The sequence below is a fragment of the Pteropus medius genome, unplaced genomic scaffold, assembly GCF_902729225.1.
Source record: "Pteropus medius unplaced genomic scaffold, Ma_sr-lr_union100, whole genome shotgun sequence".
Taxonomy (NCBI): domain Eukaryota; kingdom Metazoa; phylum Chordata; class Mammalia; order Chiroptera; family Pteropodidae; genus Pteropus; species Pteropus medius.
The window spans coordinates 13,326,373-13,398,461 of NW_024352787.1; the positions used below are offsets into that span (position 1 = coordinate 13,326,373).

Genomic DNA, 72,089 nt, shown 5'->3' on the forward strand with positions numbered 1-72,089 from the left:
TGGCTGAGGGAAGGAGGCACCAGGGGAGGGAGAGGAGGGAAAAGAATAAGGGGAGGGGATGGAGCAGAGGAAGCAGCATGTGGTGAAAAAGAGGTCTGGAGAGCACAGCAAGTGTGGGAGCAGAAATCAGTTTAATTCAGATGCGGAGGTGATTTGGAAGATGAGGCAGAGAGTTAAGGGTAGACGATAAGGGGTAGATCGTAAAAGGTCTGTGGTATCATGCTGAGGAACTTGTATATTTAAAAATCAATTTATGGAAAAATTTTTCTAGAAATCTGTGAAGCTGTATCAGCAAAGTTTAGCTGAAAAGGAAATTGAGAAAAGGATCCTCAATGGTCAATTGCTGATAAGAATGGAGAATGTGCAGAATGTCCCACAGGCACCTGGATCTAGCTATAGATCCCCGGGGTGGCGTTGACTGTAACTGATTTCCTACAGCTTCTTTAAACCTCAAGTGGCTCTCCTCTATCCACATGGCATAATAACAGCTTACCTCCCTAATGGCATTCAAGGCTGTGACAAACTCTTCTGCTGTCTTCCGTGGTACCCCTTTGTCTTTACTATCAGAGCCCTGACATTCTGTCCACTCTTGTCTGCCATCCAGGAACTCAGCAGGGAATCCTGATTAGCTCAAATAACTCATGTAATTCCATCTCCTTTCCCAGTGATTGGCTGAGAGATAGATGGGCACTTGCCACAATTCTGGCCAGAGACATGAGAGAGCCCAGGAGACTTGTTCTCTGAACAAGAAAAACGCAGGCTGACAGGCCTCTTCTTCCTCTGAATGTTTTGTTGGTATGTGACACCTGGAACTGCATGTCCTCCAGAGCATCCAGCACAACAACTTGCATAGCATAGTTAGATAAGTTTACATTCCACTGAAAATTGAAGATTTCTGACAACTTCCTGAGAGATAAGTAAGGTGGTTATCCCTTTGGTAGATTAGAAAGCTAAGAAAAATAAATTAACATATATAAGGCCTAGAGAATAAGCAGGAATAAAGCCAGATCTCATGATTGCTAGTGCTTCTGCAATACCAGGGTACTTCTCTTTCATCATACCAGATACAGACCAAAAAGTTTTATAAAGAATGGTATTCATGCCCAGACAACAAAGCAAGGCATGAAGATCAAATAAATCATTAGTGTAAATTGAAATGCCTTTTTGCATTTTTGTTCATATTACATAAGCCATATGAGGCTGAACTAAAAAAAAAAAAACATGAAAAGATGAATTCTTGTGCTTTTCAAGCTGAGAGATACACACTTGTCTGAGTCAGATAGCTACCCTATCCAGGACAATAAACGACAACACAGTTTCCCAACGAGTGTGCCCCAAAGGCATTCGGGGCCTTTAGGGATACAGACATTGCCTCATTTTTGAGGGGAGACTCCTCACTTTTACCCCAGTGTCACAGTCAGTTTGGGTTTCTATAGAGAAGTACTACAGACAGAATAAATATTGGAAATTTATTTCTCACCATTCTGAAGACTGGGAGTCTGAGATCAGGGCACCAGCACGGTCAGGTTCTAGTGAGGGCTCTCTTCCAGGCTGCAGACCTCTATGTTTGCAATCTCACATGGCAGAAGGACGGCAAGCGAGCTCTCTTGGGCCCCTTTTATAAAGGCACAAATTCTACTCATGAGGCCTCCACCCTCATGACCTAATTATCTCCCAAAGATTCTACCTACTAATATCACTACATTGGGGGTTAGGATTTCAATATATGACTTTTGGGGGGACTCAAACAGTCCATTGCACCCAGTGAGCCATACAAATGTTATCACTATTTACACGTGTGGAGACATGAAATAAGTTGGGAAGCACATGCCCATCTTTCCATGTCTTTCCCACATCTACTGCCGTCTTTCACAAACCCTTTATTTTAGAGAACTAATCCATTCACTGTTTTTTGCACTGTTTTGTTTGTTCACATTTTGGCATGAAGACCTTCCCTATGATTCTTCCTGCCTTAAATCCTGGGCTTCTCCTGCATATCTGAAAATTTACTTTAATCCCACCCAAAGTGACCTCCTCCAGTAAACCGTTGCAGTATATAATGAGTGTTATATAGTTAAACCACTTGGCCTATACATACTATCATATTGCATATCTTATTTTTTCATTTCTGTGTCTTGTCTCTCTAACTAAACTACAAGTAATCTCTGAAGGCCATCACGAGAGCCTTTCTCATAGCAAATAATTCATTCTTAATCTGTTTATTGACCACCAACACATCTTACTGTGTTCTCATTTTCTAATCTGTTCTATCTTCTTGTTCTGGTGATGGTGGATGTGATGTAGAAAGTCAGACTATTTGATTGTATTTTTTCCAACTAAAACATAGTGTGTGGCTACTATATAAAAAATGCATGGAGATTTACAGAAGATTAAAAAAAAGAGAAACATATTGATAAAAACAAAATAATGATGAGGTCTAGGGGTCTTCCCATTTAAAAGTCTGGAGACAACAGAGGCCCTAATTAATAAAGAATTTCTCCACATGGAGGAAGTATTCACACAGAGGAAGGCGACACTGGCCATTACTTCTCCCTTGGAATATTTAGTACATATAGTCACATTTTAGTGGCTATATTAGGATTTGGGGAAGAAGAGGGTACTTTTATTCTCAAACCACCAATAAAGCCTGAAGTATTTGCAAGTTTAATCATAGAACAGACAACCTTTGCATAATTCAACTTAGCTGAGTAGTTCCTGCAGAGGCAAGGAGACCCAAGAACCAGAGTCTAATATTTCTGAAATGACGTGTGTGTGTGTGTGTGTGTGTGTGTGTGTGTTGTGTCGGGTTAGAACTTGGACCCCTCGGTGTAATTTGGCCAGGGCAGAGAAAGACTCTGCTAAGGGAAAGAATCTTAAATGGTCTGGAGAATAGAGCTGGCCAAGCTCATTGTCCCTCTGTGGTCAGCCCTACCAACCACAGACTCCCACCCAGACCACCTACCGCTGTGAGCCTTCTCATATACTCTGGGTGAAACACACTTAGCAAGCTCCTTCAGTGTGACTCCTTGGTCTCTCCCTCAGAACCAACCAAGAGGACTGGTTTCGAGGCTTCTAAGGCTGCCGGCCTCCTAAGGAAGTATTCCTAAATAGAGATATATTTTGGGTTGCTGATAAGCCCCCTAAATATTTGGGATGCAGCCTTTGAATTTAATGGTTTGACTGCTGATGTCAACTACTCTAGTACTATTTATAGAAAGCTAAGACCCAAGGGGCCTATGTGAAAGTAGATAGATCAGATCAAACAATTATTTATTTTGACGTCAGAGAAATTCAGAGAAGTTTAAATTATACACTTCCAAGAAAGCTGTGAGGCCATTACCATCCTACTTGTTGCCCTTGGGGCTCAGCTAGAGTCCAGGTTAGAGTATGAACTGCGGTATAGGAAACCCTGGGATGTATGAAAGGGGACACTGGTTCAGGGTCTGAGTGTGCTTGCAGTTTCTAGAGGAATTGAGGTCACCTAGAAGATATAGAGCTGCTCTAAAAATGATTTAATATTGCTTTTCTATGGATTCTCTACTCTCATGACAATCAGGAGTCATCTCTCAGTGACTATCTATCTCCCATGAAACCAAGAACCTCCTGTTTTGTCTGTAATCATTGCCAACAGTAAGCCTCCACCCCACCACTCGCACACACGCAAACACACACACACATACACACTATACTTTCAGTTTGAGCCGGTGATATTTTGGACCCTGAATGCTCTGAAAAATAGAGAACTATCTCACCAAGTTAAGGAAGTGAGCTCACAGATCTAGTCTTTGAAAACGTTCAGCTTAATAACTCAGTCCCCTAGATCACCAAGTTTCTCTTTCCCCGTCCTTCAGTTACAGCATATAAACAAAGGATCATTTGAATTTGCATGAGGGAAAATTAATTGAATGGGCTTTACAGGACTAATGGGTTTAGTTTGGCTCTTAAAAATCTTTCTACCAGGCTGTTTCTCCAATATTGTGACTGTTAAGCCTTTTCTACTTAGAACTAACTAGAAAACATTTCATGTATTTATGTGTCATAAATGTGTATTTTTTGTTTGGATCTATATAAGTTTAACTCATTTCGGTCTCTCACAATTATTAAAAATTAGTTTAAAGAGAGTATAAAATATATAGATGGTAAACATTGCTCACTCTTGTGCTTCAGTCTTAGTGCTATTAACAGGAAATGCATTTCTGACACTTTTAAAATGAGCAATCACATGTATAATCAACTTGGTTGAAACTTCCTTCCTGGTAACTGCAACACTTCCTCTGCATCTGGATACGAAGGGAGACTCAGAAAAGCAGAATTGTTTTGAGGCACACTGGGTAGGTTTGAATTTGTTTTATTTTCAAAAATTAAACAAATGATCCTTCAGCATCATCACCTCCACTGCTTTATCAGGTATTTTCTGCCCTTTCTATTTTTTGCCCTTTGTTAGGTCTGACTCGGAATAGTGACACTTCCTTCTCAGCTAGAATATTTTTATCTGGAACTGTTGTCAGTTCTTGAGATGATACTACCACTGAATGTCTCTGTTTCATTGTCTAGTTCAACCTACATGTATGGATATTCATGAGGTTCCAGCAATAGTTTTGCAGGTGCATCGGTCTTTTTTTTTGTTTTTGTTTAAGAGGAAGAGGAAGGGCATATGAGCCTGTGCCAGCCAGGTTTCACGTTCTTACAAGTGCATGCTTAGCCATTATTGTTCTTAACCGTGTTTCTAATGTCTTCTCATAAAAGGAGAACACTTCATAGCTTCAACCATGAAGGAAAGCAGTGAGTATTTAGTCTGCCTGTTTTCTTCTGCATCTTGTATCTTGTAAGATTGTTTGAGATCACTGAGGCAGAAGTCATTATTGTGTATTTGTATGTTGCCTAAATTAAGACCTATTTTATTTCATTAGTGTCAATATTACTGTATCTTCCTTGTTGGTTATTCTATATGTAGCCACAGACCAAATAGTGAATATTTTAAGCTGCAGGAAACAGTTGTTTGGGACTGTTGGTTTCATGTATTTACTAAGTAGAATTTCATATTTTATGAAAGGAAATATTGACTTAAAAAGTAACTTTAAGCCAAGATTTGAACAGAAGTTTGGATCTAATGAAACTTGTCTTTCTTATCTTTTCATCAAACTCTTCTTTTTGGTATGTGTCAAATGCTCCATCATTTCTCAAGGGAATAAGTAGTTATAGGTCTTGCTAATATTGGTCATTAAAAAGAGTAAATTATGTTTTCTGAAACGTTTACTTTCATGTCAGTAGTTGATTCTTATTTACAATGTAGTGATACTAAATATTAAAATAAAAATATCTTATATTTCAATTTTAATATTTTTAGCATTTTGATCATTATTTGAAGTGTTTCTTACTGCAGTATGCCACATTTATACTTAAATGCTTTGTGCAGAGTAGGTACTTTTTAAATATTTGTGGGAAGAGTGGATAAGTTGATGAAAAGAAACTTGTGAATTCTCATTATAGAGATGAAAATATTGAAGCAAAAAAGAAGTTAAATAATTGATTGGGGTCCAAGCAGCAAGTCACTGGAGCCCAGGAATCCTTTCTTCCATCCTGTGACTTCCCCACTGTCTAAAACAGAGGAAGAAGAAATGAACTGGGACGTTAAAATTACCTGAATGTTCCTATTAGGAGAGCGCAGCCTTGGGTGACTTTCTTAAGACACTAATCTAATATAGAAAAGACAGCCAGAATGTTTACAGATTTCATGATTCAAAATTTTAAATATCTGCACGTTTCTGATTGCAACTTTACCAATTCTGATAGGAAATGACTACCTTTTTTAACTAGAAAGAAAAGAAAAAAGAATGACAGGAAATAGACTAGGGTGTAGATATCTGAACCAGAAGTTTGAAAATAGAGACTATGAAGCAAGTCTGGTAAAGTGGCTGAGTCCCAAGAAGAAGTGTGAGACTGACAAAGAAAAAAAAGCCAAAGCCTGTTTCCAAAGTGGGGTGGCTTAGTGTCTCACAATGCACCTTGCAAACTAGGACTTGATCCTTTAACTAGATTATTTTACTCATCCATTTCAGTATGCTTAAAAACAATTACCACTTTGAGCCATTATATGTCAGACACAGCACTAGACGAGTGTTTTACGTAAATCTTTTTGTTTAATTAAATTTTCAAACCACAAAAGTAGAAAGAATGATTTCTTAACCCCCATATACCCATTGCCCATACTGAACAAGTATATATATTACCTTATTTAATTCTTATCTTCACCTTCTGAGATATTACTCCACTTGACAGATGGGAAATCGGCTCAGAGATTATTTAACTAGCTCAAGTCACCAGATACTAAGTAGCAGGGTCAGGATTCACAAGCCCCGACCCCAAAGCCCCTGTTTCCTTGTACGCATGTCATTGTCATTCTTCTACATCTCCTTCTGCCATCTCTCAGAAAAATGCAACTGGAAAGTGCCTTCCCTGTGACAGAGCCCTCTGTTTTTTCACTTCTAGGTCGCGCAGGGCATGGAGCTGGAGAACGATGAACAGCTGGTGGTTCTGAGAGAGGACAACTGTCGCAGACGCCGGAGGATGAAGCCGCGCGGCTCCGCGGCCAGCCTGTCCTCCATGGAGCTCGTCCCCATCGAGTTCGTGCTGCCCACCAGGCAGCGCACCAGCAAGACCCCAGAAATAGTGCTGCTGCATGTGGCGGGCCACGGCAATGTGGAGCAGATGAAGGCACAGGTGTGGCTGCGTGCACTGGAGACTAGCGTGGTGGCTGACTTCTACCACCGGCTCGGCCCAGACAACTTCCTACTGCTCTACCAGAAGAAGGGACAGTGGTACGAGATCTATGACAAGTACCAAGTGGTGCAGACGCTGGACTGTCTGCGCTACTGGAAGGTGCTGCACAGGAGCCCAGGCCAGATCCATGTTGTGCAGCGGCACTCTCCCTCCGAGGAGACGCTGGCCTTCCAGCGGCAGCTTACCGCCCTCATGGGCTACGATGTCACGGACGTCAGCAACGTGCATGATGACGAGCTCGAATTCACACGCCGCCGCCTGGTCACCCCGCGCATGGCTGAGGTGGCTGGCCGTGACCCTAAACTCTATGCCATGCACCCCTGGGTGACCTCCAAGCCCCTCCCAGAGTACCTGTTGAAGAAGATTACCAACAACTGCATCTTCATTGTCATTCACCGTAGCACCACCAGCCAGACCATCAAGGTCTCGGCTGATGACACCCCAGGCACTATCCTCCAGAGCTTCTTTACCAAGATGGCCAAAAAGAAGTCTCTGATGGATATCCCTGAAAGCCAAAATGAAAAGGACTTTGTGCTGCGCGTCTGTGGCCGGGATGAGTATCTGGTGGGTGAAACGCCCATCAAAAATTTTCAGTGGGTGAGGCATTGCCTCAAGAATGGGGAAGAGATTCACCTGGTGCTTGACACGCCTCCGGACCCAGCCCAGGACGAGGTGAGAAAAGAAGAGTGGCCACTGGTGGATGACTGCACTGGAGTCACCGGCTACCATGAACAGCTGACCATCCACGGGAAGGACCATGAGAGTGTGTTCACTGTGTCCTTGTGGGACTGTGACCGGAAGTTCAGGGTCAAAATCAGAGGCATTGATATCCCTGTCCTGCCCCGGAATTCTGACCTCACTGTTTTTGTGGAGGCGAACATCCAGCATGGGCAGCAAGTCCTTTGCCAGAGGAGGACCAGCCCCAAACCCTTCACAGAGGAGGTGCTCTGGAATGTGTGGCTTGAGTTCGGTATCAAAATCAAAGATTTACCCAAAGGGGCGCTACTGAACCTCCAGATCTACTGCGGCAAAGCTCCAGTGTTGTCTGGCAAGGCTCCTGCTGAGACTCCGAGTTCTGAGTCCAAAGGCAAATCTCAGCTTCTCTATTATGTGAACCTGCTGCTGATAGACCACCGGTTCCTCTTGCGCCGTGGGGAATACGTGCTGCACATGTGGCAGATATCTGGGAAAGGAGAAGACCAAGGGAGCTTCAATGCTGACAAGCTAACATCTGCAACCAACCCAGACAAGGAGAACTCAATGTCCATATCCATTCTTCTGGACAATTACTGTCACCCAATAGCCTTGCCTAAGCATCGGCCTACCCCTGACCCCGAAGGGGACCGGGTTCGAGCTGAAATGCCCAACCAGCTACGGAAGCAACTGGAAGCAATCATAGCCACTGATCCACTTAACCCTCTCACAGCAGAAGACAAAGAATTACTCTGGCATTTTAGATATGAAAGCCTTAAGCATCCAAAAGCATATCCTAAGCTATTTAGCTCAGTGAAATGGGGAGAGCAAGAAATCGTGGCCAAAACATATCAATTGTTAGCCAAGAGGGAGGTCTGGGATCAAAGTGCTTTGGATGTTGGGCTAACAATGCAACTCCTGGATTGCAACTTTTCGGATGAAAATGTAAGAGCCATTGCAGTTCAGAAACTGGAGAGCTTGGAAGACGATGATGTTCTGCATTACCTGCTACAGCTGGTCCAGGTAGGGGATGCCTGTGCTATCAACAGAACACTCTTCTCAAGGAATTTATTTGCATGTGCACAGGCACCCCCTTCAGTTGTCATTAAATGCCCTTTGTCCCGAGCATTATATCAGTCAAAGCAGATCTGATGAAGCCACCTCAAAAAGTAGTAAACTGTTCTATTTACTTTTTTATTGTCTTTGAGAGTTTGCTGGCAAGCATTTTGAAGATGTTAATATTTCCTCTTTTTTAGGAGAACTGGACCTGTGGGAATACTTTGTTCTCATTTACTCTATTAATGATATATTCAACTTATGAAATGATCCCTTGTGCCAAAGCTCCCACTGATTTACATGATTTTCATGTATTATCACATTTAACTCTTCCAATAGCTATGATAGAGATCAAATTAATATTTTCATTTTACATATAAGGAAACCAAGTCACAGAAAGTCTAAGTAATGTGCGCCTAAGGTCACATACTTTGAAAAACAGGAATTCAAATCCAGGAGGTCTGACTCTGGGCCCTACCCTTTTCACCGCCTCCCAATATCCTGCATCAATCCAGTGTCAGGGTTGTGTGTCTTAGAGAGAAAAGATTATATTCTGATAGTGTTCATCACAATTCATGAATGACGTCTCATATCTGGATGGGATTTTGAAAGCCCCTGTCTTTAGACAGGTCCAGTATGTGTTTCTACTCCTGTTCTCATGCCTTTCCTTGGGTTCAAAAGAGGCTAAGTCATTTGCTTAAAGTTTGCTTAGGAAGCTAAAGAAAGGAGGAGCAGTTCTGCTCACTGTAACCAATCTCAAATTAGATCATGCTGCTTGACAAAGAAGAGGAAATTAAGGAATTGGAATAGAAATGCTATTTTAGAGTGCAGACATGTTCATTAATTCAACAACATGTACTGAATGTTTCCCCTTTTCTGGATGCTGAATATAAAGCAGTGATCAAAACAGAGCCTGTCTGCCCTCGTATAGCTTGTGTGCATGGATACGACTAACATTAAATGATAGACACACAAGCAGATATTTAATAACAAATTGTGATAAATGCTCTAGGGGAAAACTACAGAGTATAATGAGAAAATAGAGGTCCTGGGGACGCTTAATTTAGATTGAAGAAGCCAGCGATAGTTCTGAGTAGGTGGTGTTTGACCTGAAATCATTAAGACTAGTCAGCCTCAGTGTTAGATACTAAACTGTCTAATCATTATCTGTATTGACAGGAAGGCCCTGGAGTTTTCTGATGAGTATTTTGGGTATTCTCACCTTTAACTTTGAACCTTCAGCTTCCCATTAGGCAGATACTTGAAATATTATATTTGGCCTTTGCTTTCATCTATCAAATATAGCCAATATTTTTCTCTGCCCATGAGTGCAGATACTAGCATAACACTAATGAAAAATTTAGAATAATCCAAGTGTCTTCAGCTTTCTAGCTCTCCATAACAAACAGGACGTAAAAAAATTTGCATGAAATCTGTTCTAAGTCTCCAGGCCACCATGAATTATTTTACATTGTAATTTTCACAAGTAAGCTTTAAAGAATTGGAAAATGAATAGTGTTCTTGGAAGTGTTTAAATGAAAGAAATCAATAAGTAATATTAGCATTGAATCTGTGGTCATAAATTTGAAAAAGAGTAGTCATTTGTGAAACTATTTGAGACATTTTCAGATATGGCCAAATGACTCATTCCTGATTAAAATGGTCTCCTAGTTGAGATCCACATTGTCTTTACAGAAGTGAAACATGAAAAGGTCAAAAAGACTCATATTCGGGTTAGAAAATTAAAACATTTCTGAAGTGAGTACTGGTGGTGAAATAACCATATTCTCAGAATTAAGATCTTATTTGACCACACCTATGGAAAGTATGTGGATAGTTGAAATATTGTCGGGTCAGTATTGATCATTTGCAAACTGGAAATCATACCAAAAGCCCCCAGGCCCTAAAACGTAAAGTAGAATGGGAATTTCTCCTCTTCCTTCTTAGAAAAGAATAGACCATGTCTATTTATAAAGAAAATACTCTGAGACATTTAATTTTAAGCCTCTCTTTATGCTTATATATGACATCTATATAACTTTATATATACATCTATAATAATCAAACAATATTTGTTAGTCTGGCTGCTTTCAAAATTATGGACTATTGCAGACTTATAGAAAGGATTAGAGAATAATATAACAAATATCATGCACCCACCAGGATTTACTTATTTTTTACATTTATTCATTCTTTTCTTCAGACATAGAGCCGGCATCTAAGTCAATATCTCTATATTAATGAAGTGATATGAAAACTACTAAACATTGAAAAACCTAAGGAAGCATATAAAATAAGGATTTTCAGACAAAAAAACTCTGTATGGCAGAGAGCAGTGATTGCTCTGTATGGACTGATGTAAGCCGGTTGTTTACTTACAGTAAGAATCTGTGAGGCAACCCAGTGACTTGCCAGCGAGATGCCAGAAAGACATCTTGAGCAGAAGAGAAGTGATAGGATTTTTAGGATCTTCACATCTAACAAATACTTTTCTCTTTACATGTACTCTATGTCCACTGTCTATTTTCTTTCCAACAACCTCTCTTACTGTCCACTTTTATAGACTTGTTATAAGCCATCTCCATCTTTCCCTTCTATCCTTCCAATAAATCAAGTATGCCCTTAATGGAAGCAAAAGTCCTCCCCTCTTTGCCTTCGAAGTCATCGAAAGTACATGACTGTGAGTCAAGAGTTCTGGCTTCTATTCTCAGTCTTTAAGTAAGTGGTTCACTCTGGCCCAAAAGGCCCTTGAAAAGAAAGAATTGAACTTAAGTGACTGGTAAGATTCTCATCACCCTAGCCATTAAAACCCACCAGGGCAGAGCATCAGTTTTTCTCCATTTCCTTTTCCCTGATTAACCAATATGGAATGCAACCCTACAATGCCAATGTGTTCCTCCTCTAGGCTGTGAAATTTGAACCTTATCATGACAGCGCCCTTGCCAGATTTCTGCTGAAGCGTGGTTTAAGAGTAAGTATTTCCATTTTGATAATAGTATGACATTTAAATTATTGAGAATTGGCTGGTGGATCTAGGGCCTCAGTCATAATAATTTCAACCTTCTTGTTCCCACCTTCAGAACAAAAGAATTGGTCACTTCTTGTTTTGGTTCTTGAGAAGTGAGATAGCCCAGTCCAGGCACTACCAGCAGAGGTTCGCTGTGATCCTGGAAGCCTACTTGAGGGGCTGTGGCACGGCCATGTTGCACGACTTTACCCAACAAGTCCAAGTAATCGAGATGTTACAAAGAGTCACCATTGATATTAAATCACTCTCTGCTGAAAAGTATGATGTCAGTTCCCAAGGTATCATAGCTATATTTTCTTTGTTCTCTTTTCAAATGACTTCTTCTCCAAATGCCATCATTCTTGTGATTCTTCTTCTTCTGGAAGACAATTTGTACCTCCTAAAGGCAGCAAAGAACAAATTATTTAATCTTCTGTCGTCGCGGAAGAAGTAAATTTAAAGTTCTCCCTTTATGAGTAATATGTTTTAAAACTATATATATTTTTAATGATGAGTTCATGATAGATTGTAAACTCTTAAAATTTGAAAAGCATGCAGATGTAAGATGTGTTTTTTAGAAATAATTTCACACACAAAAAAATTAGTTATTTTCAAATATTTACCTTTTACTTTCCATCATTCAATACATGGAAATAATTTTCAAATTTTCAGTCTTTTAAAGTAATGAGTAACTGAGAAGCTATTTAAAATTTTTGGTATATATATACACATATATAGTGTGTATGTGTGTGTGTGTGTGTGTGTGTGTGTGTGTGTGTGTGTATGTATATATTTCAGAGTACTTCATATGAAAAATATACATCACCTCCTCTCTAAAGCCATTTCTAATATTGTTTTCTTATCCCTAAGAAACTCTGTTCCGGCCCTAGGAAAATTAATCCCCCTTTTTCTGTACTTCCATAGGTTTTGGTTGATATTGCATTAAATTATAGTCATCAACACATCTTTCTGGTCTAGTAAACTAAATAATCCCTAAATTTAGGAATTATCTCTTATTCATGTTTGTATACTTTAGACTCAACACTATGGCTTATAATGGACACTCACTAACGTACTAACCAATATTTTAAACTTCAGAATATTTTGAATTTCCAATTTTTCTCTTCGATTCTTTTTCAATACAACAATAATGTTCTTTCCAAAAAATGATAGCGATAATAAGAATCTTACTCATTTTTATTTTTATTGTATGAAAGAGAACCATTTGTACTGGCCTTCAGTCTATCTGTTATTCAGGGCGTAATTTTTAATTTATGTGTTTTGCCTTTGGAACTTTGAGGCTGTCACATCCTCCCCACACAGCATAACTTCCTCTTTTGAAAAGAATTTACAGATCCTTAACCAAAGTTCATTTAATATGGTCTTCAAATGTCTGTTCCCCAAATCAGATGGCAGTTTAAAGTTTCACATGTTGGAAAGAAAACTACAGTATCAGTTCCTTAGCATTATTCTTAAAACATCCTTCTCTACCTGATTGTATTGGTATCTCATATATATTCCCCTTTTTTTATCCCCTGTTATAGTATGTGTACATGGCTGTATTGCTCACAGTGAACCTGACTTACCTTGCCACCTCAACTAGTTAACTCCTCAAATACAGAAGCATACCCCGCTTTTCTCCTATTCCATACCAGACCAAATGTATATAGAATGTTGTGAATAGATGTGGCCTCAGGAAATGTTATAGATAATATTGGTAATTTTTTGAACTTATATAACTCTTGTGTGCTTTTGAAAATTACAGTTATTTCACAACTTAAACAAAAGCTTGAAAACCTACAGAATTCGAATCTCCCAAAGAGCTTTAGAGTTCCATATGATCCTGGACTGAAAGCAGGAGCACTGGTGGTAGGTATCATCTTGATATCTCCATGTGGTCTTTATGTCTTAAAAATGTCTGTCAAGCCTTCTCTAAACACTAGCTGCTAGAAGTCTTAAGGCAAGGCAATCTCCCACCTATTTTTTTTTTTTAAAAAATCAGGTTTCATGAAGAATCATTTACGTACGATAAAATTTTTCCTTTTTAAATGTACAGCTCAATGAGTTTTGACAAATTTGTATAATCACATAACCATCTCCACAATCAATATATAACATTTCTATGGAAATAATACATTTCCATAGAAATGTTATAGAAAAAGTTATTTTATATCCCTTTGTAGTTAGTCTTTTCCTCCTCCCATTCCCTATCTCAGACAACAGATTTACTTTCTGTCACGTAATTTTGCCTTTTTTAGGATTTCATGAAGTGGAATCAAAGTATCTGGATTCACTTACTTAGCATAATGCTTTTAAGATCCATCCATGCTGCTGTTTGTATCAGTAGTCTGTTTCTCATTATGACTAAATAGTATTCCTTTGTATGGCTAGGCCACAATTTGTTTTCCATTCACCTTTTGAGATAGTCAGGTCAGATGATATGTGTGTGTTTAATTTTATAAGAGATTTCCAAACTGTTTTTCCAAAGTGACTGTACCTTTTTACATTCCCATTAGCAATATATGGGAGTTCCAATTGTTTTATATCTTAGTCAACACTTGTTATCATCAGACTCTGTTATGCTAGCCATTGAAATGGGTGTGAAGTGGTATCTCATTGTTGTTTTTATTTGCATTTCTCTAATGATGTTGAGCATTTTCTCATATGACTATTTTCTATCTCCTCTTGAGAAGCTTCTGTTCATACCTGTTGCTCATTTTTAATGTAGATTGCCTTCCTATTTTTATTTATGAGTTATTTATATATTCTGGATATAAATCCTTTATCAAGTATACATTTTACAAGTATTTTCTCCCAGTCTGTGGCTTACCTTTTTACTTTCTTAGTCGTGTATTTTATAGAGCAGAAGCTTTTGATTTTGATTAAGTCCAATTTATCACTGTTTTTTAATGGCTCATGAATTTTGTGTCCTAAGAAATATTTGCTTAATCCAGTAATTCTTTATTCCATTCTATTGATGTAGATATCTATTCTTACATCAAAGCACATGCTCTTGATTACATTCAAATAATAAATGACTTCATGTATGTATAAGAATCTTAAAACAGTATACTTCCATTAATTTCCCCTTATTGTTTATACTATTTTTACGCTTTTAATTTCTACATATATTATAAACCCAATGGGTTGTTATTATTTTTACTTTAAGCAGTTAAAATGCATTTAAAAGATTTAATAGGTTAAACTTTTTTTAATATTAACCCACATATTTACCATTATTTGTACTCTTCACTACTTTGTATTGGTCCATGTTTCCATCCGGCATCATTTTCCTTCAGCTTTTACTATTTTTATAGTGCAGGTGTTCTGGCAAGAAATTCTTTCATATTTTATTTGTCTGTAAAACTCTTTATTCCACCTCATTTTTTAAAGCTATTTTCCCTGGATAGAGGGTAAGTTTCTCCCTTCATGTTTAATATTATATCCAATTGGCTCTATAGCAAAAGCATACACTATCGACTGTCCTTATCCAGTTAGATAGGTAGAAATAATAATATATTAATACAGCTTCAAATTGTGTTTGCTTTTTAAAAAGACCATGTCACATTTTTGATCTATGGTGAATTCACTTTTGGCTAAAACTCCTAAGATTTTTTTACTTTGAAGTGAATGGCTGCTAAGCCACATTTCCCACAAATTCTCTTGAGTTCAGTTAGATGTATGAGGAGTTTTTTAGAGTGGGTAGGCACACATGAGCACTAGATTTCTGTTTACTGCTGTTAAATTCCATCTCATTATATTTGGCCCATTGCATCTGATTCTTCAATAATAGTTTTTAGACACTGTGGTAGCAGTGGAATTCTGTTTTTCAAATTAAATCTTAGGAGGAGGCCAAATATATAACCTAACAACAGCAAAGTTGCTTTTTTAAAGGGGACATGGGAATACTAGAGTCCTGTGGGAGTGGGGCGTGCAGAGGATGGGATCTGCCTCACCTCTTAGGCACCTTCACAGACTCTTAGGGTTCCTTGGAACACACTTTGAGAACTGCTGGTTTAAGTGTTGTGAATTGCTCTCACTAGAATTTTGAGATTTGGTGAAAACACTTTCTGTATTTTTACCCAAATCACTGAAAATTATTTTCCAACTAGGATTTTTGTCTTGATTGTTTATAGTGATACTTTGCAAGAAGATATATGTATCCATGCTGTGTGTTCATTGTGTATAGAAAACATCTGACTATTTTCAACTTATAGGTTGAAAAATGTAAAGTAATGGCCTCCAAGAAGAAGCCCCTGTGGCTTGAGTTTAAATGTGCTGACCCTACAGCTCTATCAAATGAAACAATTGGAATTATCTTTAAACACGGTGATGATCTACGCCAAGACATGCTTATATTACAGGTATGCTACCGTTAAGGAAAGTTTTCAGTTATCTGAAAAGAATAATTCTATATTAGCTCTAAAATATGCCTTCTACTGATTTTATTCCCATTCTCCTATCTTGATTGATGAACAATGATCAAAGATTTCATAACAGAGTTTTCATCGGGAGTATGTGGCCAGGGACCATTAGATATGCAATCTAATGAGCATCACAGTTCTATTCGTTCCTGAGAAGATACATATCCAACATTCCCAAATAGCCAGATGTACTTCCCTCACCTAACCTTTTTTTTTTTTTTTTTTTTTTTTTTTTAATGCAAAGCAACCCTTGATTGATTGCAAGGAACTTGTCAGCTTACAATCTTTTATTTATTTATTTACTTTACTCCTACAGCATCTGGTCTTCCTAGGTGGTCTTCCATCCAAGTACTAACCAGGCCCGATTCTGCTTAGCTTCCGAAATCAGACAGGATCGGGCTTGTTCAGGGTAGCATGGCCGTAGACCTACCTCTCTTTCATGTATCCTATTCCTGGTATGGTAACATAGAATATAGACACATTTACCCACTAGCATCTATTTCATTCATATTCATAGACATAGCAACACACCCATAGATGCTCTCCTTAAATACATCACCTTTGATACACACCCACATATACAAACTCAAGTGAATAATGTGATAGGAAGGAGAAGGTGAATAGGCCATTGGAGAAATCATGTAGTTAAGTAGTGAAAAGTAAATAGTTTACTAAAACAGAAGGTGAATGGTTAAGGTATCGATGCTAATCATTTTTATATTTTCTAACATTTCTTGATAAACTTGAGCTTCACAAATCCATAAAGTATTATTCTCCATATTCTAGTTATTCAATATTGAAGAAGTAACATAATTTCTAATATTAAATATGATTTATTTAAAATAGGCAAACCATATTGAGTTAAACGTAGGCCATTTAAGAACTGGTTATGTTTTCAATTTTCTCTATGTTTCTGTTTTTACTTATTTCTACTATGGAAACACTAATACACTAGGCTCTCTTTTCAAGAATAGTATGTGTATTTTCCTGGTATGAGTATTTTTTTTTATAAAAAAAGAAAAATAAGTCATTCGAACCTTTTGAAAGTTTATTAAATTTATTAAATTTTCAATAAATCTATAGAATCTTTTGAATTATTCAAAGATAGGTACTCCAAAAACATGAAACATCACACTTTCTTCTCATTATGTTTTGTGGTTAAGGCACTTTGCATGGCAGATAAGGGCAAGTTATTTAAGCTCTCTAACCTTAGTCTCTTCACCCACAGAACGAAAATAATAATCACGTCCACACTCTAGGGTTAACACAAAGGAACAACATAAAACAGCACTCGGGATATGTTAGTTATCATTATCATTGTTGCTGTTGTCTAGGTTGGAGCCCAAGAGTGCCTTACGCATAAAAATTTGTAGGGATGTTAGAGCGGAACTTTTTTTATTGTGGTAAAAGATACATAACTAGAATGGAACATTTGAATAAATGAATCATGGCTAAAACTTTCTGAAAAAAAATCCATTTCTTTTATTCCCCAAGGTATACTACATCTCAAGGAGCAAAATGAACAAGCTCCCAAGGAAGGGAAACTATAGAGTACCAGGTTGATAAATGAAAATACATAAAATTATTTTTTTAGAGGAGTAGAAATATATACATTTACAATGGAAACATTTTTGTGTTTTGATGCCCAGATTCTACGAATCATGGAGTCCATTTGGGAGACTGAATCTTTGGATCTGTGCCTCCTGCCATATGGTTGCATTTCAACTGGTGACAAAATAGGTGTGTGTTTACCTCAGAAGATGGATATACCACTTATCTAGTTTTAAAGGATCATAATTCCTTCAGTGTAGTCATTTAATAACTAAAAAATTACAATCATAATCCATTCAAAAAGGAAGAAAATATTCCAAGGCTGGTGAATGTGACTCTCTATTTAGCACGGATATATTGAAGATACGTGAATGCATGATTCAAATCCTTGTGATTATACATGGAAATGATTTTAGTAAGAACTTGTTCCCTCCTCTTTACTTTCCCATCTCTAAACTTTAACTCATTTCATTATACATCGAACTTCTCCCTCACAAATAACATTTAAAAATAGAAAGATCTGTCACTTATTTTAATATCCCAGAATTCATACTATAGAAGATATTACATACTCTATTCTTGCATGCTGTTACAAATATTTAACATTTTAAATTCAATCAAAGGTATTTTTCAAGTTCCGATTTGAGAACCATATGAAGCCATTTACATTTGATCCTGTAATTTAAAAAAGGAAACGCACAGGTTTTCAAAAAAGGAAGGACATACTCAGCACATAAATGCTTTTACTTATTGCCTTTCAAAACTAACTCTTTCCCCCTTTCATTCTGGGTTATTGAAAGCATGTCCCACACAACTTCCATATGCCCCTCTTTTTGTTTTTCTTACTAAGAAAACCAAAGCAGGAACCTGGAAACTAGCACTCTGCCCTGTACTCAAAGACGTAGCCATTCCTCCTCTGGGTCAGGCACTAGGCCCCAGTCTACATCAAACTGTGTGCATCTTCCTGTAGGAATGATCGAGATCGTGAAAGATGCCACGACAATTGCCAAAATTCAGCAAAGCACAGTAGGCAACACAGGCGCATTTAAGGATGAGGTCCTGAATCACTGGCTCAAAGAAAAATGCCCTATTGAAGAAAAGGTGAGCTCCCGCTCTTGGTGAAGCCCTTTACTCGTGAGGTCGGGGGTTGTTAAGTGCCTTCCCTTGGTGACCTGGTATATCTGTGTAAAACAAAGGTGCTTAGTTCAGAACTTCATGAGAATTTGCTTCTCCTTTGATTATCAGGTATGCTTTGCATAAAATTCATTTCTGTGAAATAATTTGTTAGCACTTTTTATAACCATCTATTTTTGTTGTTTAGCCAAAAAATTTAGTTTCCTATGTGGGAAACACCACATATCCTATATAAAGTAATTTTTAATTTACTGCTGCACTCTAATCTAAATGGTAAATTATAGATGCTGAAATTGACAGTTTCACTGTTCCTCTGAAGTACATATGCTGAATCTTTCACAAGCTATGTGGTTAGGCTGTTTGGCTGTCGTTCAAAGTTCTGCACAGGATTAGCACTTCTCATTTGCATGTTTAGCAGCCTTCTGCAGAGGAAATATAATTAGTAGCACTTATTAGTCTGTTATATATGTGGATTTGTGATCCCATACATACTTTAAGAGATCACAAGCAAAACACATGTTCACCAATGATGGAGAAATTATCACAGGTTCTGTATAGTTGTTGGCGAGTGACACATAAAGAACTGAACCCTTTAACTAAATTGTCACTACCCTTTGACTCTTGTTTTCTCCTTGTGCTATTGTGATACATTGAATCTTCACCTAAAATATAGGTAGAGCAACGAGAAAGCTGGCACTTAATAGATATCACGTTAATGAAATCAGGCATAACTCACTTGTTCTCTGAAAGTGAGTTATGTCTTTCTGGAAGTCATTTGTAATAGATTCATGCTGCTCCTTGTAGTTAGAATACAGCTAATATTCAGATGTATTTTAATTAGTTTCAGGCAGCAGTGGAGAGATTCGTTTATTCCTGCGCTGGCTACTGTGTGGCAACCTTTGTTCTTGGAATAGGCGACCGGCACAATGACAACATTATGATCACAGAGACCGGTGAGTTTATTTATTTTAGAGTAATTTTTTTGATTGTGGTAAACAATACATAACATAAAATTCACCATTTTAACCAGTTTAAAGTGTATAGTTTAATGGCATTAAGTACATTCACATTGTTATGCAACCATCACCACCATCCATCTCCAGAACTTTTTCATGTTCCTCAACTGAAACTCTGTACCTATTGAACACTAACTCCCCATTCCACCTCCCCCAGCACAGAGTAATTTTAAATGGAGTTCAAGGTCGGAGCACATATCTTGAAGTCATTACTGTGTAGGGACACAGATACCGTGATCGCCCTAGATCGCCCAGGAGTAGGTAACGGAAGAAGACGCAGGAAATGAGACTTAAGAAAGAAAATTCAGAGAATAGCTGGAAAGCTAGGATACGATCATATCCTAGACGCTGGTGAAGGTGGGCATGGTCAACAGTGTCAGATGTTGCAGAGAAATAACAAAAAGAACTCATAGGTATCCTTAAATCTAAAATGCTATGCCTTCATAACCTACCCCTCCTCACTCATCACTGTTGTCCATATTGGCTACCATGCCATAAAATTATTCTCTAAGAAATTTGGACCAACTTAAGAGTAGAGTCTGGAAAAAGTGTCATATTGAGAAAAATAGTTTACTCTGTGAGAATCAAAAGAAATAATGCATTTATGGACCATACATGTGATAAAGAACTACATAAACGAGAAGAGATGATAATTGTGGTGGTGATGGTGACAGTGGCAAAAACTGATCTAAAGGAGATTCAAAATGATTTATTTCTATTGTGCTACTCAAAATTAAAAGATGAATGCCCCTCCCCCAAGCAGAGTGAAACATCAGTCTCTCTTGAGTTATACATAGGGAATTAGAGAGTCTTGGGCACAGTGATGACATATAAGACAGAGAGTTTTGATTTATATTTCTAAGGCTAATTCTGAGACGAGAATTTTTTTAATGGTATTTGGCTGTCATTTAAAGAACACCGGAAGGATATAAAAAAACACACTTAGTTCAAAGAGTACTTTGTGGCTACTACTACACACACCTGCTAAGACAAAAAATAACACAAGCTGGTAAAACAGTGTAAAAATAGCTCTCTCACCCAAGATAGCTCATTTTCTGGCAACTTAAAACATGTTTCAAGAAATAAACAGTGTTGTGACAAGCACTTATGCCAGTGTAATAATGCCAGACATTTTCTTCTTTTAAGGAAATCTATTTCATATAGACTTTGGGCACATTCTTGGCAATTACAAAAGTTTCCTGGGCATTAATAAAGAGAGAGTGCCATTTGTGCTAACTCCAGACTTCCTGTTTGTGATGGGAACTTCTGGAAAGAAGTCAAGCCTACACTTCCAGAAATTTCAGGTAATTGGCCTTTCTCTTGATCTCCTACTGTGAACACCAACCAGATGGTGCCTGCAGCTCACAGCTCTTCTCTCACTCCACTTTGAGGTTCCTCTCACTTCTGCTCACCCGCTTCTTGCATGATCACCCTCACCTTCTCCCCTCGCCTCCATTCCTTCCCTAAAATGACACTTTTCAGTAATACTCCCACCTAAAACCAAAGAGCAAGTAAACACATTCTTCAATCAGTGGTACTGGCACATCTAGAACATCAGGATGACACTGGTGATGGAAAGGGGGCTTTAAGAAAGAGTGCCCAGCCAGCAGATTTAGCCTTTGAGTATTTATCTATCCAAGACATTGCCTAGAGGATCCAAATTACACATATATTTTTCAGGACTAAAATGATTGTGAATATCTCTTGATTTTTGCTACAGGTGTGTATTTATCAAATTACTAACAGAGGAATTCTTTTTGCACCACTGTGTGCTTGTCTCATTTTTATAAAAAATAGTCCCCTTTCTCATTTGAACTCTTGTCAGCTTGACTACAGATTCTACAAAGAGCTCTGGCTTGTCCTGCTTATCCATAAACAAGCTCCTACGTTGGTCTGCCCAGCTTCCTGGGACCATTCACATTCTACCTCTTTTTCATTCCTTCCTGATCTACATCCACTTTTGACTATCAAATATTTCAAATACCCAAGAAGTAAAATTTTCACACTTGCAAATTTAATAACCTTGAATGAACGTAACTCAGAGAAGTTGTAATTACTACTGTAATATACCGATTTTATAGCCATACTAATACAAAACAGACTGGTAGAGGCAACGAGTGATCACTTCATATGTCCATTTGCCTTGGGTTCCCATTAAACAGCCCCTCCCTTAGTTCTTCTTAAAATATGGTTTGATTTGCAGTCAGCATTTCAGGAACAAGTCTTATTCCCAAGTCTCTTCTTAAGTCCCATGTTGAGTCCCCATGTCCTAGGAAAATGACATAAGTCTGAAGTTCAGTGGAACGAGAACTAGAATGTATTGTTTTGAAACCTGTCTCTTCTTGTTTGCTCTCCTGGCTGATTTTCGCTTTGGTGATTACAGGACTTAACCCTCCCACAGTTTCAGGAGTGTTGTCAGAGAAACTGAGATTTCTGTGGCCAGATAGCCTTAGGACTTTTAGTGTGTGTTTTTCTGCGTAAACTCAACTAGATTTCAGACTATTTCTAGAGATTTGACACATTTCAGTCCTGTTTTTCTTTAAAGTTAAAAATCACATGTTTTGACAACTTCCTAGAAAAGAAACACACATACACCTGGAAGAATTTTACCATTTAAAAGGAGAAAACACTCAATTCTCCTCTCCTGGACATAGGATTTATCTGACTGGCTTTGAACAAACATAGCAGCAATAGTGCCGTTTAAAGAATCAGACAGACACAAGGAATTTGACATCACTGTCTCTCCTTCTTTCTGTATATATGTTCTCTTCCTTTTTGCTAGTGATTTTCCCCAGAATGACTGTCCTGTTGCTGACAACATTTTCATAAACCCCATTGTGCCCATGTCACCCCCAAATCCCAAGATACTTTCTCTTTAGTCTTCTTTGTTTTTGTTTCAATTTTCGAAATATTCTTTAATGAAAAGATTTGGGGTGTTGGGGAGGCCAAGGAGAGGTTGCTTCTCTTCCAGGCAGCTTCCACTCACAGCAAAAAGCTTTGCAAGGAGCCTTTGTACAAGCCATCCTCTCAGTCTGGGAGCATTTCTCCATCCTTAGTGACCAATACTTATTTCTTAAGCCATTAAAACCTCTCATTTAAGTGACATCTAGGCAGTGTACACCACTAAAAACACACGTTCATAAATTTTATTCTATTTATGTAAAGAGATTTACATTTTGGAGTATTGGCATTCTATTTAAGTGCCTGTGAATATATGCACTTTGAGTCTTAAACACAGATCCAGCATGGCATTGTGGTTCAAACGATGGGCTTTGGAATAGACAAACTTGAGTCCGAATCCTGGCCCTGCTATTTAATAACTGTGTATGTGATACAAATTATTAATCTTTTCAGAACCTCAGTTTCCTCATCTGAGGTAGGAATACTAAGACCCACCTCATGTGGCTTTTTGGGGAATTATTTAAATGAAAACTATAGAATGCTTAGCTCAGTGCTTAGACCATAGCAGACACTCAATGAAAGGTATTGTCCATTGTTGTATACATCATAGCTGGTCTTCGCACTTTGAAAACTTTTAAGTTGAGAAGCCCTTTCTGAAATGACATCTCAAGCAGAAGTGCAATTTATAAAGCACGAAAAAGTGGCATTGATTTGGTTAAAGAGCAAGTGGGGTCCAAGCTCTGCCTGCCCCCTTGTCTGCTCCTCCTCTCTGCACTTGTCTTCACTCTCCTCACTCAAAACAAGAGAAACGCTGAACACATATGCATGTATGTGTACAGTTATACATATGCAGAATTTCTAAAGTTTCCAGCTTGACAAAGATGAGTAGCAAGTTTTTTCATGGTTTAACTCAGATCCCATAACAATTTTTTTTTTACATACTACTAAGCCTTTCAGAAAATTTTTTGTTTCTTAATTTTATGTTCCCTTTTTGAGATGAAGTCCTTCAAGCTCAGGGAGCATATTTCTAAATTCTCTAAATAGCATCTCTGTATCTTATATAAGAAAGCTGCCACTTTTAAGGAAGCTGAGAAATGTATATATTTACATTTTGAATTAAAGGTGTCCTCATTTCCAGTGCATCACTAATTTTGAACTGATATGGTTAATTAATGCATGCAGCACATTTGAATAACCTGTTAGAATGAGTGGAAAAATTTGACCTGCTTTTCATTAAGGATGAGGTGAGCTTTCTCCACAAAGACTTAAAAAATATCCCTAGCGAGTGGCCAGAGGATGGAAGTCAGGGAACGGAAGTGCTCCTTTGTTTCACCTCTCTTTTATTTCCAATGTAGCTTGTTTAGCCTAGGACCATATTTATAAATTATTTCTAGAATAGAGGAGAGTTCAGGAATGAACTAAAGTCAGACAAAAAGACACAAAACCAAGACCTACTGTTTGAACCCAGGAATGTCTGTTGGCCTTTGGAGCAGCACCCTACTTACACGCAGGATACTAAACAGATAGTTCAATGACGACAATTATGATAAACAAATTTTCCTTAGGAAAATCTTCCCCTTACCGAAGAGATAAAAAAAGAAAACAATGTTTTTCCCACTGGTAATTTATTTTAGAACCACTTTGTTTTAAATTTCATAGAATAGTTATAGAGCACATATTGCATACAAATATATTTATATCATTGGCAAATAAAACTTGGTTTCTCATTCTTTTTATATAAGAATGTGGATTTTTTACTAATTTTAAAATTATTAAATGCTTCTTTAAAAAAAAAAAAAGCCAAAATAGTGTTTAAACTCTCAGGAGGATAAAAAAAAAAAAACCCATTATCCTACCTTCCAAAAATAACAGTCAACATTCTAGTGTTTTTCTTTCATTCTATTAAGTATTTGGTGTTTTAAAAGGTTCTAAATTAATCAGAACTTGGTTAAAAATTGAACTTAAGAAATAGATACAATATTACTCCCTTACTTTAAACATTCAGTGGCTTCTCATCTCACTTGGAATAAACTCTAGATATCTAATCTTGCCCTACAGGGCCCTGTGCCACGGAGCCTCTGTCTTCCTCTAGCCTCACCCCATGGCACGCTCCTTATGTTCTGTCACTCAGGTGACCGGGGCCTTCCTCCCTACTTCCCCCATTCCAGCTGTTCCACCACTCAGGTCTTCCCCCTGGAACACCCTTCACTGCCCTTTAGGTCTCAGCTTAAATGTCATTCCTCAGAGCAGTCTTCTAAATTAAGTCCCTGGTGTTATTCTTTGCCACAGTCCCCTGTGTGTTGCTGTCACAGCAGCTATCACAATACATAATTATTTGTACTAGTCTACTGTTTGTCCCTCCCTTCCCAGAGTAAACTCTGCAACGGGGCCACGTCTGACCTGAATCCTTCATATAGGGCCTGAGACATAGTAAGCACTCAGTAGGTACTTGTGGAGTGAAGGAGTGAATGGTGGAGGAGCAATTCCTGCATCTGTACGAGGTGGATGAGACTAGGTAATGTCTTAGGTTTCTTCCTTCCCCATAATACATTGTAGTCCATTAGTTTATAAAGTAGTAACTCAGGCACAGATTGACAAACTACCATCACAAGGACATCAATAAGCCTTCAAGATGCTGGATAAATATACATACACAGAAAAGGAAGTAAAGCTAATTATGAAATCTAATATTTTATTAAATAATATAAATATGTGTCATATGGTACATATTCACACTTTTGTGAAGATTTCCTTACTGACATAAACATTACATATTTTTTTTCCAGTCAGAGAGCAGTAGTTTGTGCCAAGAGAATAGGACACATGATGTAGACCTATAGGATCGTTTTCAAGGAGCATGAATAATTTGGCCTTATATAAACAAACATTTTGAAGATGTATTTTGCATGGAGTAGACACTAAGGAAGTGTGTTTCAGATAAAGCTGAAGAAGTCAGGGGAGCCAAATAGCTTCTTCACATGCACCTCTATGCAAAGCAGGCAGTTCGATGACTGTACTGAAAAGGCACACTTGCCCCTAGATGTCACTCTTAAGAAGCGTTTATAGAAGAGAAGCCTGAGACCCATTCATTGTGTATGCTAGGTTAATTTAATCTAGTTTTATCAGGCCCTGCTGGGTTTCCACTCCTGGCAGTGTTGTTCCCATGCAAGTGCATATCCAGGCCCCTCAATCTGCAGGCTCAGCCTCTATGCAGAGTCTTGACTCGGGCTTTTAGGAACTTTTATTTAAAATCCATCTGCTGTCATCTAGCTCTCATCTTGAACCCTAGGTTATCTTAAATACTTCCTCCACCAGGGCCTTGCTTGCTTCTAGCACTGAGGCCCTGCTCCTCCTGTCATCGTCTTGCTGGAGACTCAAGTATTCTCCCTACCTAAGCCTAGCCTTGGGACCACTGGAGCAGAGACCTTACCATCTGATAGTGTTCTTCTACATTCCTATCTTCTGATTCCCCTTCCCCGTGCAGTTATCCATGCACTTTTCTACACCTATAGTTGTCTCAGCCTGTTCCATCCTCTGGTAGTCACCAGGCCCTGTTCTTCCATATCCAAGATGGCACACTTATTCAATGCACATATTAAATACCTACTAAACTTCAAGTACTGTGCCAGGCACAAAGAAGATTTAAGTATTGCCCTTGGCAAGGTAAGATGCTTTTACAGTTTAATCCCCTTCAAATATGATTGTCCCTAATTCATCCTGATTTCAAAGCAATGAATCCTGCCCAACACTGAACTTGGCTTCTACACTTTAAGCATTCTGCACATTATCTACAGTACCAGACACTGTGCTGGGCACAGGTGACACAGAGAAGAGGCACAGCAGAAGAGATACGTACACTTCACCTTTGTACTAAGGATTTCAACAATAGTTTGCAGAAGGAGCAATTAAATCCTAGAGAATAGAAAAGGGCTGTGGAGCTAAGGGAGCATTTACATCAGGTCCTTAAGGACTAAGTTCAATTTCATTTTGCCAGGCAGATGCGGAGAGGGGAATAAACATCCAGGCAGAAAAATAACATGAGCAAGGGCATGAAATTAGTATTTAGTACCAGTATTCAAGGACAAAAGTAGAGTTGTCGGTATGGGTGGAACATAGGTATACATGGGAGTGTGTCATGGAATTTGAGTCAAGAAAAGAAATGTGGATTCAATTTGAAGCATAGGCTGGATTCGCCGGGTAGAGAACTCAATCGATTAATCACGAATTCCTGTAATAACAGCCTACTACAGGTCAACAGGGAGATAACAAGTTTATGTCAAAATGCCCATAACATGAGTTGAAAAAGAAATTGCTCTTGAGATTTGCATGCTGGCCCACTAACAAGGTCAAGCTTAGCCTCCTCCATCCAGGACTGAGACTCAGTGTTTCACTCTGTCTGTGCTACCCACCAGAAGGTGTGCTCAGAGAAGGGGTCAACATCAGTCATTTGTAAGAGTTCAAATATGTTAATATGACATCTTCCCCAGATACAGACTTGCCTAGGGTTGTACAATTGTTAGGACTTGGAAAAGCTTGCCAGATTTTATCACTTCTCTGGAAAGATAAGGATAAAAAACTCAAAGATGGCCTTGGATTGAATTTATGTGTTAATCCACCAGCCTACAGTGTCACTCAGTGCCTAAGATATTAGACTCCTGTTACTTTTAAACATTTATCAAGAATAACCTTCCAACTGGCATCATCCTCTCAATGTTTAGTTTATTTTAGAGAATTGTTGTCTACCATAAGAATATTATCGGGGACAGTATTCATCATGTTACAAAGTGTACTCGCATAAAGATCCTCTTGCAAAATTTCTATCAGTCCTCGGTCTCTAGAAAAGCTGTGTTTCTCCTAAATAGTTTTTTTTTTTTTTTAATATTCTGAACATTGGATGAAGTAATGCATTCAATTTTCCTTTTGGCTACAGATATATTTGAAGAGCACCTATTGCAAGTTTATAGGGTTTTTTCCATATATAAGATTAGTCTCTTTCCCAAACTTATAGCAGATCGTTTCCTTTTTCTACCCACTTCTAACTAGTGTTATTTTGACTTTTGCGTATCCAAATAATCCACCCTCAATTCTTTTTGGAATAAATACACACACACACACACACACACACATACAGTCTAGTCTGTTTAGAATATTTGACTAAAGTGGAACAGTTTAATTCTAACCTTTAGTTTTATAATGGTAGACAGAGCTAGTCTGAGAATCATTTTTAAGAAGTCCTTGAAGATAAGAGCTCTAATTCACAATCAGCAAATGCATGGTCAAGTATTGGACGCACTTTTCTTTCAGATTTACCAACGAGAATGTCTTCCTGCATTATTAGGTCTGCTAGTCAATGACCTTCTTTGTTTTGCCAAAATAACTTCTAAATACATTGCTTAGCCAATTCATTGATTTTTACTTAAAAAATAAATAAAAATAAAATCCTCTATCTTTGATTGAAATATTATTTTTCTCCATTCTCTCTTTCCTCTATCAGACAGAGGCAACATGACTATTTAGGAAAAGTGGGTGAGAACATTTCGTTAATGAATATTTGTGAGTTTTTCTTCTGTCTTCTCTCAGCTCTAAATTCTTTTCCAGGAGTTTCTGTTTTATGATCCTGAGATTACTTCCTCATTTTTGTGCATTATGTACAGTAATATTTCACTTCCACTTTATTTCCAGATGAGAATAGAGGAGTTTAGTTTGAAGAAGTAGATTTATTCTACATAACCTTGGACAGTCTAAAGCAGCCACAGCTCATTGGTGATTAAGAAATTAGTAGATTGTGCATAGAAGGTAGTTTCTTTTCACTTTAGTGAACTGATAAGTTGGGCTAGTTAATCAAGTCAATGTTTTGAACCTGAAATGGTAACGAATTCCCTCATTCTCAAGAATTATGGGAGTGCAGCTTTGTAAAAGCAATTGGTTCCTTTAGTATTAGATGCTATAATTAAGGCATTTGAATCAACTATGAAATTAAGAGCAGATGTACTAGGGAGGCTCAATCTATTTATTAGCTACTAAAGATAGTGTTCCAGCTAATGACATTAACAATACCACAGTGTTCCCCACATTCACACCAAGTACATTAAACCAAGCCCCTGAAGTCAGATTGTCCCGTTATCCCTTCTTCTCTTCTCAGTAATAGAAAGCCTTCAACGGGCAGCTGAGAAGAACAGAATGAGGATGTTGAAGTCATTGTTGGGCAGCCCTGTCAGAAGGGAAAATTCTATTGCTACAGCCAGTAACTTCTGTGTTCTGTGTTTTCCCCTAAGCTCTGCAAGCCACATCCTCACAGTCCCTCAAACCACAGGCCTCTGGGCTGAGGCAGCATGGGCAGGACACTCTCACAGATCCTATGGCTGAGTACAAATGCCAGAAAGGAAACCTCTGGGGCTTGAGTGGGAGGAGCAAGTACTCGCTCTCTTATAACAAGAGAGCCACCTGTAGATGCAGCCAGCATGCTGTGCACTCCCACCTTCCCACGTGCCTCCATGGGCCAATGTGAAGACAACCGTCCCCCTTGACGCTGGTTGGAGGGAGGCTTATCTCCCACCCCAGCCCACCTTGCCACTTAGGTCTTTACTGTCGGAAGAGACATTTTGGACAGGTGGCCTCGATGAGAGGGTGACCTCAGAGTTGAGAAGCATGTGTTCAATAATGAAACTTCTCACACTATTAATAATAACAGGCAACCACTTACATAGCACTTAAAGCTCACCACAACCCTATGAAATGGGTATTGTTATTCTTATGCTACAGATGAGGAAACTGAGGTCCAGAGAAGTTAAGTAACTTCTCAGATGACAAATAGCTTGAATAAAGCCAAGCTTTGAATCCAGGCAGTGAAGTGTGACTCTATGCTTTTAACCACTGCTCTATACTACCTTTAAGCAAAAGATAATGAAATCTGCCCCAAGTCTCTAAGTCTGCACAGCCAGTCAGAATTTAGACATTGTGTCTGACAAATATGGGGCATGCAGTTAAATGTGGAGAAGAAATTTCTTTCTCATAGAAGTGACTCTGTATATGAAAATCAGAACTAACCGAATAAATTCAATCCAGAAGAAATTCCTTATATAGGTAAGATGATCTTCAAGAGAAATGGGACAGTTCCTTTCCTTTAATGTCTCTTTATGAACTACAGTAATTGGTGGCTGAATCACTGTGTTGCCACTTAAGGAATACTTACTGATCACCTGTGGATCAGTGTCATAACAACTCGGCTCCAAATTGATTTTCCTCCTCAAAAATTTTCTATTAAAGAATTTGACTACACAATGGGCTCAGAAAGTAGGGTAGTTGCCTGGAGGCCCAGTGTACAGAATGATAGAAAATAATTAAAAATTAGAATGTAATCTAATTTTAAAGCAAAAGGCATCTATGCCTTTGTGAAAATTGTGCAAGTTGGCAAATTAATGAGACTGTCGCCTGGGGTGAAGTCTGCCCTTAGCCTGTGTAATTAGCAAAAAATAAGAGAGACCTTGGTGGGTCCTATGAATGAGCAAAAGAAAATTATTTCCGGACATAAGTGGAATCATTAAGAATGCAAGAGCACTAATGCACTGAGGCCACTTCCAGGGGACAAGTGATGTCTGGGCTGCAGCAGGAACAGCTCATACAGTCTTCTGGGTCTGTGGAGTCTCCCGTGGAGTTTCCCATGGGGTTGATCAACCCTCCAGGTAGAGAAGGAAGAGGACTAACATTTATTAAACCCTTGCTATGTGCCGTCTCCTATACCAGACAATATATATATATGTAATCTCACTTTTAAAATGCCAGAATAGTCCATAGGTTTTTGTCCTTGGACAGGGCCATGCATGCACAGTCTAGCCTTGACATACAGAATGACACAAGCAGGACCATCATTATCATTGTAGTTACTCTGCCACATACAAATGACACAGAAGAGAATCTAAAAGCAAAATGAAAAATCACTATTAACATTTTTGCCTATAAACTTATATTCTTTGTTCTATCTAAATATGTTTTGTTCACTTACCAAAATGGAATTATACTATCTGTTGTTTCATACTGAAGAGAAATTTTCACTCAAAAGGCTAACCTTATAATCAGCTCTTTGTTCTACTTCCTTAGATATGCTTGCCGCATAGACCGTGGGGCAGGGTGACCTCAAAATTAACTAAAGACTCATCTTCCCTTTTGCTTGTTCTGTCTAAACAACAAATGTAACTGCCTGTAACCCATAGCAACTCCCATGCTTTGTAACTCTTTGTAACTACCTGCAACCCATAGCAACTCCCTCACTTTGTAACCATCTAAGGACAAATTAACCAATCGGCCCATGCCAACTAAGCCCTATAAAAGCAAAGTTGCCCCTGAGCTTGGGGCCCAGATCTTCAGAGCATTAGCTCCTCTGGGATCACCAGCGTATAAAACCTGAATTCTCCAATTCTCCGAGTGCTGCTTGGTTTCTTGCCGGTCTGATTTTTGCAACATTTCTGCAACAATTCCTGCTTTTTAACTCAAATACTTTTACATGCTTACTAAATATTTTTCTACAATATCATTCTTAGTAGTTACAGAGTATGAAATTGTAGGTACCTTTATAAACCCTTTTTATTAATCCCTGATTGTGGGATATTTAGATTGCTTTCAAGTTTCCACAATTTTAAATGGTGTTCTAATTAACATTTTTGTAGATAAATTGCTGCAAAATTACCAATTTTTTTAAAAGTAAACTCTAGCTTTTCTGGGCAAAGGGATATAGACATTTTTAAAGCCAAGTTTATTCACATATTGCAGAATTGGGCCTTTTTAGGTATACAGGTCTTTCAATTTTGACAAATGCATCAGTCATGTAACCACCACCACGATTAAGTTATATAACACTTATAAGTATTTTAAAGCTTTTGATGCAAGTTATCAAATTATTTGTTAGTAAAATTATACCTATTCCCATCTACCATCAGTCTATGAAAAGTGAATATTGAATATTATCTTTGAAAACTTTTTTTAAAAAGCCGTTTTTGGTAGATGAATGTTTCCCTCTCATTTTAAGATACTTTTGTTGTTGTTGTTGTTACTATAAGGTTGCATTTGTTTTCATATGTTTATCTGTTTTTATTTTTTATAGTATGAACTCTCATTTATATCCTTGGCCTATATTTCCAGCCAACTAGTTTTCTCTTTCTTATTGATTTGTAAGAACTATTCGGGGTCTGGGATGAAGCAGTGATCTGTCATGATGCAAATATGTTTCTTCTTGTCATTTGCCTCTTTTAATATTTTTATGGGTTTTTTTTTCTCAAAAGTTTGAAGTTTCCATAATCTTTCCATTTTTTCCTCATGGATTCCACTTTAGAAGTCATCTTCATAAGGTCTTTTCCCACTTAATGATTAAACATTTTCCTTTTTTACATTTAAATCTTTAATTCTTCTAGAATTTATTCTGGTCTATCACATGGGGTAAACTTTGTTTTTCCCTCAAATGATGAGCCAGTTGTACCACCCTCATTTATCAAATAACAGATCTTTCCCCACTAATTTGAGAAGTCACCTTTATTATATTTTCCATTTAATGTGTGCTTAGATATGTCTTTGAACTTTCCATTCTGCTCTATAAAATTTCTTATCTTTTTTGGAAAAGAATAGGTACTGTTCTACACAGTTTAAAATATTACACTTTTACAATATGTTTAAATATCTAGTACACTTTTACAATATGTTTAAATATCTCTCCATTCTGCTCCATTAAATTTCTTATCTTCTTTTGGAAAAGAATAGGTACTATTCTACACGGTTTAAAATATTACACTTTTGCAATATGTTAAATATCTGTTTTTTGTTACTATACATTTTCAAAATGTTCTCTCAGGCCCTAATTATTCCAGATGAAATTAAAACCATATCTGAGTTTAAATGTTTAATGAGAACTTTTATTGAAAGTTTATTGTATTTATAGATTAATCCGGGAGGAATTTACATCATTATAATAAGCAGTCATCACTGTGGTACATGCTATTGGCTCTACATGTTCAAGTTTTCTTTTATATGCCACAGTAAATTTTTATAGTTTTTAAATATAGGTTCTTCATGTTTTATGTATGTATTTATCCCAGAAATCATGGTGTTTTTGTTACCATTATTGACAGCATCTGTCTTGTCATTATACTTTCTAACTGGTGGCTCCCATTTATAGCATATCATTTATTAATCTTATAAAAATCTAGTTTAATAAAAACTAGTTACAATGGTATTTTAATTTTTTTCCCCTTTAGTGTTCCAAGAAGACAAGTCATTTGTAAATGCTAACAATTTACCTTCACTTTTCTGGTTTTATACTTCATTTCTTTTTCCTGTACTCCTTTAGAATGATTGCAACTAGTAATTTCAGATAATTCTTCACATCATTACGTTTTAGTTACAAATTAAGCTACATGTTACTTTTATTAAAATCAAAAGTGAATTTTAATACAGTAATTTGCAATTTTGGAATAAATACTATTTAGCTGTGGTGTGTTACTATTTTAACATTTTACTCAGTATTTTATTTGAAACATTTATTCCCGCAATTATTAACTTCAGAGTTCTTTGTCATGCTATCTTTGCCAAGTTATGGTATTTAAGGTTGGGTTATTCTCATGGTATAAAATTGGGAACCTTACATTTTATTCTATGCTTTGGAACAACTTAAATGGCATAAGCATGCCTGTTGCTAAATAAGTGGATTTAACTCACCTGTATCATCTGCTCCAATTTGAAGAAGGCACCAGCCATAGCATTTTTTTAAAGCCCTCTCTCTTACTCAGTATTCAGAATTTAGATTTAAATTCCAAAGTTCATTCAACAATTTTGAGAGTTAGATGATGAAAAGCTAATTCATCTGTTTTCTTAGAATAGGACAAATTGTAAAATAAAGATGAACACTAAATCTCAAATACCCTGTTCCTATCATTTCTTTGGATTCTATTAGATCTTAGAAAAAATTATTTATATTTACATAAAGTTTATTGATTCCAGTATGGTGTTCAAAAACTGACTCATTCCTCTTCAGAGACTACAGAAATTTCTACCCTCAATTTCCTTGAAGTAAAAAGGTAGAGTAAGAAATAAGACAAAACTTAACTGTATCAATTAGTTTTCCTTGAGCACATCTTGGATATATACAGCTACACTAAAGTGCTTAAGAGATTACAAAAGCAGTTTCTGTTCTCATGAAGCTTTTTATCTGAGGCAGGGGACCTACCTTGTTTGTGATGGTTTCTTCTTACAGACAAAGTTAATGTCATGTAAATTCCAATACAACCCAGTCATCTCCAGCCTTCTGAGTTACTGTAACAGTAACAGCATTTTCTTCTTTATCCAGGACATCTGTGCTAAGGCTTATCTAGCCCTCCGTCATCATACAAACCTACTGATCATCCTGTTTTCCATGATGCTGATGACGGGAATGCCACAGTTAACAAGCAAAGAAGACATTGAATATATTCGGGATGCCCTAACAGTGGGGAAAAATGAGGACGATGCTAAAAAGTATTTTCTTGATCAGATTGAAGTTTGCAGAGACAAAGGATGGACTGTGCAATTTAATTGGTTCCTACATCTTGTCCTTGGCATCAAACAAGGAGAGAAACATTCAGCCTAATACTTTGGGCTAGAATTAAAGACAAGGTAGTGTTCCAAAACTTTAAACGAGCATGTCAATCATTGACTTTCCATTTCAAATGTAATAGGATCTTATAAAACCTGGCACTTCACAAATATAGTTCTTTTCCTAGCTGAACTCTTTGCTAGAGAAAAATATTGGCATGTCTGATTGATTAATTTAGTTGTAGGCCTATTTGCAGGGTTTTTTGTTTTTTGTTTTTTTGTCTCAGTGATTTTGGAAAATCTTCTAAGTTTATACAGATAAATCACTTTCTCATTGTACCTGATGTTTTGACTATCTTATTGAGTCCTTCTGGAAATTCTTTAAAATAATTGGTGACATCTATATTTATCTGGATTTACTCTCAATTTTGGTTATCCTTCTGTTCATCCAGCTCTTTACAGAAAAAAGACGTAATTATTGTAACCTTTGTCTCATTCCTTAAACGATATTTCCAAACATCCCCTCGTTGTCTGCAGATGTTAGTGATGTGCTAAAAGCAAAGAAAGAGAGTTAGTCTTTCCAGTGTCTTTTGCAATTAGGTTCTTTTACAGTGTACAACTGAGACACACAAACACAAAATGGAAAATCTGAATCTTTGTACCCCATCTCTTCTCTGTTGGTCTGGTTCCAAGATTAAGAATAGGAAAAATAGAGATAAGACCATTTGTCTTCACTCTGACCACGTAGTGAATTATCAAATACAACTATTATAGCCTTCTCCAGCGTGGAAATAAAGTAACTAAAGGGACTCATTTTTTTTTTTTTGCCTTTATATTTTCCTCTCTCCTTTTCTCCCCTGCTTCCCTTCTTCCTCAATTGCCACCCTCCTACAACTCTTTATCCAGAGTTGTGAAATCTTTAAGAACTCCTTTACCCTAGATTCAAAAATTAATTGAAAAAAGAATTTTTCCTCTAGGGTTACTAGAATTGTAGGCACTTGTTTGTAAAGGAGGAGTTGTGTGTGTGTGTGTGTGTGTGTGTGTGTGTTTTAAGTATATTATTAAAGGAGACATTCCAGAAATTATGGATTTGTTTCCAAATGTATTAATTTTAAATTTTAGTCTGAGTATCTTTTTCTTTCTGCTTTCATGGAAGAAGATATTTGATATCTATAAAGTACTCCAGGTTAGGAAGAACACTACTTGCCCTGCTCATCTTTCAGTTTATAGGACTTTTAAACTTTGACACATTCTTCAGATTTCCTAAAAATAATTGAAACATATTTTTTAAAATTTATTTTCATCACTTAAATATTTTGCTATTTATTGGAAGTATTGTTTAAGCTTAGTGAAAGATGTTAAATTATTTATAAAAAATTTTCAAATTACCTGTAGTTAATACTTTACATGGGAATAACACTGTTCATAGTGTCAATGTTTAAGTATATCAGATATAAATATATATTAAATTTTAAATGTCTAAATAGATATCTGTTTGACTTCAATGTAGCCTAAACCTTTCTTTTTGTGTATGCAAAAGTCCAGTGGTTCTTAACCTTGACTGCAAATGAGAATCACCAGGAACACTTTTAAAAACACCCTTCCTGAATACCAACTTCAGGTTATAACTTAATTAGTTTGGGATGAGGCTCAGACATCAGTGTTTTTTAAGTAATCTGGATGAATCTGACATACAGAATCAAAAGCCCTGCATGGTCTTTAAAGGTGTCAGGTAGCACTGTTTCTTTGCCCACTGAGCCTTTCCCCCAGCTCATAAGGTATCTAGAAAGGACTCCTCTTCCTTGACAAATCATCTTTTAAATTCACATTCTATCCTCCTATAAGAGGACCATGCTCTGTAATGCTTTTAAATTCACATTCTATCCTCCTATAAGAGGACCGTGCTCCGTAATGAAATGTTTGTTCCTCTGTGGTAACGGAACATAGACATTTTATGATATTTTTAGACCAACTATATCCCATTATTCTTTTGAAAAACAGCAGAAGGAATGATGCTTTCCAATTCAGAAAAGGGTGTTTTCATTATTCTTATAAAGAATAGTCAAGCTCAGACCTTGCATAGATTCCACTTTTTATTTGAATTGCTAAAATAATTATATTAATGATAGAAGAATTACAGAGGAATGTATTTATATTTAGTTTATTGTTATGCATGCATATAAATTTGCCCTTCAAATGAACAAATTCTTTCATTATGCTGATTGATATATGTGTGTATATATCGCATATATACATATTTGTGTATGTATATACACACATATATTACTTTATTTGATAATATACATACGTATATATGTGTGTGTGTGTGTGTGTATATATATATCACATTGGGCTTGACTTATCTATATTCCAATGAAGGTATAATTTTAACTCTATAGACTTGCAGATAAACAAAAATCACCTTTGTGTGCTTCTTTCCTTCCTTGTTACCAGTGAATAACATGACCCACAACTTTTATATCTTTGAAAATGTTCTAGAACTAGGGTCACTCGCTATTGAGAGGAAATGTTGAGAAACTACTCACAAGTCTGTCTTCTATGCCAAATGGAAATAGAGATCACAAGTCAGATGATTCAGTTCAAAGCAGCTTTTATGTGTATCTAGAACTAGCTACATAATTTTCAGAGCTCAGTACAAAATGAAAATGCCAGGACTATCATTCAAAAATTATTAAGAAATTCAAGATGGCAACAGGAGAATGTTAAACCAAGCACAAGGGCTTTTTGAGCATGGGTCACTGCACAGGTCACAAGCCCATGAAGCTAGCTCTGAGAGTATCTGAATAATGGCTTTGGTGCTCAGTTTTACATTTAGACAATGTCCGTATCAGTGGAGATAAAGTGTCCAGATCAAAATGTTGCTACAAATTATCTAATTTTTGTGGCTGTGTATTAGGTCCTAAAACAGTGGTCCATTGCTTTTGGATGGGAACTACGGCCAGTAAAAGTAAAGCAAGGCAGATATTTTAAACCTTGTACCATATGACTGCATTTGACTGGCTTTGGTGATACTTTGGTGAAAGTAGAGGAAAGTGGAGTTGTTAGGGATAAAATATATCATCTTAGAGAAGGCGCTTGAATTTTAAAAATTAACTTTATTAAATACATCATTTACAGGAGAGAAATTTTTCTTTTTGGAAAAAAAAGACTAGATATAGGAATTCTGCAGCATAATTTGGAGGCTGTTAGTCCTCTATAATTGGAAATTAAAATTATTTTTTTAAATAAGTCCAAAAAAATAATTTAAAAAGTTTCTGGAGCAAATTCTGGCCTTTATTTGTTAAGCTAGGTTCAATTTGCAATGATTATGAAATAAATTGTCAATTATATTTTACAATATGAAGAAAAAAATAAATTTGGATTTTTAAAGGTTCTGCTTTCTTGTTTTCTGTTTAATGCAACCTATTAATTCTGGTGAATAATTTTGGTACCAGTTCAGGAGGATATCTGTGTATTCTCAGAATCATTTTCAGGGTAGATGCTGAGAAATCTAAAGCATACACCTTGACTAAAGCACCCATTCAGAGAGCTGAGACTTTCCCTCTTGCATTTGTATGTCCCACTTGCATTTGTATATTAGTTACAACTTGTTAAATGTAAATTTAAATAAAGAAAGAATCTGATATCTTGTGTTCTCTAGTATACATCTTTTAATAACTGAAAGTCCAGATACACCTGAAACTCGAATTCTTTCTTGTAAGAAATCTTTATCGAGAGCCCACTACCTACCAGGCACTAGGCTAAATGCTGGAGATAGAATATGGAACAAGACTGACCCAGTCCTAGTCGTGAAAGAGTATAATTTGCTGGTGGTAGCAGACACTTCATAATGGAAGGTGTTGTGGGTTGAATTATGTCCCCCCAAAAGATATGTTGAATTCCTAACCCATGCTATCTGTGAATGTAATCTTATTTGGAAATGGATTCTACAGATGTACAGACATACCTCATTTTATTGTACTTCAGGATGTTGTATTTTCTACAAATTGAAGATAAGACCCTCCATGGGCAAAAAAAAAGTATTTGACTCACTTTATTGGGATACTCCTTTTGTAGCAGAGGCCTGGAAATGAACCCACAATATCTCTGTGGTATACCTGTAATCAAATTAAGATGAAGTCGTGATAGTGAGCCCTAATCCAGTATGACTGGTATACTTAACAGAAGATGAGGGAAAATGCCATGTGATGGAGGCAGAGACACAATACTGTGTTTACAAGCCAAGGAACACCTGGGACTACCAGAAGCTGAAACAGGAAAAGAAAGACCCTCCCCTAGAAGCTTCCAAGGGAACATAGTCTTGCCAACACCTTGATTTCAGACTTCTAACCTCCAGAATGGTGAGAGAATAAATTTCCCTTGTTTTAGGCTACCTGGTTTGTGATACTTTGTTATGGCATCCCTAGGAAACCAATACAGTATCAATAACCAAAAGTTTTGTATGGCATCCCTAGGAAACTAATACAGTATCAATAACCAAAAGTTTTGTAGGGTTTTGTTGGGGGCTGGGGGATTATAGAGTTTATGTAAGTTAACCTATTTGATATTTTCTGCTTTACCAAAAAAATTTAATTGCAATCTAAAAAGACAAGGTCCTAATATTTTTAATCTATAAAAAAAACTCTAATAAATCAACAAGAAAAACATAAATATCTCATCAGAAATTATTGATATCCCACAAAAAATACATATGGCCAATAAGCATATGACAGCAGACCCCAAATCTTTATTGAGTAAACAAATGCAAATTAAATAACTTAAGTTCTTTTTGCCAACAGATTAGCAAATATTGATAATGTTCAGAGTTAGTGATAATTTGAGAGAAAGAACATTCTATCATACTGTTGAAAGCAAAGCAAGTTGGTAAATTTATGCATGGCATTTTGTCAAATTTTATCAAAATGAAGAAGTTATCTGTTCTCTGACCTGGCAAGTCCACATCCAAGAATTTATCTTTCAGAGATTATTGGGCAAGTGTGCAAAGACTTATAGGCAAAAATAGTTACCAACATTCTTGGTGATAACCAAAACTTGGGAACAGCCTAAAAAGTCCCCTAATATGGGACTGGCTAATTAAATCACATCCATGCAATGGACTGCAGTGAACCCTTGAAAAGATAAGGTCGATCAGAATGTATTGACAATCATGTGTGACCTACTGAAGACCAAAACAAGGTTATTACAGAATAATATTATGTTATAGTCATTCTCAACTTAAATTTTAGTTTATTCCCAGACAAGAAAAAGCTAAAGGAGTTCATCAATACTAAACTAGTATTACAAGAAATGTTAAAAGCATTTCTTTAAAAAAGAGGGGAAAAAAACATAAATATGAATAATAAAATGGCAATAACTACATACCTATCAATAATCACCCTAAATGTAAATAGATTAAGTGCTCTAATCAAAAGACATAGGGTAGCTGAATGGATTAAAAAAAAAAAAAAGACCCATGTATAAGCTATCTATAAGAGACCCAATTCAGATTGAAAGATACACACAGACTGAAAGTAAAGGGATGGAAAAAGATACTTCATGCAAACAGTAAAGAAAAAAAACCTGGGGTAGCAACACTTATATAGACAAAGTAGACTTTAAAACAAAGGCTATAATAAAAGGCAAAGAAAGATATTTTATAATGAAAAAGGGATCAATCCAACAAGAGGATATAACTCCTGCAAACATTTATGTACCCAATAGAGGTGCACTTAAATATATAAAGTAAATATGGATGGAAATAAAGAGAGATAGACAGTAATACAGTCATAGCAAGGGGCTTTAACATTCCACTGACATCAGTGGATAGATCTTCCAGACAGAAAATCAACAAGAAACAACAGCCTTAAATGACACATTAAACCAGATGGATTTAATTGATATTTTAGAGCATTTTACCCCAAAGCAGCAGAATATACATTCTTTTTAAGTGCACATGGAACACTTTCCAGGATAGACCACATGTTAGGCCACAAATCTCAATAAATTTAAGAAAACTGAAATCACGTCAAGCATCTTCTCTAACCACAATGGTATGAAATCAATTACAAGAAACAAAAAACAAAAAACATACAAAAACATGGAGGCTACATAATGTATGGGTTAACAATGAGATCAAGGAAGAAATCAAATGATACCTTGAGGGAAATGAAAATGATAACGCAACAACCCAAAATATATGGGATGCAGTGAAAGCTGTCTTAAAGGAGAAATTCACAGCAATGCATATCTACCTCAAGAAACAAACAAACAAACAAATCTCAAATAAACAATCTAATCTTACACTTAAAGAAACTAGAAAAAGAACAACAAAGCCCAAAGTGAGTAGAAGGAAGGAAATAATAATGATCAGAGGAGAAATAAGCAAAATAGAGTCTAAAATACACTACGATGAAACTAAAAGATCAATGAAACCAAGAACTTTGAAAAGACAAACAAAATTGATAAAAATTTAACCAGACTCATCAAGAAAAAAAGAGGAACCAAATAAATAAAAACAGAAATGAAAGAGGAGAATCTACAACAGACACCAGAGAAATACAAATGATAATAAGAAAATATTATGAAAACTTACATGTCAACAAATTGAACAATCTGGAAAAATGGATAAATTCCTAGAAATGTACGATCTTCCAAGACTGAATCAAAAAAAAAATAGAAAATCTGAACAGATCGATTTCTACTAATAAAATCGAATCAGTAATCAAAAAACTACCAAAAAACACAAATTCTAGACTAGATGGCTTCACAGGTGACTTTTACCAAACATTTGAAGAAGAATTAACACCTATTCTTCTCAAACTTATCCAAAAAATTCAAGAGGAGGAAAAACTCCCAAGCTCATTTTATGAGACCATCATTACCCTAACTCTAAAACCAGACAAAGACATTACAAAAAAAAAAGAAAATTACAAGGTGATATCCCTCATGAACATAGACACAAAAATCCTCAACAAAATATTACTAAACCAAATTCAGCAATATATTAAAAAGATCATATACAAGATCAAGTGAGATTTATTCCTGGGATGCAAGTTTGGTTCAAATCCACAAATCAGTTAAAGTGATACACCACGTAAACAATATGAAGATAAAAATCACATAATCTTATTAAAAGATGCAGAAAAGCATTTGAAAAATAATTCAGCATTTATTTATGATAAAACCTCAGCAAAGTGGGAATGGAGGGAACATATCTTAACATAATAAAGGCCAAATATGACAAGCCCACAGCTAATATCATACTCAACTGGAAAAAGCTAAAACCATTTTTCCTTAAGATCAGAAACAAGGTGTGGAGAAACATGACAGAGTGAGAGATATCCCCAGATCTCTCCCCTTGCAACAACAATAATCTGAACATCTAAAACTCAACAAAAAACACCCAAACTGCACACTAGCACATCTGGGCATGGGATCTGAGCATAAGAGCTACCACAGGTCAGAACCCAGGGTGTCGGGCAGTGGACTGGGAGAAATAAAGAAACTGCCTCTTGCAACTACCAGAGTTTCCAGTATGAGGAGGAGAAGGGGGAAAGGTGTGGTGAGTTCCCTGAACAGCCCTGCCTAGGAGAGTTGTGAGTTCCATGCAGCCAGCGGCAGGGCCAAGTCATCAGGGCAGAAAGCAGAGAAGTGGATGGCAGAGGAACAACAGTTAATTTTTACTAGCTGGTTGCAAAACCAAGGCTGAGTTGCAGTGCCCAACTACCAACCCAGATGGCCGCTTCCCTCATACCCTCCAAAATCAATCACAGCAGAGCCTCAGGGGAATTTGAGCAAACACTGCCAAGACTGTCGCTGATACTGACAGAGACTGAAACTGAAGGTAGCAAGTGTGATTACATATCTACAAGAAATATTTAAAAGGCATTATTTAACCTTTATATAAAGCAGGGATCCAAGAGGCTTAGATGCCACCTACTGGAAACCAAAAGAAAAGCTTGTTCTTTGCAGCAGGCTAAAGAGAGACTTTTATATAATAAATATTCTTTCTGGAAAAACAGTAGAATACATTTCCATTAATGCCCAGGTGGAGAAATAGTCCATTAAACACCATGAACAACCAAGGTGACAAGCCATCTCAGAAAAAAAAGAGAAAAATCTCCAGAAAATAAACTTACAGACATAGAAATATACAATTTAAATGACAGAGAATTCAGGATGGTACTGCCAAAAAAAACTTAGTGAGTTCCAAAATGAATCATATCAACAATTTCAGGAATTGAAAAAACACCTAGATGAGCAGAGCAAGGAGATTGAAACCCTCAAACAAACAAACAAACAAAATAGAACTTCTAGAAATAAAAAAACACACTGCAAGAGTTGAAAAATGAAATAACAAGTTTGGGAAACAGAGTCGACCAAATGGAGGAAAGGATCAGTGATATCGAAGACAGAAATCTAGAAATAAATCAGAAGAAAGAAGAGAGAAACCGAAGAACGAAAAATAATGAGAGAAATTCAAGAACCAGCTGATACCACCAGAAGAAGAAATATACAAATAATGGGCATTATCAAAGGTAATGAGGAAAATGAGCAAGGACTAGAAAGCATTTTCAGACAAATAGCTGACGAGAATTTCCCAAATCTAAGGAATGACCTGGAGCTTGGAATTCAAGAAGTCAAGAGAACACCCTATTATATCAACCCAAAAGGCCTTCACCAAGACACATTGTATTAAAGTTATCAAAAATCAATGACAAAGATAGAATTCTCAGGGCAGCCAGGGAGAAGAAAATGGTAACGTATAAAGGAAAACCCATTAGACTATCCTCAGACTTCTTAGCACAAACCTTACATACCAGAAAGGAATGGAATCAAATATTTAAACTATTAAATGAAAGGAACTATCAGACTAGAATAATGTACTCAGCTAAGCTCTCCTTTAGATATAAAAGAGAAATTAAGACCTTTCCATACATACAAAAATTGAGAGAATTCTCCACTACGAGTCCTGTACTACAGAAAATACTGAAAGGGGTCAGCTCACCTAAAGGAAAATGACACACACACACGCACACACAAAAAAAAAACAAAACCGTAATTAGGAGTAAAGTGACTATCAGGCAAATAGAAGCAAAAGAGTGCAACCCTTACCAAGAATAAGGCATTATAACCTTAAATAATAAGAAAGAAATTGCTATAGCAAGATAGTAATGAACATTCAGTATACATAAGGACAAGTTGAGATAACAATGACTGAAAAGGGGAGGATTCAAAGATCCAAATTCACAAAGGGGAACGGAGATAACGCACGCACAGAAGAAAATGAACAACTCTGTGTGTGTGTGTTGTATGTGATGATATTAGTGTGTGTTGTGTGTGTGTGTGTAGGTGTGTGTGTGTGTGTATTCTTTACATATTCGTAATGGTAACCACACACCAAAGATTCAGAGCTGAAGTATATAACATAAAACAAGAAGAACCAGAGGCAAAACTCACAAAAGCCAACTAAAATAATCAAAATTGAAAGACAAGGATGAGGAAGCAATGGAAACACTGAGCTACCAGAAAGCAAAAGATAAAATGGCTATAAGAAGACCTCATATTTCAATATAATCACCCTAAATGTAAATGGACTGAACTCACCAATAAAAAGGCACAGAGTTGCAGAATGGATCAAAAAACAAAACCTAACCATATGCTGCCACCAGGAGAAACATCTCAGCTCCAAAGATAAATATAGACTAAAAATGAAAGGGTGGAAAATGATATTTCAAGCAAATGGCATTCAGAGAAAAGCAGTAGTAACGGTACTAATATCAGATGAAATAGACTTCAAAATAAAAAGTAAAGAAAGACACTGAGGAACACTTCATAATGATAAAGGGAATCATTTCCTAAGAAGACATAACACTTATTAATATCTATGCTCCCAATGAAGGAGTCTCAAAATATGTAAAGCAATTACTAATAGAACTAAAGGGAGAAACATACCAAAACACTATTGTAGTAGGGGACCTAAATACCTCACTGTCGGAGATGGACAGATCATCTAAACAGAAAATCAATAAGGAAATAACATCCTTAAATGACATAATTGACATATACAGAGCCTTCCATCCCAAAACAACTGCTAATACATTCTTCTCTAGTGCACATGGAGCATTCTCAAGAATTGACCACATACGGGGACACAGAGATAGCCTCAACAAATATAAGAGGATTGAAATCATACTAATCATATTCTCTGATCATAATTTTCTGAAACTAGAGATCAACTGCAAAAAGAAATCAAGAAGAACCACAAATGCACAGACATTAAACAACATGCTACTGAAGAATAACTGGATCAGAGAAGAAATAAAAAGAGAGATCAAGAGATACGTAGAAATGAATGATAATGATAGTATAACATATCAAAACTTTTGGGACATGGCAAAAGCTGTCATATCATTACAGATCTATCTTCAAAAACAAGAACGATCCAAATAAACAACCTAACGCTTCGTCTTAAAAAAAAAAAACTAGAAAAGGAAGAACAAATGAGGCCTAAAGTCAGCAGAAGTAAAGAAATCATCAAATTAATCAAATAATCAAATAATCAAAATTAGAGCAGAAATAAGTGAAATCGAAAACCAAAAAAAAAAAACAACAACAACAATAACAACAATAGAAACAATAAAATCTACAAAGAGTTGGTTTTTTGAGAAGGTTAATAAAATTGACAAACCCCTGGCTAGACTTACTAAAGGAAAAAGAGAAAGAACACAAATAAAAAAAATCAGAGATGAAAGAGGAGAAATTATGACTGACATCACAGAAATACAAAGGATCATACAAGAATACTATGAAGAAGTATATAACACCAAATTTAATATAGAAGAAATGGACCAGTACTTAGAAAAATGCAATCTTCCTAAACCGAATTAAGAAGACCTGGAAAATCTAAATAGACCGATTAGCAATACAGAAATTGAAGCAATCATCAAAAACCTACCAAAAAATAAAAGTCCGGGACCAAATAGCTTTACTAGTAAATTCTACCAAACATTCAAAGATTTAATACCTATGCTCCTCAAACTCTTCCAAAAAATCGAAAAGGAGCCAATACTTCCCAACACATTTGATGAGGCCAGTATTACTCTGATACCAAAACCTGATAAAGATAACACACAAAAAAGAAAACTACAGACCAATATCTCTCATGAACACAGATGCAAAAATCCTAAATAAGATAGTAGTGAACCAAATACAGCAACATATTAAAAAGATTGTACACCACAATCAAGTGGGCTTCCTCCCAGGGGCATAAGGATGGTTCAGCATATCCAAATCAATTAATGTGATACACCATGTAAACAAATTAAAAAATAAGAATCATATGATCATATCAATAGATGCACAAAAAGCCTCCGATAAGATACAGCATCCATTTATGATCAAAACACTTAACAAAATTGGTATAGAAGAAAAGTATCTTAACATAATAAAGACCAAATATGACAAACCCTAAGCCAACATTATACTTAATGGTGAAAAACTAAAAACCTTCCCTCTAAGATCAAGAACAAGGCAAGGCTGTCCACTATCGCCACTCTTATTCAATATAACATTGGAGGTCCTAGCGAGTGCAATCAGGCAAGAGAAAGATATAAAAGGCATCCCAATGGGAAACAAAGAAGTCAAACTGTCACTATTTGTGGATGACATGATTCTCTATATAGAAAACCCTAAAAACTCCACAAGAACACTATTAGAAACAGTAAGCAAATACAGTAAAGTCTCTGGATACAAAATCAACATTCAAAAATCCACAGTGTTCCTATACTCTAATAATGAAGTGTCAGAAAAAGAAGTGGAAAAAAAATTCCTTTTGCAATTGCAACAAAAAGAATAAAATATCTAGGAATAAATTTAATGAAACATGTAAAAGACCTATATAATGAAAACTACAAGACCCTATTAAAAGAAATAGAAGAAGATACAAAGAAATGGAAAGATATTCTGTGTTCTTGGATTAGAAGACTCGACATAGTTAAAATGACCTTATTACCTAAAACATTATACAGATTTAATGCAATCCCCATCAAAATCTCATCGGCATTTTTTTTTAAAATAGAATGAGAAAACATCAGATTTGTATGGAAGCACAAAAGACCCTGAATTGCCAAAGCCATCTTGAGAAAAAGGAATGAGGCTGGAGGCATCACTCTGCCTGACTTCAAATTATACTACAAAGCGACAGTAATCAAAACACCATGGTATTGGCAACAAAACAGACACACGGACCAATGGAACAGAATCAAGAATCCAGAAGTAAACCCATATTTATATGGGCGACTAATTTTTGACAAAAAAGCCAAAAACATACAGTGGAGAAAGGAAAGCCTTTCTTTTGGTGCTGGGAAAACTGGAAAGCCACCTGCATAAGAATGAAACTAGACTGTTGTCTATCACACACATCAAAATTAACTCAAAATGGATTAAGAACCTGAATATAAGAGTTGAAACAATAAAACGCATAGAAAAAAACATAGGACTTAAAGAGGATTTTATGAATTTGATCTCAAAAGCAAGGGAAGTAAAAGTTAAAATAAACGAATGAGACTACATTAAACTAAAAAGCTTCTGCTAAGCAAAAGAAATCGTCAACAAGGTAAAGAGACAGCCATCTGAATGGGAAAATGTATCTGCAAGCAATGCCTCTGTTAAGGGCCTAATATCCAAAACATTCAAAGAACTCATACACTCGATAACAACAAAAAAATAAATGATTCAATCAAAAAAAAATGGGCCGAGGATCTGAACAGACACTTCTCCCTAGAGGATATACAAATGGCCAACAAATATATGAAAAGATGCTCAACATTGCTAGCTATTAGGGAAACGCAAATCAAAACCACAATGAGATACCATCTCACACCTGTTAGAATAGCTATAATCAACAGGACAAGTAATGACAAATGTTGGAGAGGATATGGAGAAAAAGGAACCCTCATACACTGCTGGTGGGACAGCAAATTGGTACAGCCATTATGGAAAACAGACTGGAGGTTCCTCAAAAAACTAAGAATTGATCTACCATATGATCCGGCAATCCCTCTACTGGGTATTTACCCAAAAGACTTGAAAACCCATATACGAAAAGATATTTGCACACCGATGTTCATAACAGCATTATTCACAGTGGCCAGGACATGGAAACAACCAAAGTGTCCTACGATAGATGATTGGCTAAAGAAGCTATGGTACATATATACAATGGAACATTACTCAGCCATAAGAAGAGATTAAATACTACCATTTGTAACAACATAGATGGACCTTGAGATAATCATGCTAAGCAAAATAAGCCAGACAGAAACAGTTGAAAATCACATGATATCACTTACATGTGGGGTATAAACCTAAGAGCAACAAGTCAACAGGACAAACAGAGATTCATGGACATGGACTATAGACTAGTGGTTACCGGAGGGTAGTGGGTGGGGTAGGTGGGAGGAAGTAGACAGGGTAAAGGGGATCATATATAGGAGAGTAGGGGGAGGGCAAAGTGGGTAAAGGGGATCAAATATATGGTAGCTGAAGGAAACTGGACTTTGGGTGGTAAACACACAAGAGAATATACAGATGTCAAATTAGAATGTACCCCTGAAAATTATATAATTATATTAACCAATGTTACCCCAATAAACTTAACTTAAAAAGAAAAAGATCAGAAACAAGACAAGGATGTCCACTTTCACTACTTTTATTCAATGTAATATTGGAAATCCTAGCCACAGCAATCAGACATGAAAAAGAAATAAAATGCATTTAATTGAAAAAGAAGTAAAACTACCATTATTTGCAGATGACATGATACTATATAGAGAGAATCCTAAAGATTCCACCAGAAAACTATGAAAACTGATAAATGAATTCAGTAAAGTAGCAGGATACAAAATTAATATTCAGAAATCAGTTGCATTTTTACACAACATTAACAAACTATCAGAAAGAGAAATTAAGAAAATGATCCCTTTTACAATTACATCGACAAAAAATAAAATACCTACGAATACATTTAACCAAGGAGGTAAAAGACTTGTACTCAGAAAATTATAAGACATTGAAGAAAGAAACTGAAGAAGATTCAAATAAATGGAAGAATATACTGTGCTCATGGATAGGAAGAATTAGCATCATTAAAATGTCCATAGTACCCAAAGCAATCTATAGATTTAATGCAATCCCTATCAAAATACCAATGAGATTTTTCACAGAACTAGAACAAATAATCCAAAACTTTATATGGAATTGTAAAAGCCCCCACAGCAATCTTGAGAAAGAACAGTGTTGAAAGTAACATACTACCTGATATCAAACTATACTGCAAGGCCATAATAATCAAAACAGCATGGTACTGGCATAAAAACAGAGACATAGATCAATGGAACAGAACAGGGAGCCCAGAGATAAACTCATACTTATATGGTCAATTAATCTATGACAAAGGAGGCAAGAATATACAACGGAGTAAAGATAATCTATTCAATAAATGGTGTCGTTAAAATTGGATGGATACATGCAAAAAATGAAATTGACCACATTCTTATACCATACACGAGAACAAATTCAAAATGGATTAAAGAGTTAAATGTAAGTCCTGAAACTGTAAAACTCCTAGAAGAAAACAAACAGTAAAAACTCTGACATTGCTCTTTGTAATATCTTTTCTGATCTATTTCCCTGGGCAAGGGAAACAAGAAAAAATAAACAAGAAAAAATAAACACATCATATTAAAATTTTTGCACAGCAAAAGAAACCAACAAAATGAAAAGACAACCTATTGAAGGAGAGAAGACATTCGAGAGAAGACAAATCAAAAAACAAGTTTTGGCAAGGATGTGGAGAAAAGAGAACTGTTGGTGAGATTCAAATTATTGCAGCCAGTATGAAAAACATTTTGGAAGTTCCTCAAAAAATTAAAAATAGAACTACCTTATGACGCAGCAATTCTACTTATGAGTATTTATTCGAAGAAAACCAAAACGCTAATTCAAAAAGATATATGCATCTCTATGTTCACTGCAGCATTATTTACAATAGCCAAGATATGAAAGCAACTTAAGTGCCCACGAATAGCAGATTGAATAAAGAAGTTGTGGTGCATATACACAATTTTGATGGTTGCCTGATGAGAGGTGAGTTTGGAGGCTGGATGAAAAAGGTGAAGGGATTAAGAAGTACAAATTGGTAGCTACAAAATAGTCACGGGGATGTAAAGTACAGCATAAGGCATATAGTCAATAATATTGTAATAACTATGTACAATACCAGAGGTGGGTACTAGATTAATCGGGGTGATCACTTCATAAATTATATAAATGTCTAACCACTATGCTGTACACCTGTAATTAATATAAAAGAATATTAAATGTCAACTGTAATTAAAAATTTTTTAAAGAAATTTTTAAATAATTAATTAATTTTTTAATAGTAATTTTTTTGCCTTGCATTTATTTTTTCTCGTGGGTTTTGGGAAGCTTGACTCTCTGTTATTTGAATTTATTAACAAAGAAAAAATGTTTTTATTTTGGGAAATAAATGCAGTGTGCATGATAACTATATCCTTTAGCTTCCACCAAACCTCATTAAAAGCTCAGAAAATTTTGTATCTCAAACAAAAAATAACCATGTGAAGTCAATAATTATCAAGCACTGGCATCAAAGCTGTTGGAACTTTTTGGCATAAAAATGGCTATGTCAAAGCTTCCTACTTTTGCTGACTCTTCCTGATTGTGATGTTATAATCTAAGGCTGGCCTGATCTATCCCTTAAGATGACAAAGCCTTTGGAGAAGGAGGGCCTTCTGGAATGCTGTCTATTCACGTCAGTGAATGATGCCTTGCCTGGCCCAGTTCTCAGCTCTACAAATCATACATCCCATACAGCCCATGTGGCCATGCTGAGCTCTCTAGCTCACAGTTAAGACCCCCCTTGGAGATACAAATGGCCTCATTTTCACTTCTAATGAATGTCAGGTTTTTTCCTAAGCATTCACTCATTAGTGAGGATTAAATTTCACTGCTTGCTGCTTTGGTAAGAATTTTTCCTTCTGTGATCTACTGGGCTCTGAGCCTGGATTCATAATGCACTTGTCAATCTGACTTGAAGGAAGTAATGAGGATGGGGACATACCAAGGAATCTAGAATCCATTTGCAGCACCTCAGCAGCACTTCTCTTATCTCACAGATAGGAACAGCCATCTGAGAAGTTTTATACTCAAGAGAATCAAACTCAGAATTCGTTTGATTACGCTTCATAGTTAAAATAGGACCCTAGTGTCTGCAGAGATGCAGTCAGCAGTTTGTCCACGATTTCCAGCCATGAGAAAGGTTTGTGGCTGAACAGCACCTACAGTCACCAGATGTGTCAGGTGGCCAAAGCCATACTGGTCCCTAGCACCTCCCACATTGCACCATTCCTTTGCCTCATCACCAAGCACCTGTGCTGCAAAGTAACTGGCCCTGTGACTACTGAGGGTTTCCACTGGGGAAATTCCCTGGCTACAAATCATTGCCAAATCCCTGACCTCTTTCAGGCTCTGCTCTCTCCAACTCATAGTTCTGGAAACCAGAAAAGACAATTCTTCATTTTGAAAGCAACTCCTTACTTAGGCAATAATTGCTCACAGTGGAAAAAGACATTTTGTAGGCTTTTAGTGGGCAGATGGGTCCTTTAATTTACTGAAATTTAAAGGAGTGAGACTTGAGAGATCATGGTGGAAATGCAGAGTAAGCTTGTAACGCTATCGATGCAGTACAGACTGGAAGCCAGGAACAAGAGGTTAATCTTATTTTAGAGCCTGAGCCAGATGTTACAGGCGAGGCAGTAAAAGGGAGTAGTTGAATGGCTTTGGCATTAGATTATCCCAAATTCAAGTACTGTCACTTGAAAAACTCTAAGGTTCAATTATCTTCTCTGTAAACTGAGAAGACAGTGGTACCTCATTTGCTGAATTGGGGTGCAGATTAAATGAAATAATGTAAGTGAAGCCTTAAGTAGACTGTCTGGCCTGGAGTTATTGCTCAATAAATAAAAACTACCATTTCTATGTTTCTTTTCAAGGAAGGCTGAAGAATCTCATGAAACCAAAACAAAAAATTTAATAGCATTATCCTTCGAATATGACTTTCAGGAATACTTTAAATCAGTGGTCCCTAACCTTTTTGGCACCAGGGACTGGGGCTTCTATGAGAATCTAATGCCTGATGATCGGAGATGGAGCTGAGGTGGTGATGCTAGCTCTGGGGAATGAATGCAAATACAGATGAAGCTTCTCTCCCTCACCCAGTGCTCACCTCCTGCTGTACAGCCCCAATTCTATCAGACCACAGACCGATACTGGTCCATGGCTTAGGGGACCCCCACTTTAAATGATGGCAATCTTAACAACTTTATAAGTATGCTGTCTTCCCAGTAGGACTTCAAGGAGAAATAATTTCTACTCAATGTCAACATCAGATACTAAAGAAATCTTTAAAATAGCATCCTTCTCTGATGGGTTATTCTAATCAATGCAAATTAATCCCTGGGTGTCGGGCTTCAGGAAAGTTAGAGGAACCAGAATCAGTTGACAAGGCTACTAACTCCTATGTACTTTTACCAATCAGCTTTAATAATGATTAATTTACACTATATACAATTCACCATTTTAAATGCACAATATGATGAGTTTTGACAAATGTATACATCTATATATCTACCACCATGGTCAAGATATAAAACAGTTCCATGAGAGACAAAAGCTCTCTCATGCCTCTTTTTAGTTAATTCCCTCCCACCTCTCCACTGAAATACTTCCTGTCACTCTAGTTTTATCTTTTCTGGAATTTCATATAAATGAAATCATACAATATGTGGTTTTTTGTGCTTGGCTTCTTTCGAATAGCATAATGCTTTTGAGATTCATCTATGTTGCCCAAATAAGGTATAATTCAGGAAGGCTCACTTTCTGGACAGATTTGCAGCAGTTCAGTCTAGAGTCAAATACCAACTTTCATTTTTAATGGTCTGCTCTCTATGACAATCCATGCCAATGTTTCCCACTCTATCTTAGAATATTGAGAGAGGCGCATTATTGTTCTTTATTGCTGTTTACACAAGACTGGAGGCAATAAGAAGCCTCCATTTTAGAGGCTTAATTTCCTCTGGTTTTGAAATAGTGCAGGGCTAGAATGTAACATTCTCCACTACCAGAAGGCCAAAGAACTAGCAGCACTCGCAGAAAGAAGAGAACAGGAACACTTAAAGTCAGTGGAGAACCTTAGAAAGAGAGTTTCTGGAGCAGCATTTCTCAGACTATAACACACACACAAATCATCAGGGATGCAGATTTCTGATTCCATAGTCTGGAATAAGACCTAAGATTCTGCATTTCCAGCAAGGCCCCAGGTGAAGCCGAAGCTGCTGGTCCCTAGACCACACTGCATAGCAAGTTTCTATAGACTGTGGATAAGTAAAGTCACACCAACAAAAAGGCTGAAAATATATACCAATCTGTGCTTGAGAAATACTACTTGAAGACATGAATTTTCATCAATACTCACACACACATACACACACACACACACACACACACACACACATGAACATCATCTCTGTTTTTTCAAACAGCATCTCAATTTTCTCTAAAAATTCCCATCTGTAAAATGAGAATTATACTATTTATCTCTGTTGTACGTAGACCCCCAATGATCTTTGACTCCTGCTATAATTCCCTCACTTTGAGTATGAACTGGACCTACGAACTTGCTTCTAACAGATAAAATTTGGCAAAGGTGATGTTACAACACTTATATTATTAGGTTATAAAAGCCTGTCACTTATTAACATTCTCTAGCTATCTCTTTCTTACCTCTCAGCTTTGATGAAGCCTCCTGCCATGTTGTAAGCTGCTCTGTGGAGACATCTCTGGGGCAAGGAACTCAAGGAGGTCTCTGGCCAACAGCACATAGGAACTGAATTCTGCAAGCAACCACGTCAGTGAGTTGGGAATATGTATCTTTCCAAGCTGAGCCTTCTGAGAGACCCAGAGCCAGGGGACCCAGCTAAGCCATGCTCAGTTTCCTGATCCATGGTCACTAAGAGATAATAAATGTTATGGTTTTAGACTACAAAGTTTTGGAGAAATTTGTCGTGTGGCATTAGATAACTAATACACTTCAAAGTTGTTTTGAAGATTAAAAAAGACAAAGTAATTAATATACGTAAAAGAACCGAGCATAGTGCCTGGCACAGAGTAACTGTTTATCAGTGTTAGTTGAATCAAAAAACAGCAAAGTCACAAAATATCACCAGGATTTGTAAACAGCAGCTGCAGCCACTAACCTGAGAATAATCCATGTGTACAAAGTCTGCTCATTCAGCCTCGTCAGAGAAATTCAGACTAAAAAGTTTGACATGTATATATAAATACAAAGATATAACTAATGCCCATATGTGTTTATATACATATGTAGACAATTTCACTTTTACATGTAAGCTTGTTTTTTCATGCATCTTAGAGCTGTGCCCAAGTACCCTAGCAGGCACTCAGGTGGTGGGGATGATGACAGGAAAAGAAGGGATCACATACTGAACCGTTTCATAAAGTGGCTAGCTTACTTTTTCTTCTCATTTTCTCCCTCCTACCTTCTAGTTTATTCAAAGATACAAGTTCAAAAGCAATCATCACATCAAATGGAAACTACAAGAAGCATTTAAGGGAAGCCAGTCCCAGGCCCAGAACTCCCACTCTCTGAACAGCTATCACAGCCCTTCGCTGAAACTGGTAGTTAAAACTGGTTCAGTAACACCAAAACCTATATGAAAAATCACTGTAAAAAGTATGGAAGCATTTCAAAGTGAGACCAAGTCCACTCTATTCAACAGAACTTGATTCAGTGTCTGCAGTGTGTGTGGCCCTCAGCCTGCTTGGTGAGCTGGGGAACAAAAATAAGCACCATCTAGTGGAGGGAATGAGCACATTCACACTTGACTATCGAAGAAAATCATGCTGGAGCATATCTACTGACACCTGCTCTGTTCTAGGCTTGGGATTAGGGACAGGGATATAAATATGACCTCTTAACTAGACAGGCAAGACAGGTTTCAAAGTGCTATAATAGAGGTATAAAAAAGAGTCAAGAAAATGTAAAGGTGGCAAGAGTTCATTCTGACTAAGAGATCAGGAAAGACTTCTTAATTAAGGTAATATGTGGTTGTGGAATTGAAGAATAGAGTCTCAATGTGTGAATAAGAGCATTCCAGATGGAGTGAGGGTAGGCGTGGCATAGACAAAGGCAATAAGGTATAGAAATGCAAGGCGGGGTAAAATATACCAAGTAGAGCACCACAACAGTAGTGTCAGCTGTATGGCAAAAGAGAGGAAGCAAAGGCTAAAATGGGCAAGATCATAAAAGGTCTTGAAGCTGAGCAGAGAAGGTTGGATTTATTCTGCATAGATCTGTACGAACATACAAACATACTAAAATACCCCTCTTCTTCCACTAGCTTCCCTCCTCCACATATTTCCTACTCACTTCCCCACAATTACTGCCCCTAACCCTAACCCAAACCCCTTTGTCTTCTCATTTCTTCAAAAATGTATCATCTCTTTGTCTAAAACTTCTGTACTGGTCACTGCTTTGGGTCTTCATTCTCTTGTGAACATCCCCATGTACATGTAAAAATTTAATAAAACTTGTATGCTTTTCTCCTGTTAATCTATCCTATATCAATTTAATTCCTAGGCCCAGCCAGAGACTTTAAAAGAGAAGAGAAAAAAATTTTCCTCCCTTAACCAGGATTCTAAAACCTCCTTTCATTAAGAAAGTGCTACAGGCAGAATGGGGTTGGAGAAACAACACTATTATGGAGGTGGGAGCCCTGGCTCCACCCCAAAGCAAACCCGGCAGCTGCCTGGCTTCATGATTCTTATCTAGACAAAGGAAAGTAGGAACTGGACTTTGCATAAGGCTTCTTCCATATCTACCGTTCTATAATTCTGAACCCAGAAGACCCCAAACCTAGGAGTCTCCCTCCCAGGAAAAATTCTTAATCTCCACTGGTCAGTCTGCTCAGTGTCACTTCTGTAAAAAATCTCACTGACAATCCCACCAGAACTCAGCACATGATTATGGAGCAGCTTTTCTGTGTGGCTCACCCAACCAACATTCTCTGCAAAGATTGTGGCTACAGTCATATACTGACTGCTCAAATGGCCAGTGCAGGAGGTCAACATTCTTGTGGTACCACGAGAAGGACATCTACCACAGCACCGAGCAGGTCAGAAATCACAAAACCAACAACCCACAAAACCAGACTATTTGGAAAGAAACATGGTAAAATCTGATTCTAGCAAAACTAGTTGTTTTATAAGGGGTCTTTCAGTTGGAAAAAAAAAACAGAAAACCACTCTAACTTAAGAACATAGTGGGATTTGTTTTAAGGATATAATCTATCTCACTAAATCTTAGATCAAGAACTACAGCAAAGCCTCCCAAATGAAGAACAAGGAACTAAAAAAACATCAAAAGCCCTTCCAATCTCTCTCTCTCTCTTCCCCTTTACCTTTCTCTTACATGCACTTAAACCTCTCACTTCCCAACTTTTCTCTTGTTAGTGGAGCAGGAACTAAGCAGGGCTGACTCTCAGCTATCCTCTGGGATGACAGTGTTATGGCATTGGGTTTCTTGGGTCTGCCAAAATAGAAATATAGAGGAAATCCCAGCAGATTTTCCAGACAGATTTTATTAAGCTTATGCTCCAGCACAACAGTGACAGCACAGAGAAAATGAAAAGGAAGATCCTCCAAACTGACAGGGCTGGCTTTGCTTGGCAGCTTTTATCAGCTGGGGAATAAGTGGGCTTGCACCAAAAAGCTGGCTTTTTGAAAATATGCAGGCTCCCCTTAAGGCTACCTTACCTGATGACTATGTTAGGGCTTGCGCTATGAGGACAAGATGGCAGATGGCTCATTATCGCCATCCCAGGAAGGTTGTATAGCAGCCAAACCTTGATCGATTGCACAAGTAAATAGTGGTTTCAACGTCTGTATAGAAGTAAGTGGTTAAGAGGAAGATAATAATCAGCTACTTCTGCGTTTTTTTGTAGGACGTGATGGGATGGTGGCCAACCTATCCTGCCTGCCTTCTGGCCATCCAACATTCCTTTAGCCCTGGGCTCAAGTCCCTATGCTGTCTCAATAGTCTAGTTTAAACCTCCAGCATCTTTACTGCATTGAAGATTATGATTGGCTCTGCTCTGGTCAGCTGTCCTCCTCAAGGCCAGTTAGTTATGATCAGGGAGGTACAGTCACATAGTGAAGACATCGCTGCCAGGATTTACCCCTACTACACTGGAAACATGAGCAGGGTAAGAGGCCAAGTTTCTGAAAGTCTTTGGCTATGAATGGAGATATGTAGGTATAAGAAGACTTTGGCTAAGTTTTCTTGATCTAATATTTCTCTGTATATTAACATATATATATAAAGATATATATATGATATTTACATTTTCTACACGGTCTAATGTATACAGTATATATGTGGTAAGTCACAACTACTCAGTCTGAACAACAGTATCATTCATTAGTAACCATCACGATAACAGGGAAGAAAAGCAATTCAACCAAGTGGAGTTACTTATACCTATCTTTGACCCCATAAATGAACCCAGGTCATTTAGCTCTACCCAGCTGAACATGCAGCTGACATTTAGTGAAAGAAGCATGAAAATGATTTCTGGCTATGTGGGTGTGTTTCATGCAAATATTCTTCCTCAGCAGCTCCTTCAAATGATAACTTCAAGTGCTAGCAGGCACACTTAGTGCTTAATACCTTTAAGAAAAAAGATTAGAAGTTATATGGTTTCCCTGGAAACCTTTTCTTAAGAACCTTGCACATGCACCTTCTCAAGAAGCAAGTGCTGCAGCCTGAGGATTGTTCTCTGCCCCAGGCCATTCGTTAAAATGTCAAGGCCAGGGCTCTTCAACTATAGATCTGGGAGAAGTGATGGGCCGTATTTTGCTTAAGGTTATTTAATATCAAGTCTTTCTTTACTGGCTTGTTCCATGAGAAAAATATGCCCAGGTAGTTTTTGCTATCTTTTGAAGCATTTGCAAGTTTTGGCTATCTAAGGTTGTAGAGAAAGTCTTATAGTGCATATCAGAATGGGTGATGAGGATTCCTCTGGGAACAAGAGGATATGGGTTTCTGATTACTATTAGTTATTTGAATCTGAATTCTCAGTGTACTTGTGTTCTGATTGGAATTAAAATGACCTGGAAGAGGGCCAAGCATTTGGTGCAATTCCAAGATCTTTTTCAATTGCTGTGATCTAATAAAGTTTTTGTGTAAGGTCACCAAACAAAACTAAACAAAACAAAGAAAACAAAACTATCAGGTTTGCAGAATTTTAGGAAATTATTGAAACCTTAATTTCCAAAGTGCCACAGAGCTCAGTTGAAAATGATTCCTACCTGGCTTAAAGAGATAAATTATGAACCACTAGGATTATATAAGCAACACCTTCTTCCACTGCAATGTTTCACAACCTTCTTCCTGTTTCCCCTGCCCCTTCCCATATTCATAACAACCAGGGTTGTTATCAAGAAGAAATCAGCCCACCTCAACATTTAATTTAGGGATGCTTCTCTTGGGAGGTCCACATTATTTCTTCTTTAGAAATTCTTGACATTTTAAGCCTTCAGTTCATACCTTGGTTTCAAGGTCCTCCCTATATCCAACATCAATAGAGCAGAAGAAAACCAAACAAACTGTTGCAGAACAGGGAAAATTTCTCAAGTGGCCCTGCACTGAGAGAAAAAAAGGGTTCTTGACTGAATATAGGAAAAAATTCAAATGTATTCCAAATTTAGAGTCAAAAGGAAAGTTTATTAAAGAAATGGTAATGCTCCATAGACAGAGCATGGTCTCCTCTAAAGGCAGAAAGTGAGAGAGCTTGAGAGAGACTCAGAGGGAGAGACAGAGAGACAAAGACAGTGAGAGAGACCTCGAGTGTTCAGGACATTCAGTTTATAGACCATTCTTAGTTTCTATGAATTACAGTTTAAAGGCTTTGTTTACCCATTTTCTTTTTATGATGTGGGCATACAGTGTGAAAGGATAAGAGTATGTAGCGTGAAAAGATAAGACGACTATGTAGCATGAAAGATCTGCTGGCAGTTTCTAGCCATTGATCCATAAGTTCCCCATGGTTTTAGCCATAGGGAATAAATGATTTTATTTTGTGTAGGGTGCGACTTAAAGATTCTATTTTCCTGTTTTCCCTTCGTGGCATAGGTTTGCGGTTTGTTAGAAATCCCAGCAGAAATCTTCCTCTGTTCTGTAGGTTTCCTCATGGTCTGGCCATAGGGCTCATCGGCATACTGCAGTATCTGAAAATAGCTGGATTTAACTTTTAGTTCTCTTGCCTCCTCCCTACATTAAATCCACATAGGAAAAAAGGGTATCATTGTAAGATACGGAAGAAACTGCATTACTCTATTCACTAGGTTAGGACAGGCAGTACAACTGTAACATTGACTAGTCTTGGATAGACGAAAGAAATAATAGCCAGAACGGCACTTACTCCAGAGTCCTTTATGAAGCTAGGCCTCCAAACAGCTCCCATTTCCACTTGAAGTCATTCTCAACATGAGGTCAAGGCTAAAAGTACCCAATTTACTTTCAAGATATTGTCTTTTCTCTTTCAATGTGATTATCAAACATTTATGTGCCAGGAACCATGTGAAATCTTTGGAATTCAGAATTCTTTCAGAGACAGAGTAATTAAATCTCCTGGCTGTATTTTTCCTGCCTCGCTTTTAAAGAAAAATTATGTTCCCTAATCAATCTGGATAAAATACTGTTTAGGAAAACTTTCTTAAATCGACTTGGCTTTCCAAATTTTCTACAACACCAGAGTTCAAGTTCTTCCAAGGTTTATCACTGATGAATGATTGATATCCTTCCTGACCTTTTCTCTTCTTAGAAGGAAAATGGAGCCAGCAATCCAAATTAACATAGGATTTATGCAAGCAAGAACTACCATCAGCTTGCCTACAAAGTTCAGTAAAAGCTTATCATTTTGTTAGTGGCCTTGCCCTCTAATTTAAATCTTCTGTTTCTGCAAATCCAAGTGAAATATACTGATAATTCATAACTGAAAGCTACTTTCCCTTTTCCTGAAATTTCCTTAAATTTTTATATTTATCTTAGTGAAATATGTAGAGCATATTTTGAATTCTTATAATATTTGTCTCTACCAAATATTGCCTTGAGAGTGTTTTGAAGTTACACGGATCTAGATATAGAAACTGCCAAACAAAATGAAAGATTTTGGCGTGTCAAATTAATTGGACTAAATATTATCAAATGACTGCTATTGTGACAACTAGAATTACTAGGAACTAAATGTACTCAGATTTTTCTTTTAAAATCTTCTCATGAACCTTTCTGAGGCAGTCACAAAGTATATTGTGGACACTTGCAGATTTGACATCCAGGAGTTCAACTATTGAAGGGCAACTCTGAAGGTTCATAGTATGTACTAACTGATCACTTTTTGTGGGAAACCAACTTCGAGCTCAACTTTGAGGCTCATGTAAGGAGCTGAGGCATTTAGCTAATGAGTGAGTCTTTCTGAGCCATCATATTCATATTTCTACAATTTCTTTGGTTGTACATCAAAAGCATAGATAAGTGTGACATCGGTGTCAGTTGTTTATTGCTTCACATGTTTAGTAGTTGTTTAGGTTATGTTTTTGTAGTGGGAGATCATTTATTCACTTGTGCACCAAAAATTAGTCATTGGGGATTCTGTAGTGAACAAATACAGGGAAAGTCCTTGTTCTCTGTATAGTGGAGACAGTAAACAAATGAGACGATTATAGATTGTAATGTGTGATTAAGGAAATAAATTAGGTGATGTGTTACCAAATAAATGCAGGAGGACAACCATACATAAATGGGTCAGGAAAGGCTTTCTGGGAATTGGCATCTGCATTAAGACCTGAAGGAAGAGAATTGAGGTGCCAGTAGTTAGTTAATTATTAGCTATTGTTGGAAAAAATTAAGTACGTATAGAATAGACAATGCTATTCAACTTCCAGGGATGCCTGAGCATCAAAAACCATCTGTGGTATGTTTAAATACCTTTGCATTATGCATCTGCTTTTCAATGAGATATTTCAGTCTTCAGGACAAAACATAGCCACTGCTTGGGTTATAATGTTCTATCTCACTAGCATAATCCATTTAGAACAACAGTATTTCTTATAGTTGTTTTCTGTTACCAGCATAAGTGTTACCTCAGAGCAAAAGTAAATCAAATATACAAAAAATTAATTATATGTCTATAAATTTTCAATAAACAATCTAGAAATGGAATGAAGAAAAATTTATTTACAGTAACATCCAAAAGAATAAAATACTTAGAAATAAATTTAACAGAAGAAGTGAAAAACTTATGCTTTGAAACTATAAAACATTGTTGAAAGAAATTAAAGCTCTAAATAAAAGGTGAAGCATCCATGTTTATGGATCAGAAGACAATATCGGTAAGGTGGCAGTACTCTTCAAACTGATCTACCAAATCAACACAATCATCATCAAAATCCCAGTTGACCCTTTATTGTGGAAATCGACAAGCTGATCCTTATATGGAAATGCAAGGGGCCCAGAATAACCAAAACAATTTTAAAAAGAACAAAGTTGGAGGACTCACAGATTTCAAAACGTAATATGCACAAAGGTATAGTAATCATGACCAGGTGGTACTGGTATAAGAATGAACCTATTGATCAAAGGACTAGAATTGAAAGTCCAATTTAAAAATGAACAAAGAATCTGAACAGACTTTTCTCCAAAGAAAATATTAAATAATCGATAAAAACATGAAAAGATGCTCAACATCATTAGCCATCAGGGAAATATAAATCAAATGTACAATAAAATACTACATCCTACCCACTAGGATGCTATAATCAAAAAGAGAAAAATGAATGTTGTCAAGGATGTGGAGAAACAGAACTCGCATACACTACTGGTGGTAATGTAAAATGGTACAGACGCTTTGGAAAACAGTCTGTCAGTTCCTCAGAAGATTAAACATCGAGTTACCTTATGACCCAGTAATTCCATTGTTAAGTATAAATGAAAACCTATATCCACATAAAAACTGGTATAAAATGTTTATAGCAGCATATTTCATAATAAACAAAAATTAGAAACAACACAAGATCCACCAATTGATGAATGGATTAAAATGTGGTACACGATTAAATAGCATTCATCAATAAAGAGAAGGAAGTATTGATATATGCTACAACATGAATGAACTTTGAAAACATTATGCTAAGTTTATGTGAAAGAGGCCAATCACAAAAGACACATATCGCATGATCTCATTTCTGTTAAAAGTTCAGATCTGGCAAATCTATAGAGACAGAAAGTAGATTAGTGGTTACCTAGGCCAGTAATGAAGCAGAGGGAAATGGGTAGTGACTGTTAATGGTTATGGGGTTATTTTTGAGGTGATGAAAATGTACTAAAATTGATTATAATAATGGTTATACAATTCTGTGACTGTACTAACATTGCACACTTTAAATGAATTATATGATTTTTGAATTATTCATGAATTATATGAATTATATCTCAGTAAAACTTTTATATTAAGAAAAAGTAAATCAGAGACAATAGCAGGTAATATCAATGCCCCTATCATTGAATCTTAATATCAGAAGAGTCAACAAGAATTTATTAAGTCAGCTTATCTATCTTGCTTTTAGGTATAACCTCTGTGTAATAACACCAGATGGCAATCTGTTCTGTTCTTTAAGGAACATCCATCAGGTATTTCAATAAACCATTTCAGTTCTGACAACAACTCCATGAAATCAACAGATTTCTGTAGATGCACAGTCTTTCCCGAAACCAACCTCATGGTAGATTTTAAGCTAAGATTAATCTCTTTTGAGGAGAAAAAAATTAATATAGTAATTACTGTTTTCTATTTTTTCTGGATGTTTCTTTTTCTATTCTTGAACTAAACTCTGGTACTAATATATTATGCCTCTGTTCTACTGGTCACATCTCAGGCTTGGTTCTTTATTGCAAATGCTGAGTAAAAAAAAAAAAATCTCACATCTTAATTTTAAACAAAAGTAATTCTGAACAAATGAGTTACATTCTCCCTGCTTTAGTTTCTTCCTGTTGTTATTTTTTAAATGAGGTTATCTGATCCAATCAATTTTGTTGAATTCTGTGTGATAAATGAGTCATATACAAAAGAAAAAGTATTTAATAGCAATAGAATCATTTTTTAAAAAATGATATGATATTGATTACTATTTTACAGTTTTACCAAGCCCAAAAGGTCTTTTCTTCTTTCTACAGGTGGTTTTAAGTGTCTTAATTTAAGATTATTAACTTCTCTTTGCTTGATACCTTAGGTAATTTAGTATTAGCAGATTTTAAAATACCACAACCTTCTGAAAATTTGAAACCAGTGACTGGATAATGTAAGGAAAGGGGCTGCAAAGATAACTTTTCTCAGGGGAGAAGAGCTCTCCAAGAAGATAGAAAGAAGGAAGAGGAGAGTGTCAGATAAAAACTATATGAGGCTTTTCATTTGTTTTTTCAGTTTTTCTCTCTTCTACCCAGCATAGTAAGATGGTAGCCTGCCCTCAGGTTATGCTTTATATTAGATTGTTTCCACAGCTCTCCTAGAGAGTTCTGCCTGAGATATTCCTCATCTAGAAAAGTTCAATAATGGATACTGAAACAACCACATATTACTTTAATGTAATAAGAGCTCGTCACACTAAGACAGCCTTTTCCCCAGATCATGTTGTGTTTACTTTGTGCATTTTTCAGAGTTCTGTGCTGATGGGATTCTAGTTTCCTTAATATAGTGAAGATTTTGTCTTTAAGTAAAATTCCATTTTGGAACAATGATTATTGAATACTAAATGAAACACCGTGGGGTCAAAAAGATGACTTAGATACAACTCTCAAGGATCTTAGAGTCTAATAAGGGGATAAAAAGCACAAATAACTTAGCTACAAGAGAGAGCATGACAGGTGTTGTTCATCAACATCAGTATTTAGTTGATGAGTTCCCAAAGCTTTCCTTTTACGTTTAATTTGCAGTAGCTCCTAAGAATCTGAATAAAGTGGAAGTATTAAACAATCACCCAAATATGAGATTTTCTACTCTCTGTTATATATCATTTCCTCCAGTTTGCTGTCCTGGTAAAAACGACATTCAAGCCCTCTAATATGCTAGCATTTAGATCTCTTTTCAGTGGGAGATTTACGTCTTTCGAAAGAAAGAACAATAATAAGCCAAAAAAGCAGAGAAAACTTTCAAAAGTAAGCCAGAGACTCTGTTGGAAAACTATTTAATTCCTAATGATCTTAAAAGATCCAGGTGTTCTTAGATTCCCTCAAGAGTTGAATTTTGATTTAGCTCTCAAAAATAACATGTAATACTAATACCTAAAAATCTACCAGTGTTATGCATAAATATTTGAGACTTTCACAGACAAATGTAAAACTCCAACTCCCTTTCCACACTACAGAATTAATGGAGTGTTCTCTTAGAGCAAACAATGAGGTTTCTCTTTGGCAGACTTACAGAAAAGCATTTTATTTCATATGATGATAATAAAGACTTCATTCTCAGGGTGTGAATACCATCTATTTTCAGCATATGTTATATCTATTATATTTTCTCAAATGCTTCAACTACTTACCCTAATGTCACATCCACTACTAAACCTAAAATTTTAGTCTTTTGATAGGCTAGCCAGATGAAGCTCATTGGTAAGTTTGACTGCCCAGAAATTTAGTGAACTTATTAAATATTTTTTAGTTATACTGATATCACAAAAATCCTTGATCCCATATGAATTCACTTGTGCCTCTAATGACAGGTTTATTCTGCTCCCAAGAAGTTTCAAGGATGTTCATTTGCTCATATTCAGAACCCCAAAGTAGATATGGGGTTCTTTCCCAAGAACAGACATTAAAGGAAACAGGGAAAGCACTGCCCACATGTGTAATTCATGGGAGGTACCAAATATATCAGCCATGGTGCTTTTCCCACCACTGTCCCAGCTAGAGAGCTCTGCTTTGTTCCAAGATACTGTAACCTTACCTGACTATAGGTGAACAGGAGCCAACCCATAGCTAGGATAGTGACCTATGACATGTCCTTATCTGAAAAGTTGATGAAGCCTTATCCTGGAAAATTAAACTAAGAAATATTAAGAAGATAAGTGGATAAGCAACTCACTCTTTCAGTTTCTCAAGTCCATAATGGAAATGGTAATAAAAGCATTTATAACACAGCAGAGATTAAGTTGACCAATAATATTAAAGCACTTAGTACAGGATCTGGCACTTTATAAACATGGAATAAATGTATTATCATCATCAACATCATTACTATTTTGAGTAGTTGTCTTCTATTCAGAAAACTTCCATAAGAATGCATGTATAATAATGTATGAGTAACAAGCTAAAAATGAAAGTAATCAGAGATGACCAGCTCTACCAGGTATGAAAATAAAAATAATAAAGCCATTGTATGTAAAATAATATAGGATTCATACAAAAAGAGGAACATATAAATTGTTCTAAATCCCCTAACATTATAAAAATATTCATACATAATTTTATTCTATTATTTTTATTCTTTAGATTTAAATCTTTAACCAACTTAGAATTTGAGATGAGGTGAGTTAGAAATTTTATTTTATTTTTCTAAGTAGTTGCCAGGTTGTTTTAAAAATAGTTATTCATAATTTAATAATATACCTTTTTTCACTAATTTGAAATGCTTTTTTTACCATGCACTAAACTTCTATATATGTATAATATTGGGGGATTTTTTTCTAGAATGAAAAAAAGATGCTGAAGGCATTACAAATTTCTAACTGTTATTAAAGGCAAATGTTTGAGGAAAAATGTATGAAATCAAAAGACAAATAGCAAACACAGAGAAATATTTGCAGCACAAATGAAAGTCTAAGGACCAAATTTCACAAAGAGCTCTTAAAAATCAATAAGAGCTGATCTTTCAGTAGGAAAAAGGACAAAAGACATACAGATGACTAATAAATATAGGGGAAATATTTAATTTTTAATAAAAATAAATGTAAATGTTAAGCAATTATATATCACTTTGCACCTATCAGATTAGCTAAAATTTTATTTGTAATAATCATGTTGTTGAAGGTGTGGGAGAAATAATTTGAGTCACTACTAGAAGGGGCATAGTTTGGTGCACTGGTTTTGAAAGGCAATTTGATAATATATTTTCAATGATAAATGTACATTTTTTTTATCCAGCAATTCTATTTCTAGATACTTGCAAAAATGCAAGATTATATATAAAGATGTTCATTGCAACAGTATTCATAAGAACAATATACTGGAAACAGTCTAAATGCCAATCAACAAATTACTGGTTAAATAAATCTGTATACTAGACTATTATACGGCCATTAATAAAACCAAAGGTAGATTATATATTGCATGTACTGACATGGAAAATATCCAAGATGTATTTTTAGTGGGAAAAAAATGACAGAACAGAATATTTACTATGAATCCAACATTATACAGTTGAATAATGGTAAAAATAGGCATAATATGCTCCATTTATGTATTCATTGTATATAACATATACATATTAAAATATATATAAGGGGTATATAAAATGTGTACATAAGTAATAAATGAGTCATATTATACATATAGAGAAAAATAGCAGTGTGTGTGTGTGTGTGTGTGTGTGTGTGTGTGTGTGTGTGGTGATGGTGGTGGTGTTTATATATACTTAGAGGGTGTCTGCATGGTGTATTCGAAACTTGTAACCTCTGGGGAGTGGGATGGGAGGGGAGGTGATCATAAAGAAAATCAAGAAACTTTACTTTTTACTCTTATATTACACATTTCCATGCTGTTAGAATATTTTTATAATGAACATATATTGCTTTTATAATTTAAAAACTCATAAAAATTAATTTTTTAAAAATCCTGCTATGGCTTCCTGTGGCTAAAAAATAAAGCCCAAACTCCTTAACTCACCAAAGGATACTACGGTTTGTTTCTAATTACCCCTCCCTTCCAGCCCCAATCTCCTATAATCAGGACCGCCTTGTCCTCCTTTTTTGGCTCCTCTTACTCCCTTGGTGGCAATTTGTCCGTTTGCTCTCAGATCCATACCCTACCCTTCTCCCTTTGCTCTCTATCCCAGGAAACTACATTTCCCAAGCTCCCTTGTCCTTCAGTTTCTGGTGAAATTGGCCAGTGAGAGTCCTGGCCAGATACTAGAAGGCAGGAAGTGGGAAGAAGCCAGAGTACTTCTCTCTCTGCTTCAGGTCACCATCTTTAACACTGACTATATCTCTTCGTTATTTCTAGCTCCCATGGAACATGTTCTTCTTCATGGACCTAGCTCCTGTAGGACAGGCTTACTGTGATTCCTGCTCCCACAAGATGGTCCCAGATTTCAGACTCCGGTAACAACACTTTGTCCTTCCAACCCTAGGGGAGAAGAGGTAGTAGCTTCCTGCTGTTGTTAAACTCTGAGCTGCCTCACCACCTCTATTTGACTTCCTAGCTCTTTCATCTCCTATGTAACCAATCCTCTGCATTAAATTTCCTCTTTATAAAAAATATAAAGTGCTGTGTGTTTTCTGACTAGACTAAGAATGATGTACTCTTCCTTCTTTTCACTGTAATAAAAAACAAACACAATCTCCTTTACCTTACTGCAATAAGCACACTAGGTACTTCAATACCTCTAGGCTTTCGTTCAAGTCATTTTTTTAGGTTGAAATATCATTCTTTCCCTTGTCTATCAGTCAAAATTTAACTCCTCCTTTAAAGGTTTAGCTCAGATCCTATCTTTCTCCAGGAGTCTTCCTCCAATTCTTACACATATTTACCATCTAGTTTGCAATCCAATCACAACTAGAGAGCAAATGAATCTGCTGTGTCAAGTATTGAATAAAATACTCTAGGGACAGGCAACATCTTAGGCCACTTGAGTAATACCTTATTGGCCATCGAATTAACTTTCTTTTCCTTTGTTTTTTTAATTTTTATTTTGAAAGGCTAAGAAGTAGTCGCCTCATCATAGAAACTTCCCTGACCTCCTATATCAATACTTTTCCTTCTTTTCTCAACTCCTGTCCTAATTTTATCTCTCTCCATCCACTTAGTGAACTTTCATATTATACATTGTAAAAAGACAAAATTAAATCAATGTCCTGGTGTTTACTAGAATGGAAGAGATATTTAAACAAGAATTTGTCTGTTTGGTTCTCTGCCATATTCTAAGCACCTGGAATAGTATCTACATATTGAACGAATAAATAAATGAATGACAATGCACTTTGCTTTTGGTCATGGAAGGCAGGAAGAGAGATGAAATCACAAGTAGGAAGATACCAATACTCTCTTTCTAGCCTCATCTTACTTTCTCTCCTCCTAGATTACAGAGCTCTGACTTCACTGGCCTATCTCAGATTCTTGGGCCCACTAAGATCTTTCTGAACTCAAGTTCCTTTTCATCTTTAGATCCTAGCTTGAATGTTTCCCATTTATCTCTTCCCCTTATTTGTTTCCTTCATAATGCATACCAAAATTTATAGTTATTTATTTGATTCCCTTATTAGAATATTAGGTCCATTAGCATTAGGGCTATGCATCCCTTGCTTGGCATATAACAGATACTCTTTAAAAAAAAAAAAAAAGGTTAAAGAAATATTATTTAATGAACCAAGGATAAACTTTGCTTCACAGTTTTGATCAAAGTCTTTTGGGTTGTCCACCATTTAATTCCTGGAGTCAAAACAGAAAGTAGAAAATTCCGTAGCAGAAATACTAGGAAGCTTCTACTTACCACAGTTATATTCAGACTAGAAAGTTTCCATACCACTACTCTACCCACACAGATGAGACCCGATTAATCAAATGCCACTATTTAGGAACAGTTCTATACTATAGTCAAAATCATCCTATCAAATATGATGGCTAAGTGGAGGGCGAGGGGAGGGAGGGAGCAATTGGGGGGATCATTTTATGAACAATATAAATGTCTAACCAATGTACTGTATACATGAAACTAATTTAAATAAATAAATTTATTTTTCAAAAAATTGTTCTATCAACAAATAGCTGAATATATAAAAATAATTGGGGAAATATTCTTTGAAGACTCTTAGAAGATGCTCCTGGGCAAAGATCCTCTTTCACATTATCTGCATTTTATATCGATTATTGAAGACTTTCCATAATTTCAAGTAATGAGGTTTTTTATTTTATTTTGAGACATGGCATTAACAATAATTCAACTCCTATTCTTCCACAAAGCTAAAGATTTGACCTCTGATGACATACACTCCATTATCAGATATCAGGAGAAATGAGAAAAACACTGAATTCCTTGGAGACTTAGCCCTATATTCTGAATCTACTTTTTATTCCCACACATAATTTGACTTTTAAATAGAATCACAAATTAAGATTTCTACCTGGACTAATTCCATCTATTACCAATATAAGCTTCTCCAGAACTGATAGTGCCATCTGTCTTCCCTATGTTACATGGGTCATATAACAGTATACCTGGTACACATTTGATGCTTTTAATGAATCTATTCTAAAGATACATTTTATTTGGTCCAGCTAGTAATAATTTATTTTTGAAATTATTTTAAATGTTCCATTTTATCCATAGTTCCTACCATTCTTTTTTTAATTAATAATAATTTTTTATATTTCGATTATAGTTTGTGTACAATACTATATTAGTTTCAGGTGTACAATATAGTGATTAGACATCTATATAACTCACAAAGTGATCACCCCAATAAATCTAGTGCCCATACATAGTTATTACAATATTATTGGCTGTATTCCTTGTGCTATACTTTCTATTTCAATGGCTATTTTGTAACTACCAATTTGTACTTCTTAATCTCTTTCCCATTTTCCAGAGACTCCCCAACCCCCTCCCATCTGGTAATCCTTAAAATATTCTCTGTATCTATGAGTTTGTTTCTGTTTCTTTTGTTTGTTTGTTTGTTTTGCTCTTTAGATTCCACATATATGTGCAATCATATGGCATTTGTCTTCCTCTGTCAGACTTATTCCACTCAACACAATACCCTCTAGGTCCATCACAAAATGGCTTTTTACATCCCATTAATTTTAGTCTGTGTGTGTCTTTTAATCTGAAGGGAGTCTCTTGTAGGCAGCATATGTAGGGTCTTATTTTATTATCTATTCAGCCACCTTATCTTTTGTTTGGAGCATTTAATTCTTTTTCATTTGAAGTACTCATTGATAGATATGTACTTATTGCCATTCTTTATTTAGACTTTTGCTACCTATTTTTTTCTTCTTCTTAAAGAAGTCCCTCCAATATTTTCTGTAATACTGGCTTGGTGGTGATGAACTCCTTTAGCTTTTTCTTGTCTGGGAAGCTCTTTATCTGCTCTTTGATTCTAAATGATAACTTTGCTGGGTAAAGTAATCTTGGTTGTATGTCCCGGGTTTTCAGCACTTTAAATATTTTGTGCCAAGCTCTTCTGACCTATAAAGTTTCTGTTGAGAAATCTGCTGACAGTCTTATGGGCATTCCCTTGTATGTAACTAATTGCTTTTCTCTTGCTGCTTTTAAGATTCTCTCTTTGAATTTAACCTTTGACATTTAATTATGATATGTCTTGGTGTGGGCCTCTTTGGGTTCATCTTCTTTGGGACTCTCTGAACTTCCTGGGGTTGTACATCCATGTCCCTCACAAGGTTAGAGAAGTTTTCCATTATTATTTCTTCAAAAAGGTTTTCAATTCCTTGCTCTGTCTTCTTCAGATACCCCTATGATGTGAATATTGTTACACTTGACATTGTCCCAGAGGCTTCTTAAACTATCTTCACTTTTTTATACATTATTTTTTCTTGTTGGTGTTCTTATTGGGTGTCCTCTGCTACCCAATTCTCTGTGTCACTTCATTTCATCCACTCTGTTGATTCCCCCTAACATACTCTTCATCTCAGTTACTGTATTCTTCATTTCCGACTGGCTCCCTTTTGTTTTCCTTCTCCTTTTTTATATTTTTATCTCTTTGTTAAAGTTCTCACTGAGTTCATCTCCACTTCCTTTAATTTCATTGAGCATCTTTATAACCAGTGTTTTGAACTCTGCATCTGGTGGATTGCTTATCTCCATTTTGGTGAATTCTTTTTCTGGAGCTCTGTTCTTTTCTTTCATGGGGGACATACTTTTTTGTCTCCCCATTTTGTCTGCCTCCCTGTGCCTGTTTCTATGTATTAGGTAGGGCTCCTAAGTCTCCCAGTCAGTACAGTGGCTTTATGTAGTAGGTGTGCTGTGGGGCCCCTTGGCACAGACATGGGAGGGGTCCAGCTGCAGGCCAAGTTCAGCCGCAGACTGGGCACTTCCAGGGCCACCTCGTAAAAGTCATCAAGCAATTTTCATATGGCTGCCACACGTGCTGAGCTTATAGGTGCCTGGAGGGGATGACACAAACTGAGGCCAGCTGTTACTGGTGCAAGGCTTGGAGCTGCTCGGCAAGAGGTACAGGGCACACCAAGGTCAAATGCTCCTTTTCTGGTTTTTGTGAGCCTTTGAGAGATTTTATGAACATTTGCAGCAGGAGTCACAACAACCCATTTGTATGATGGAATAAATCACTGGAAGCAGCTTGAGTGGGCCCACAAGTTGGGAGAGGCGAAGTCTAAGACAATCCCCTGGGCAGAGCGACCTGTGATATCCAGGTTGATGATGCCTGTGTCTGCAGTATGAAAGTGAGGAGGGCTCAACAGAGTAACAATGGCTTCTGCCTGCACCTCTGTCTGTGAGCAAGCTGCCCCTCCAGCCCTCACCCTGAAGCCTGTCAGCTCAGTGCCTCCCCGTGTGTCCCTGGCGCCCTCAAGCAGCTGCTTGAGCTCAGAGTGAGTGAGTCAGTCAGTGAGTAAGGATGAGAATGGGCCCTGTAAGAGAAAGATCTCCACATCCTGCAGGCTTCCATCTCACTCAGCCACATCCTCCCCTGGTTTTCACAGCCAGAGGTTGTGGGGACTTCTCTTCCCGGCATGGAACCCTGGCCTTGGGAGCTCATTGTGTGGCCAGGACCCCTTGCTCCTCAGGTCGGGAAGGTGGCTCTGCAGCAAGACAGCCCTTCTGATTCTTGATCACCACACATGGTTGTGGAACCAGGCTGTTATGCGTCTCCGCCCCTTCTACCATTTTGAGGTGACCTGTTATTTGAGGTGACCTAGTTGTTAGGCTTCTCTGTTCAGCCACACCTCTGGTGACTCCATATACTGGTTGCTCTGTAGTTTTGTTATAATTTTGGTGTAGTTGCTAGAGGAGGCATGTACAGCCTCTACCTTCTAAGCCATCTTGAATCCTCTCCCCACCATTCTTTATCACCTACTGACCCAATTATTCATTTATGATATTTTAACTGGCAGGTTTCTGAAAGCTCATGAAAACATGTATACATTAACATATATAAATACATGTAATATAAAGTATATCTATATATAATATATAAATATATAAAATATATATTGATATATATTTAAAGTATTACTAGATGGACCTAACAAAATGTATCTGTAGACTAACTGTAACTCTTGGCTAACCTATGTATTTGACAGGGTAGGTAAATAGATAGACATGAGCCAGAGGGAGAGGGATAATGAAGGGTTAACAAGGCCCTGAGACCAGCTCAGCAGAAGAATGTATGCAACAAGGCATCTATCAGACTTCTGGAGCCTCCCTCCTTTCCTCAAGGTCAGAGCCAGGTGGACAGGCAATGTAGCAGGCGGGGGCGACTGATGCCTTCCTTACCTCTCCTTGCTCCTTCACAGTCCCTTAACTGCAGGCGACCATTATATGACCTTCCTCTGGGAGCACTCAATTTGTAAGGGCA

The 72,089-nt window shown here is 36.7% G+C and overlaps 1 protein-coding gene and 1 pseudogene across 4 annotated transcripts; one reads left to right on the forward strand and one right to left on the reverse strand.

The window, feature by feature from the left end:
* The first annotated feature begins 4,202 nt into the window (after positions 1–4,202).
* On the forward strand, positions 4,203–43,488 carry PIK3CG (phosphatidylinositol-4,5-bisphosphate 3-kinase catalytic subunit gamma). Of its 4 annotated transcripts, XR_005649920.1 has the most exons (12): positions 4,433–4,782; positions 6,490–8,496; positions 11,435–11,500; positions 11,610–11,835; positions 13,302–13,405; positions 15,754–15,900; positions 17,610–17,700; positions 18,482–18,612; positions 19,487–19,598; positions 20,808–20,965; positions 33,892–35,161; positions 43,467–43,488. XR_005649920.1 is itself a non-coding variant. In XM_039849130.1 (11 exons), exons 2-11 carry the CDS (start codon positions 6,502–6,504, stop codon positions 34,168–34,170), a joined length of 3,309 nt encoding a protein of 1,102 aa, XP_039705064.1. In that variant the 5' UTR covers positions 4,203–4,331; positions 6,490–6,501; the 3' UTR covers positions 34,171–34,599. The 4 variants fall into 4 exon arrangements, 3 of the variants coding, with proteins under 3 accessions (XP_039705064.1, XP_039705065.1, XP_039705063.1); XM_039849130.1 differs by lacking the exons at positions 4,433–4,782; positions 43,467–43,488 and adding an exon at positions 4,203–4,331 and having other exon boundaries at positions 33,892–34,599; XM_039849131.1 differs by lacking the exons at positions 4,433–4,782; positions 43,467–43,488 and adding an exon at positions 4,263–4,407 and having other exon boundaries at positions 33,892–35,973.
* On the reverse strand, positions 16,268–16,386 carry LOC120592028 (uncharacterized; annotated as a pseudogene).
* Positions 43,489–72,089: the final 28,601 nt, after the last annotated feature.

Bases quoted from the DNA above. Each gene is read 5' to 3' on its own strand.
- PIK3CG (XM_039849130.1), top strand. From the start codon at position 6,502: ATGGAGCTGGAGAACGATGAACAGCTGGTGGTTCTGAGAGAGGACAAC. The intron at 8,497-11,434 runs GTAGGGGATGCC...TTCCTCCTCTAG, and splicing joins ACCTGCTACAGCTGGTCCAG to GCTGTGAAATTTGAACCTTA. The intron at 18,613-19,486 runs GTGAGCTCCCGC...TATTTTAATTAG, and splicing joins AATGCCCTATTGAAGAAAAG to TTTCAGGCAGCAGTGGAGAG.